This window comes from Sylvia atricapilla, chromosome 1 (genome assembly GCF_009819655.1).
Source record: "Sylvia atricapilla isolate bSylAtr1 chromosome 1, bSylAtr1.pri, whole genome shotgun sequence".
Classification (NCBI taxonomy): Eukaryota; Metazoa; Chordata; class Aves; order Passeriformes; family Sylviidae; genus Sylvia; species Sylvia atricapilla.
In genome coordinates, this window is record NC_089140.1 from 48,465,568 (window position 1) to 48,537,656 (window position 72,089).

General features: G+C 40.4%; 1 protein-coding gene across 1 annotated transcript; it reads left to right on the plus strand.

The window, feature by feature from the left end:
- The first annotated feature begins 6,540 nt into the window (after nucleotides 1-6,540).
- TRANK1 (tetratricopeptide repeat and ankyrin repeat containing 1) lies at nucleotides 6,541-58,105 on the plus strand. Its single transcript, XM_066322072.1, has 24 exons — nucleotides 6,541-6,869; nucleotides 16,312-16,446; nucleotides 17,602-17,725; nucleotides 18,889-19,042; nucleotides 20,026-20,144; nucleotides 23,680-23,763; nucleotides 26,881-27,019; nucleotides 28,144-28,275; nucleotides 29,984-30,151; nucleotides 31,994-32,149; nucleotides 32,515-32,766; nucleotides 33,625-33,801; nucleotides 34,949-37,813; nucleotides 38,417-38,616; nucleotides 39,085-39,222; nucleotides 42,033-42,173; nucleotides 42,849-43,005; nucleotides 43,855-43,943; nucleotides 47,893-47,996; nucleotides 49,410-49,542; nucleotides 50,429-50,574; nucleotides 51,576-54,637; nucleotides 56,211-56,312; nucleotides 57,259-58,105. Exons 1-24 carry the CDS (start codon nucleotides 6,553-6,555, stop codon nucleotides 57,369-57,371), a joined length of 9,207 nt encoding a protein of 3,068 aa, XP_066178169.1. The 5' UTR covers nucleotides 6,541-6,552; the 3' UTR covers nucleotides 57,372-58,105.
- The last annotated feature ends 13,984 nt before the right edge of the window (nucleotides 58,106-72,089 follow it).

Here is a 72,089-nt window from a genome sequence, read left to right on the forward strand (position 1 = left end):
TCCTCCCCATGTCCTCCAAGTTTCCAAAGTTAGTTCTTGTTTGGCTCTAGCTGTATTCCTCAGCCAGATGTTCCCTCCTTATCTTCTAACGTCCTTGCATGGGGAATAATTTCTTCATGCCTTGCTTCTCTGATAAAGGTCTGCAGACACAGTGTTTTCTCTGCTGAAAGTCCACAGTCACAGTGTCTTTCTACCAAAAGCTCACAGTTACAGTAGAAATTGAATTAATCTTTTTGGTAACACATGGACTGAAGGGTACCCTAGGTAAGGTTGGTCAGGGCTCTTGAAGATGGTGGGTGTCCCCAGGCCCTGATGTACGGTATAGTTTGTCCTTAGGGGAGAGGGAGTCATGTTTGTCCCCAGTTCCAGTTGTGCTGGTGTCAGGCATGTGTTGCCACTGCAATAGATGCAGTGCCTTCAGTTCAGAGCTCAGTCTGCCTTGCATCAGGTGCAGGTCTGTGATAAGACGCAGCAATATCTGACACAGGCTTGGCACTGTACTCTCAGGAGCCAGGAGATGCTTACTGCACAGGAGAGTGAGAGCTGTTGGTGAAGTAGCTTTCTGAAGCTCATCATGACCCAAGGCCTGTGACATACACTGCAATTCTCTTTCCTGCATGTGTTATGAAGGGTGTTCTTCCCCTTCAAGTGAGGTTTTCCCATCATTGAAAAAGAAGCAGAGACAAAAAGAAAGATTGCTAGCACTATGCCAAGACCATCGCTTTCATGCAGTGGATGTACCTGTATCATGAGCTCTGACGTACAGATACATGTGATGAGTGACAAAGGATTTGAGAGATCTTTACTCAATCTCCCATGCAAAATAAACATTTTTCCTTGGAAATGTTCCCACACAGGCAGCTCTACTTTATAGTCACAACAGAAGGGATTTAGGAGCTATGTATAAACAGCTTTATTCATCATTTTCTGCTGCCTTGCTGGGTTTTATGAGCACCTCCTCCCAGTGCTCATTATCATTTATGAGCACCCCACATCTACCAGTACGCCTAACTCCTAACTGCTTACATACAGTACTGCTTCCCCAAGTGGCTCCACCCTTTCCAGTTTCTGCTGCTTCTCCTCTCATACAGATCAGGAAATTAAATAATTTGCAGACTCAGTAATTCACTGGCAATAAATTTGACATGTTGCATGAGAAGGAAACGCCCTGCTGCACACCAGAGAGAGGCTTGCAAACTGCCCAGTTTCATTTTCACAGCTGAGTTATTAAAAAAAAATAGTTTCGTTTTCTGTCTCATGACTGTTTTGATAAACACACCCAGAGCTTGCCAACAGATATAGTAAAGACTGTTGTGCCAGTGTTTAGGTCAGAGTCCCTTCTGAGTCAAAAAGCAATGAGTTCTACTTTCTGCATCAGTATTAAAGTGGGTTGGTCCTTGGTTTCTGGGTGCTGCACTGAAACATCCCTAAATAACAATGATGGGCAGTTTGGACGTATCAGAGACTGGAAAGGTTGATGTCTCGAGACATTTTGGGTGCATGTCTATGGGGGAAGGGGCACGTCAGGCCTTCTCCTAGGGAGGTGGAACTTCTACCTGAACACTGCCGGAACCCAGTAGTGGGTAGCTATATATGTCCTTTTCTACATCTTTTCTGTCTTTCTCTCTTTCTCCTTCTTCTAATTTCTTCTTCTTTGAATTTTTGAGGAACTTAAAACTGAATGGGCTTAGAGTCTGCTAAGTTGAATGGACCAAGTTAATGCTTTGGGAAATGTTTCATGTTGATTGATGTTGCTCTAAACATTTTGCTAAACTTCTCTGATTTTCTAAACATGCTGATAAAGTATTTTTGGTTGTTTTGATCCTTTGAGCATCTCTTGTCTGTATTTCTCTCATGTGCCTAACTAAAGAGTATATGAACAACCATAAGCCCTTCCAAAAGTCCCATCAAGAAAGTCTTTTGGGGCCTTACAGGAGGTCACATGAAATTCAAGAGATACTAGTATCCATCAGCCACTCATTCCTCTCAACATTTATATCATGTTGATTCATTCAGGTACTTTTGCCTGAATAAGAACTCCAAAATCCCACCCATGTACTTTGATTTCCTTAAGTCACTTAGGAAAAAAGATTACACTGTATTTTCCCACCTTGTATGGATGCAGCTACAAAACAATTGTGGTTGTATTTTGAGTGCTTTCTTTAAAAGTGGCTTTGCCTATTATTTTTATGCACTCCACCAGAAGCCAAGTGATATAAAATCATATGTGCTAAGGTTAGTATTACTTTGTTTCTCTAGTCCCTAAATGGGTACCAGGATAATTTATGTGCAAACTCAGTGCAGAAGATGGATGATTAGCAGAAATCCATTTTTGGTGAGAACAGGATGAGTTGACACCAGGTGACCATCAAAGCCACTCTATCAGTTCTCAGCAGGACTGAAGGGGGAGAATAAAGTGGGAGAAAAACCCTCATGGTCAAGACAAAGGCAGTTTAATTAAGCAAACACAAAGGCTGAGTGCAGAAGCAAATGAAAACAAAAGATTTGTTGTCTATGTCCCAGCAGGCAATATCCAGACACTTGGGAAGTAGGGTTTTACCATGCATAGTGGTTACTCTGCCTCCTACACAGACAATTCTTGCCACCCTTCTGTCACTAAAGAGATCCAGATGTGTTCTGTGCCCTTGCAGCCTGATGGCACCAGTGCCTACTAAGGCTTTTTATTTGTGTATGTCTGATGCGCCAGGCAATCGAATCCTAACGGTCCAGTAAGCTTGACTGTTGGGAAAGATGGGACAGGAAGGGCTTATGGATATGATTGTCTGGTAAGAAATACTGGAGATGTAAAACCTGTGAGTGAAATAGAAATGAAGGCCAGCTTTGAGATGTAGGCATGGCAGGCAGGAAGATGGTGATTAACTGGAGATAGGTTGAAGGACAGAAAACAAAAGGACCCAAGAATGCAGTCCTTCTCCACCCTGCCAAGGCATCAAGGAAAAAGTAGGTAAGAAGAGTAGTCTTTAGAGTTTAGAATATAGAATGATATGGTAATTTATCAGTGCTCATAGGTTGCATGCAAAGTTTGTAGGTTTTGTATCTTGCACTGGTTTGTCACTGTAAATTAGAATATTCAACACAAAAGGAGATATAATGTGTTGTAACAAGGTCCTCGCCCTCTTCCTCCTCTTCCTTTTCTATCTTGCTCTCTCTTACCACTCTGACCCCCACACTTTTCTTACCTCTTTTACCCCACTTAGCTTTTTTACCTCCCTTACCTCATACCCCCTCTCTCTCTCTCCCTCTCTCTTTAAGAACTTCGCTTCAGCCAAAGCTGGTGGCTGAAAGCAGGCCCTCTTTACCCATGACTCTTGCAATAAAACCACGTGTTTCTAGACTATCTCAGGTCTGCAGAGTTCCTTCTCCCTGCCGCCCACAGATGCCCCTACACTTGACCATTCCTTTTCGCCTCCTGGTCACGCAGAAAAAAACAGTGTGCCATGCAGTGCATGCCTGAGGCTCCATTTCCCTCCAACGTGGCAGAAGAAGCCTAATTTTTTTGGGGACATCAAACTGCCAAAGCACTAACTTATAAGGATGAAGATGTACAAAGATGGTCTTCAAAATTTTGGAGAAGACTTGACTCCAAAAACTGAGGCGTTGATATCTGGGCAATACATTACTGCCGAACTGTTGGAATATGAAGCTGGAGCACTTCCTCCACCTGGTCTGTGCACAGAACATCCTTTGGATCTTTGGAGACCTCATAGTTGTTAAGATCAATGTAGATGACATTCATCGCCCCTAATTCTCTCAGAATGGATGCCTTTGTCTGTGGTAGATACACATTCATGGCAAGTTCACAAGATCTTCCTTGAAATGGGTACCTTGCTCTCACACTTGAGAGGAACAATCTCCAGAGACTGTAAATTGCTGACTCTATTCCACTCTTTCAACTCCCCAGTTTCTAGCGAAAGATCCTAGCTGTTGGATTTCCTTACTCTCCAGCTGCTGGCTGCTGCCCTGTTATCCTAGCACTGGAGAGCCAGGCAGAAATCCACTCACTTGTCTGGTGGCTGTGATCTTCCCACATATTTGAAATTCTAATGAAGTCAGGGACTGGGTAGTTTCTGCTTCTTGTATGAATTTTCTGACTCCCTTCTCCAATTTGTGTGTGGAAAAGGCACGCTGTGAAAAGCCAGTGTCCACAAAAGAAACGGAGGAGTCCAGCAATTTTATTTGAATATAGGGAAAGAGTCCACCAGGCCCGCTCCCTGGGCTCTCTCTTGAGATACTGAAGCCTCCTTTAATCACAAACTCCCAACCACATGCTGCCCTCTTATTTTACCCATTGGCTGAAGTATAGCCCTCCTGAACCACCTACACATATTCCCCCCCTTGGACTTGTATCATCATTTTCCCTTGAAGTTTGGAAGTTCAAGGGAATGCAATCAGAATGCATCAGAAACTCAGACTGTCTGGGATCTGCAATGGACTTGTTGCAGACCTCTTTCTCCTATAACCTTAAAGTTCAGAAGTTCAAGCTGGATCCAACTGTCTGGATTCTGTAATAAACTATCAAGGCCTGATGTTCTTAGATACATTAGACCCATTTCAAAGACATTAACACCCGCTTCTCCTAAAGACCCCTACAGCTGTTCTTCCAACACCTGATTGGCTCTTTCAGACCTAGGCATTAGTGAAGACATTAAGACCCGTGTCTCCTAGGTTAGTGAAGAGCCAAAACCCCATCTTCCAGATCCAGTCATTTGTGAAGTGATTAGTGCTCATTTTTTAATCATTTGTCAAAGCATCAGCTTCTTGATCAGACCTTTCCTCTTCTTCTTCCTCCTCCTTTACTAATTGGTAATATGGATCCATTGTTTTCTTCACCCACTGTTTCTTTCTCAATACTGGAAGAATTGCTGTAGCTGGTGTTTGGGTTCCTGTCTCAACCACATTCCTCTGAGAGTACTGAGCTGTGGCTGCATTGAAGGACCCAGTACAGTACTAGAAGCTGCTGGTTTTCACTGGGATAGGCCAAACACATTTCTGTCAGTTTGTGGCAGGTCAGTTTGCGGCATGTCAGTTTGCCAGGGTAACCTGCTTCTTCAAGTGTGAACTTCCAGGATTTGGCAAGTGATAGATAACTGCCTCAGTGACCTGCCCAAATCCTTCCACACACCCTGCCACTCTAGGACCAGCTGTCCCAGGGCACATTTCAGTATCACCGCATCCAAAACTTGTCTTGTCCTAGATCAGATTCCACAAACCCCGTAATATGCTAACAGTGTTAATAAGTATTACGTTATTAAGTTAATAAGTAGTATTAAACTATTCATGTAAGCTCATGTAAGGATGAACAAGGATCTCTGAGGTCTGCATAATAAAACCATATGCATTATTCCTGGGTATGGAGAGGGATATGCATTTCCTCATGCTGACCGCAAGATACTTCCTCCAGAAGAGCAAGGCCAGAAATGCCAGGGCAAAGGACAGAGCCATTGTTTTTATTAATGTGTTCTCAAGCTCAGCTAAATAGAGAGATAAGCAGTGCAGCCAACAATCTTTGTGACTTGCATAGGAGCCTGATGCTGAATAGCCACTATAGCTATAGTACACTTCATACAAAACTCTTGTTATGTCATGCCCCATCCCGGGCATCAAAAGGACTGTCATGGGTTCACCTTGTCCGGAAATCAAGAGGCCATCAAGCTGCTCTGTCACTCCCCTCCTCAGCAGGATCGAGGGGGAAGGAACTGAGATGGAAAGACCCTCATGGGTCAACATAAAGGCAGTTCAATAAAATGGAAGCTCAAGCAAAGGTAAGAAAATCCAAAAGATTGTTCTCTACTTCCCATCAGCAGGCAACATCCGGTGATGTCCTGGGAAGCAGGGCTTCAGTGTGTGTAGTGCTTGCTCTGGAAGGCAAATGTAAATAATGAGTGTCCCACCTTCCTACTCCTTTCTATTAGCTTTTTTATCTGAATAGGCATCACATTCTCTGGAATATCCTTTTGGCCAGTTTAGGCCAGCTGTCCTGGCTGTGTCCCTTCCCAAGCTCTTGCCCACCCCCAGCCTACTGCCGAAGGAGGAATATTGGAGAGATAAGTGGTTGAAGCACTGGTGTGTTATCATCACTTTTTAGCTCCCAAAGCAAAGCACAGCACGGTGGGCGCTGCTGGCAGTGAAATGAACTCCATCCCGGCCAGCCCGGATAAACAGGAAGACGTTCAGGCTGATACCCAATGCCAGAGAAAAACTCGATTAGAAACGTGGTTCACAGAGGGGTGAATTATCGAACGATCTCCTGTCAGGTATTAATTTTTGATTTATTGACCCACTTTTCACGGTGTGAAAAGACCACGGGGAACGATAAATTAGTAAACAATTGCATCGCAGGAGGAGAAACCTTCATTCCCCAGGTGATCCTTGTACAGGGCAAGACCGCAGGAGCCGCAGCTTCCTCCGAGCGGAGGCTGTGGTGAGAAGCCAGAGGGACAGCACGGCGCCTCAGGACGCGGGGGTGTCCCTGGCGCGCACAGACGCTCCCTTTCCAAGTATCCCGAAAGCACCGCTACGTCATTTTAAAAAATGGCACTCTCTACACTTCCCGCGGAGGAGGGAGCCGGAGACATCCCAGAGCCACTTCCTGAACGTTCCAGCGGGGAGATGGACGCCCGCTACCTCCCACCCCCGCCACACTCCCTGCTGCGGGTCGGGGCGAGGGGGGCACATCCCCACGGGCGGGGCACTCTCGTTTCGCTTCCCCGACCGCCGTGGATTTGTTTCGATTCCCCCACTCCCACTCCCACGGTGACGCGGGCGGCGGGGGCGGGACGCGGGGCGGAGAGTTTAAGGGCGACAAGCGGAGCTTGCCCCGGCGGCGGCGGGGTCGGACGGGCAGGCAGGTAGGTAAGTGGCCGGCCTTCCTCCCTTCCTCCCTCGGGCATCCTTGTACCCCCTCAGGCTCCCCGGGGAGGGGAGCGCGGTGTCGGCCGCCCGCCGCTCCGGGCGGGATGCGGGAGCGCGGCGGGAGCTGCCCGCGCCCCCTGCGCTGCTCCAGCGATCTTGGCGGCGGCAGCCGCGGCCTCGGGGGGTGGGTGCCTTCCCTGCTCGGTGGAGCTTCCTGCGTGCTGGAGCAGTTCCGGAGAGGGGACGCGCTGCCCCGACGAGGAGCGTGGGTGCGGGATTCGGCGTGTGGGCAGCGGGGGTGGCTGTGCTGGTTGGGAAGCCAGCCAGGGAATGTGTGGGGTCGTTGGAGGAAAAGGAGAAGAGTGCATTCTTGCTCCTGCCAGGCATCTGAGGGTGTCTGTTGGCCTGGTGTGGTCTGCGCGGAAGAGCTGGGGGAGATGGGATGCCGTGTCCGTGCTTGAAAAGAAGTGGGAGAGCTCTTCTAGCGCAGCCCGAAGCGAAGCATTGTCTTCAGTGGTTTTGGATCCTTTCCCTGAAAAGCAAAACTCTTGTACAAGGTCGTGGAGTAGTCACTTAACAAAACAGACTTTTTCAACTGGAGTTTGAGCACAGTGTGCACTGCAGAAGAATAAATGCCGAAGTATCTCTCACCAGCTTTTGCAATTTTTTTTTAGCTATTTACAGAGAGTTAATTTCAGATTTATTGCGAATGGAAAGAGGCTTTGCTTTCCCATGAAAACATGCCTGAGGGAGTATTTCCTATCAGTATTTATTTACCAACGTGCAATTAAATTTGTCAAGCACTGACTGTGAACTGCACAAGCTTGAAAACTTTGATGTTAGGGCAGTCTTAGTGTCTTGGTCTTGTGGTGTTTTTCGTTTGTTTTTTTTTTCCTCATTCCAGAGTCAATACCCTCTGGAGTGAATCTATATGAAGGAAATCTATATGAAGGCTGTTTGTTACCGTTTCTCTTACCCGGTCATAGAATCATAAGAAATGCTGAGTTGGAAGAGACTTATCAGGATCACTGAGTTCAAGTCCCAGCCCCACACAGGACACCCACCCTAATAATCACACCATGTGCCTTGAGTGCACATGAGCGTTGTCCAAATGCTTCATAACTCAGACAGGCTTGGTGCTGTGACCACTTCCCTGCGGAGCCTCTTTCTAATATCCAGTCTAAACTTTACCTGACTCAGCGTCAGTCCGTCTTGTCAAGCTCTGTCACTGGTCACGAGAGTGAAGAGATCAGTGCCTGCCCCTCCTCTCTCCCTCATAAGGAAGTTGCAGAGTGCAAAGGGATCTCCCCTCAGTCTCTTTCTGAACAAACCAAGTGACCTCAGCTGCTCCCCATACAAGCTCCTTTTCAGACCCTTCACCATCCTCCTGGCCTTCTTTGGATGCTCTCTAATAGCTTAATGTATTTTTTATTTTGTGGTGCCCAAAACTGAGCAGCAGTATTTAAGGTGAGGCCACACCAGTGCAAAGAAAAGCAGGACAATGATGAGAGGAACATTGGCAGGCTGAGCAAACAACTGCAGCAGTGTAAACAACTCCCTCTTGGACTGAGTTAGGTCTGGTATGGCTGAGCTAGACTAGGGATTTCAAGATTGTTGTTAGTTCAGAGAGAAACAGAAAGATTAGCTTTTCCTAGTGTTGTGAGATTTTATAGGTTTTTGTGCTGACACAGTAGTGATACTGTGCAAACAGAACACTGAACGTGCTTTTGCGTCATTTTTTGGTATATAAAATGGGAAATGCAAGTCTTTTCTTAATTAACTGAAAATCATAGGTATTTATATGTATAAGCAGGTGTGTTTCTTGAAAAAGCAACTCCAGACATGGCTCAACTGTACGTTTTCTTAGGTATGACTTGTTACTGGTAAGTTACAAAGAGGGAAGACTGGTTTAAAGCTGAAGGCAAAGAAGCCTGTTTCGTTTCTCTTACCAAAACAGGATGTGCTGGGGAGCAAGGCCAGACCTGTTGCTGCTGGAAGCTGTGAAACAGTCTTCAAGGAAGGCTAGCCACATGTGCTTGGCCTGAGTTCAGCTTGCAAGAAAAGGAGGAAGGATGTTCTGAGGTGTCATCCGGTTTTGGCTGGGATAGAGTTAATTTTCTTTCTAGTAGCTGGTAGGGTGCTGGGCTTGGGATTTAGAGTGAGAATAATGTTGATAAAACACTGATGTTTTTGTTGTTGCTAAGCAGTGCTTATCCTAAGTCAAGCATTTTTCAGCTTGTCCCACCAGTGGGGAGGCTGGGTGAGGCAACAGAAAGCTGGGAGGGGATGCAGCTGGGACAGCTAACCTGAACTCTCCAAAGTGGTATTCCATACCATAGAATGTTATGTCACTCTGTCAGGTTTCTGTTCCCTTGTCCATGGGTGTGAAACTCTTGTTTCCTGAGGTGTAAAGAGCTGGTGTCCTGGGGGTGTGTGCACCCATCTCTTTTTGTGAAAGGGTTGTCTTGTTCCTGGTGATCTGCTTCTGATTGTTCGTTTCCTTGCCTACTACCTTTCCTGTGTGCAAGTGAACCACAAATCTCTGATCTAAAGATTAGTGACATTTCAGTGTTCAGTTCTTGAGGTTTTGCATGGATTTCTGCTTGTCAGCAGGGCTGGCCCAACTTCTGGCTAGGTTTGGGTCCCATTACTGTTGTTCTGTTTGGTGGTTATGCATCTGAAAAACAGCTGCCAAGCTGTGTCAGGTGTGAGTTTGGTTGGAGACATCAAGTGGCTGGGCTTTGTTATTAGTAACAATTTCTTTCTAACAGTTTGTGCAAACAGAAAGCAACATATAGTGGTAATTTGAAAAAGGAGGACCTTGGGAGGTCATTCAGGCCAGCTCTGACCTGAACAGAGCCCTAGCCCAGAGTCTCATGTGTGTATTCTGCTTACACCCCTTGTTTCATTCAAGCCTTGTACAGATCCTCCCTATCTGGTTTGTATGTGGTGTTTGAGATGTTAACAGGCATGTGAGACCTCTGTGCTAATTGCTTCCTGGGGTGCATTTGCCAAATGTTGATAAGAATGGGTGTTTGCCTTTTTTTCTGACAATGTCTGTGTCCTATAATCATCAGTTTACCACAGAACACATTTCCAAGGAAAAGCTTGGTATAAAATGAAGAGTAGCCTGGGATGGTTTGTCTCCCTCTGTGCTCTCTCACCCCAGCCATTTAACATCTTTTGAAAACACAGCCAGAACTTAGAAGTCTCACAGCTGACTTCCAAAATATGGAAATAGTGCTTGCCTGCTAGACCCATTTCAGGTGAGAGTTCTTTCTCAATAGTGAGAGAGGTGTGCAGATTCAGTGTGGTATTGCATTGGTGAAACTACAGAACAGTAGCCTGAATTCCCCTAGTACTGCTTCTCTCTGAACACTTAGGAAGGGAGAGTATCTAGAGAAGCAAAATTCTGTAAGTGGTGTTGAGGGTTGCTTGTGTCCAGTGATGGAGGTTGCGTACAGATCTCCAGTTCAGACTGAAACAACCCAATAAAATGTTCTCTCTACTCACTTTCTATTCACTGGGAAATGGTTTTCTTTGTCTTGTTAGAGGCAAACAGCTCCAGAGATGCATGCTGTCTTTATCTTTGGAATACTCTGAGGTACAGGACGCTGACTGGCCTTAGAGCCCAGATCCGGTAAGGAAACTTCATTTGGTCCAATTTGTGCTGAGTTCAGGACAACATTCTGATGAGAAGCTATCACTGTGCTGCTTGGCTTGCCCTTATGAAATCCAAATCTGCTCTAGAATCTCATTCATTATTTTCCAAGTGCTGCTGGCTTTTACTGGGGGTGAATGGTTTATGGCACTTCCAAGGTCTGGTGCAAATCTGGCAAGATGACTTCTCACAGAATTTATTGTTTTTCTTATTTTGTAGGACTGAGTGAGAATCTATTTACAGATAAGGCTCTCTCTATCTATCTGAATATATCCCTAATGATAGAGCTGTCTGATGGCAAGCTGTCTAAATTAGAGGCTCTTCATTTGGGTTGACCAGTTTCTCCAACATGACATTTTACAAGGGCTGAGCATGAGATCTTCATGTTCATAGTCATCTTCTTCAATATCTCTCTTCATGAGATATTGGCTGAAGATTTGATTGAAATATTGTTCAGGTAATCACAAATGCCACTATGACCTTTTTCAGACTAAACAGATCCATTGGCTTCTTCCTCTCTTCTACATGAGATTTCCAAATGTGTCTGCTTGTAGCTTGGTCCGGTTATAAACTGTTCGTTTTTGTCTCTGCTGTTTCTTCAGGGACTCCTCTGAAAGTATAGGTGATTTCCAGATTTTTCATTTGACTTTTCAGCATGCAGTGGAAAACTGAGAGAAGTAAATTTTTCCCTGCTTTTCAGTGTCAAAGTTAGACTTATGCACATTGAAAGGAGACTCTCTGTTCTCTAAATATGTCTTTGGTAGCTGTTGTCAGGAAAACAGGTAAAACTGGCTAGCAGGCAGAGCACTGCCATAGTTATGGCCACTTACAGCCTTCTTGGTCTGTATAATAATAAGTTATTATTATTATATTATTATTAATAATAATAAATTCTCTTTTATTGAGTCTGCCCTGACATTCACATATGTCTATATCAGGTCAGCAGGAAAGTGCTGTTTGGAAGACCTGAATGCAGTGTCATTTTGCTGGGTGACTGCAGGGCTGCCTGCAGAGATAGTGCCATTGGAACGCGTGTGGCTGCAGGGGTCTCTCTGGTGTGGGAAGGGGTGACATGATGGCTCTTCCTTGGTGGCACCATGCTCCTGGAAACAGCATGCTTCCGTTGAACGAGAGCTAGTGGAGTCCTGAGGTTTCCTGTTGAGAAAACATGAATTATTCGAATGCTGATGAAATGTGTTTAGTTGTAACTCAGCCGCAGTGTAGATGCATTGTTGGGCTTTTTCTCTCCCTGCCTATTGCCAGTTTATAATGTCTGCCTTTTGGGTTAACGAGGAAGGAGGAATGATTTGTCTGCATAATAGGACCAAGGAAAGCACAGTCTTTAGAAGTCAGATTTCCTATAAGTAGGAAGATTCTTATTTGTCACCATTCTTTTAATTCAGATGCAGAGCTCCTTACATTGCTATACTTCATTTGTTCCTCGCATTATGGAAATCTACTGTGCCTGGAGAATAAAAACATTCCACTGAGTAATGCCACAGGGATGGATCCTTAAATCTTAACTTTCAGGATCAAAAATAATTAAAAGCATGGCTGTGGAGACCTTCTATTTTTTTTTCTGTGAATTAAAGAGTGTCATGCAGTTTCTCTTTTTAAAATGTGTAAAGCAGATGCAGACAGAAAAACCAATGGCTTGGGTTCACTCTCAGATTTCTGAAGTTTTTAGCACTGCCAGCTTCAGATGTTCAGAAAGCGCAAGCTGGCCTCTTGAGACCCATTGCTGGCATAAGGAACACAGCATTTTTCAATAGTGACAAATGATTTTTCTGGGCATTCTCCATTTGTGTTTTCAAAATTACCTTCTGAAGCGAGAGGAATCAAAACTTAGCCTTGTAACCACTCCAAAGCTGCCCTGCTTCTGACAGCGGTCTGACTGAAGCATTCAATGGGACACTGACCAGCACAGTAACACAAGAGTTGATGACACATAAAGTAAATGGGAATTTTGACCTCTGGCAGCAGTAGGGTTTGGTAGTAGATAGTTTCTGACTTAACTATATAATCTTTTGTTTTAATTCTGTGAGTAAAAATTAATGTGCATCGTTTTGCTGTCACATTTTTGCTGGTGATCTTAGGAGTCGTAAAAAAGTAATCACAGTAGACTATGTTATCTGTTTGATTTTTTGTTTGTTTTGTTTATGTGAATTATAAGGTCTCAACAATGCACTTGGAAGGGTTTTTTACGGGCCTTAGGATGTCCACACACCTTTGTATGTTTCATAGGCTCCATAGCTTAGAAGAAATCCCTGCTTCATGAGGGGAACACATATCTTGCTGGGATAGAGTTAATTTTCTTCTTAATAGCTGGGATGGTGCTTTAAATTTGTGAGCAAAGCAATGCTGATAGCACAGTAATGTTTTAGCTGTTGCTGAGCACTGTTTGCACAGTGTTGGGGCCTTCTCTGTTCCTCACTCGGCCTCCCAGTGAATAGATTCGGGGTACACAAGAGGTTGGGAGGGGGCACAGCTGGGCAGATGGCCCAAACTGACTGAGGGGATAATCCATGCCATGTGGCATCACGCTCAGCAATGATAATGGAGAGGAGGGGACTTCGGGGGATTAACCTTCCCGGTCTTGGGAACTGGATGGGCATTATTCTGTGTCAGGGAGGTGGTTAACTATTGCCTTTGCATCACTTCTGTTATCTTTCTCTCTTCTTCCACGTCCCTTTTGGTTACTGAGCAATTTTTATCTTGACCCCCAAATTTTTTTGGTTTTACTTCTTGCTTCTCTCTTTTCCCCATCCCACTAGGGGTGGGGGGATGCAAGCACTTACCTGCCCACTAGGGTTAACCCACAACACTCACCACAAAAGTCTTTCTATAGTTATTTCCAGATACAGCTGTGGCTTTTACCTGTGCCAGTTAAGGCAGAATAATAGACAACCGTTTTGTTTAATGCTCCTCACGCTCGATAGACTTTACATAATAGGCCCTCAGTTAGTCCATTGGTTTTGAGTTAAAATTGTTTATGCTGCAGGAAGATGTTGGGCAATAGCAAGACATGCTGTGCTGGTCTGCATGGCAGTTCTTTTGGATCATTAACTTAGATGTCAGATCTGCATGCCTGGGGTATCTCTCGGGTATACAAACTTGGGTATAGTTGCTAAAGCCTGCAGCAGATGTCCCAGTTATTTGCATGATCTACAGTTTGATGTTTTGGCTGGGAAACTCCAGTTCTGGAAAAGGATGAGAACTTGTGTTTTGGTCAAAATTCCTGCTGCCTGGAGGTCATGCTGCCTTCTGATCTGAAACAGGGAATTCAGTTCCAAAATTTCTCAGTGCAGGAAATATTGGAAAGCCTTTTTTAAATACTCATTGCTGCATCTGCTAGACTGGAAAAAACAATCTTTTAAATATCTTGTAAATACATTTTATTTGTACTTGTACTTTAATATATTCCAAAAAAAAGTAAGATTCAAATATAATTCCAGGAAAAAATATTGCACTGAGTAGAAGCATAGCTTTATTTTTAAAAAAGAAAAAAACCCCTGAACTTCAGCTACTATTTGGAAAATCACCAGTTCATGTGTATTCCTACACTTGAAAAAACTCCTGTGTAGCTGACTTTTTTGGTATTATTCTTGAGAAAATAATTTGTCAAGCTTTTTGATGATAAAGCATTGAAACCTGAAAGAGTGACACAAAAGATGAGGTAGAACCATCTTTTACCACTTGTTTTTTCCCTTTGTTCTGTTGCTTTACTTTTTTTTTTTCCTGTTTTTCACCTTAATAATGCTCATACCATGCAGTGTAAAAGAAGTCCTGAATATGTTATGAGTACACGTGATTGGCTGCCTGGAGAAGTAGTATTTTTAAAGTATATACTGTATTCACATTGCTCAATAAAGTGTGATTTAATTTCCCTGGGATAAATATAAAAATTACCCCTCTAGCATGACTGGTTGTCATACCTCCCCCAAAGAGGATGGGACCTCTTTTTTCTTGAGTTTAGTTTTTATCCAGGTTTTACATCTGTTCTTGGTGCTTCCCTGGAATTAGGAAGCTGATGGTTGGATTACAGACATCATCACGGAGTGTTTATTTGTTTAATTAAGACATGACTTCTGACAGGTCATTTCCCAGTCTGAGGCAGTGCGGATCTGAGCTTTATGGTTTCAGCTGATTTTCCTGTTGCCTTCTCAGAGTTGTGGGCAGCTGCTCCCCCATCTGCTTAGTGCACTTGTGAGCCTGACAAGTGCTTTTTATGCTTGGATAAATGCGAAGGCATGGTGCCGTCCGTAGCGTGCCTCATCATACCTCTGTGCTCACAAGACAGCCCTGATCCTTGGTGTTTCAGCCTCATCATGAGGAGTGCTACAAAGAAAATACATCAGTAATGTAGCTTGTTTTGCCTGCAAATTCATATACTTAAAAATATCTACTTTCCTCTGTTGTCAAGAGATCTTGAAGCTATTTTAGTCCTGCTTTTAGCTAGGATAATTTTCTACTCAGTAGCTGGTACAGTGCTGTGTGTTGGATTTAGTATGAGGATAATGTTGATAGCACACTGATGTTTTATTAGTTGCTGACCTGTGTTTGCCCTAAGTCAAGGACTTACCAGCCTCTGTCAGCTGCGGGGGGGGCACAGGAAACTGGGAGAGGCACAGCCAGGACAGCTGACCTGAACTGGCCAAATGGATATTCTGCACCTTAGAATGTCATATATATAAATTAGGAGGGAAAACTGGCCAGGGGCTGCTCCTCAGGAACTGGCTGGGCATTGGTCAGTGGGTGGTGAGCAATTGCACTGTGCATTAATTGTTTTGTATATTCTAAGTTTATTATTAGTAGTATCAGTATTAGTATTTTCCCTTCTTTTTCTGTCCTGTCAAACTGTCTTTATGTCAACAGACACATTTTACTTTTTTTTCCTTAATTCTCTCCCTCATCCACTCGGGGAGTCGGGGGAGTGAGCTGAGGTCTGTGTGGTGTTTAGCTGCCTACCAGGCTAAACCTTGACATTATGTTAGCAGGTTGTAAAGGTTGCAGATTTTATGTTTTGTTACAGGGCTGTTAATATCTGGATAATAAGTAAATATGTGTATTCCTATTTGGTGAATTAATCTTACTTAACTGCACTGAGATTTGTGAGATTCACACAGGTTTTTACAGGTAATGGAAACAGCTTTTAATCATAAAATCAATCTGTGAACAATGATTCTACACAGCACTTTAGCACTGGATATTTCTCGTGTCTGTTTCTTACGTGCTGTTTCTCATACATGTAGCTGGTTTTCCTCTTGATTTTTCTCTTTTCCTCCTTCTTTCATCTAGCTGCTTGACCATGTGATTAGTTTTGTTTAACAACCCTGATTTTAGAATTTTAAGGATGTAATAGTTTTTCAGTAAGTTACAGTCTGTGCTAGTTTCAGCCTTTGTTTTCTTTGTCCACTTCAGTGTGTTCATTTTAATAACTGTCTGAAATCTGATTCAAGGTTGTCAAGCACTATTACCATACTATGTTACAAGATTTTCTTGCAGTAAATAAGTTTCTAAGCTGTTCTTTATGCATTAGATTATTGAGTATCTAGAGAGAGGACCTGGACAAAAAACTCATTAAAAAAGTGCAAGTAAATGAGTTTTGTGTTTAATGAATTGAAATGTATAGTATAACGTATTTCTTAAGCGTATAAATGCTGTTTGTTTTCTCAGATACTTCCTCCTGCACTGACTATGTACATTGAAATAATTTGGAATCTTAATTTAAAAGATACAGTTTGAGGGTTTTTTTGGTTTTTTTTGCTTTTCCTTAGCATGGATCCCATGTCATATGCACAGTTGAAGAGGCAAGCTGGGAACCAGGATTTTAAAAATGGAAATTACTCATTGGCCATAAAAAACTATGATGAAGCTCTACAAACACTTGGTTATTTAATGCAATGGGTCCCGTAAGTATTCTTGAATTATGAGATGTAAACCATAGGACAAGCTTGAAATACGTAAATATATACAGTTGCACAGTTAATTCAAAACTATTTTTTTACATAATGCTTGATTTTCTTGTATCTTTTTCCACACTCTTTAGTATACCATTTTGATAGTTATTCTGTTCCTTACATATATGTGAGAGATTAATTAGTGACTTAAATCTGAATATTTTTACATAAACATCAATTATAAATTAGTGCAATTAAAGCTCAAATTAGTTTTCCATAAACTGCACTGGTTCCTGTTAAATTATTTCTGTTTCTTAGCTGCCATGTTGTGGATTAATCCTGCTGTGATTTTGCCATGTCCAGGCCTGTTGTTACATGAATCATCTGATTATCTGTAAAATTATTCATGTAGGTTACTTTGTTCTTGTTACTTGGTCCTTCTCAGTATTCTGAGACTTGTTAAAAATATTTTTTCAGCAGCAGATTCCTTTCAGTATTTCTTTCCAGATGTTAAGTGCTTTTCATCAATTAACATAAGTTGGTAATGTCATTAATGATTAAATGGTTGAGTATTATGTTAACTATTAATATAACTATTAAAATAACTATTGAGTATTATGTTAAATATTAATTACTACTGTATATTAACAACACTGCTCTTAACCTAATTTAACACTGGCCACTCATTTATATTAAATGTGGATTTTTCTGTCGTCTTCACCAAGTGGTAATGCACTAAAATGCATTGAGGTTGTTTTTTTGGTCACCAAAATGTGTTTAGTACTCTTTCCATCCCACAGCTTCCATTATTGTGTCTGTTTTTCCCCATTCCTGCCTGCTGGCTTTCACTGAGCCATATGCAGGTGTATCGAGGTGGTCTGAACTCTTGCTAAGTCCTCATACATCTTTATTCCAGTGGCTTGGCTTTCTGCTTCAGAAGAAACCAGGTTATCACTATGGGTATACTAAGGTATCATTATGATGTCTCTAAGACATTTTATAGCTGATATTCAATTGATCTTTCTTTATTTATTATCAAGAGTATTACAATTTTTACCTCTGTCAGGTGGGTGATACATGTAGTTTTTTAATCTATTCGTATTGTTAACTATAAAGTATGATCCTTTATCAAGTGAATAAACAGTAATGCTAAAACCCTATCTTTAGGTGTTCCCGGGACATAGCTGTGTTGTTGTGCAACAAATCAACTGCCTTGTACTGCCTGGGCAAATGGAGGGATTCAGTGGTTTTAGCCCACCAAAGCTTACAGTGGGATCCAGAGTATGTTAAGGTATTCAGATGCTTAAGCTGACAGTTTTTGCATGCCTTTCTTGCTTCTCTCTTTTATTTTTTTTTCTTTTTTTCTTTTAAATAATGGTGTCATTGTCTTCTTTTTATTGTGTTTTTGCTCTGTTGCATGATGAGTAAATATAACATAAAATTCCAGAATCAGTGTTTGATTCTCTACATAAACATCAGATTCACGGCTATCATTGTATTTTTAATGAAATGAAGCAGCTCCCTTTTGCACCAGGAGATGCTGGTTCTCTCTGGGTCCCAATGAGGGAGGTACCAATGCTTTCAAGAAATCTGACTATCAATATCCCAAACAAGGGTTACATGTTAATAAGCCTTGAGTTCCTCAGAGTGGTACTTGGTGATCCAGGTTATATTGTATGTCCAGTGGACAGAACAATACACTACACCTGGCTTGTGATTAAATACGCAGTGATTAAATACACCTTGACTCCAATAGCCATCTGTTAGGAATAAGCAGCAGTCGTACAGTATTTATGATTTGGAGTCATACTCTTGGATTGGCTTTTATGTGCAATAAACAGTGTTCTGGTCTAACCACTGAAGGCTCCCAGAGCCTTTAATAGATTTTTTTAAATTTAGATATGGTAAAATTGCATCCGAATGCCCACTTAACTTGTGCTGTGTTACAACATGCCAGTTAACTGATTTGAACTAATTAACTCACTGTGGCTCTGAGCTGGTACAATCTAATTCAGGGTGAATATAAACACATTCAGGTGCTGTTGGCTGAAGATTATATGCATTGTGGGAAATATTGCAAAATGCAGTGATGTCGAAACATAAATATATATTCTGGACCTTGTGACACAAAAACCCCCAGTCTTGTCCAGAGGAGGTTAACATACAGTTGCTGAAAGTATGTCTATAATCCTGTAGTTGTTTTCCAGGCTTTGAAATTCAGGATTTCACTTTTATTATCTGTGATAATATTCATAACCTGTTGGGAATTTCAAGGGATTAGAATAGAGTAGTTTATCTCACTTTTTCTTTTTGATCTGTGAAGCTGTAGAAATAGTACTACGTGTCATTTTTATAACATAATGAGAGAATTTTTAAAAAAATACCTCTTTGGTAGTAAATATCTCTGAATATTTTCCCAAGATCTCTTTTTCTCCTTTTTTTTTTTTTTTTCAGGCTTATTATAGAGCTGGCCATGCATTCATCATGTTATCAAAGTCTTATGAGGCAGTTTCTACATTCCACAGAGGTCTTGATGTTCTTCTGAATTCTTCTGCAGATCAAATTCAGGTTGCTGAGTTTATAGCAGGAATCTTCATAAGTGTCAATGGTAAACTTATATTAAGACCTTAATTTTTCTGAGAGCCTTTCACTAGTGATGATGGCACTTACTAGCACATTCTTTTGTGAGATCATTCCTTTGATCCTTTAGTGCATCAGGCCTATTTGAAGACTGTGAATGTATTGAGAATGTGGTAAATTTGTTCCAGTTTGTATACAGCAGATGCCAACAATCTCAAAATGCTGCAGGGGAGCAAGTTGTCTCATGGCAACGTGTCAATTATACAATAGTTGGAAAAGGTCAAAATTTAGAGTAAGGAAGACAAGACTGGAGATTTTGAGCTCCAGAGGCTTTAAGTGGGTTTTACCCAGACCACCCTGCTTTTCTTTTAGCCAGGTGAATGTAAAAAATGATCAAAAGATAGGCCATTTAAACTTTTTTATGATGCAGTGTATTTCAGTGTGGAGGACTTTCCCTCAGCTGGTAATGGACAGCAATGAAAAGAGGAAATGTGGCCTTCCTGTGGCATTGCATGGGTTTTTTCAGCAATGTCCGTAGTTTGTCTCCCTGCCCTCTCCTCAGTCTCTCCTCTACTTGCTTTTTAGTCTGTTTAGCATGCTTTGTCTGGTGGGCCTACAGGCATGCCAGGAGATTTCAGGTTATGCCTCTGCTACCTTTTCTTGAACCTGTAGCCCCATATTAATGTCCTTGATTAGTTGTTGCAGAGTCAGTAGCTGGTTGACCCACAAATGGAAGAATTGCTACGAGGTTCATGATGTCTTGGGGCTTTGAGGTGTTTCTTGAGAGCAGGGATTAATTTTTTTCCCCCTTGTTTAATGAAGTCTGGCCACTGATAAACAGAGTGCTGAATAAGTTGTGTGACCAGCATTTCTTAAGCCCCCACTGGGCAATTCCCTGGGTATTAACCAGTGCTACAGTTATCGCTGTGCAATGAAGTAATTTAGTTGGACACTCCAACCTTTAAAGTGCTGTGTATACCAAATAGTTTTCTCTATTGCTTACTCTTGTAGATGAACGAATCTTGCCACAGTCTTTCCACCCTGCATATAATTATATTTTCCGTGCATGTTTCGATGCAGTGATTTGGCAAGCAGTGATAGAAAAGCTGGCTCAGAAAGGGAAGTGGCGGGTAAGTATGTCACTATGTCACCATGTCACCTCCCACTGCACTCATGGGCACTCATGTCTTGCCACTTCAGCATAATCTCATGTTACCTTTAAATGCCAAAACTGTGAATGTATATTGCTCCCTGCTTCAAATGTCTTGGTTTTTAAGACTTGGAAAGATGCTTTTAGTGATAAATAATTTCTGAAACTCATTTCTGAAAGGGATATGATGGACTTGAAATCCTCCTTGTCTCTTGCTGGTGTTCTCTCTCTTATAGTACCACCTAGAGTCACTGTTCGATAATATTCAAAGTAAAGGGGAAAAAATACAAATTTATTTGTAGTCCCTTTTACTTTTCCTTCTGTATGACAAGTTGGATTTTTGAAACTGTCTGTGAAAGATCCACAGTACTTCTCAGTGGAAGTACTTGGTGTTGAACAGAACCAGATAATTTAAAAAAATCAGAAGGTGGACCACCTGAAAATATTTTAATCCTCTTTCAAGTAACTGTGGAAAAAATTGATCACTGTCACAGTTACACTGTATGGGGGCTTGGTGGTGAGGTGCTGGCAGTAGGGGCAGCATGGCACCTGTGAGAAGTGGCCAGAGCTGTATCACTTTCAGCTGGCTCTGACAGCCCTATGCTAGGGCATGGCTCAGCCAAGGTGGGAGTTCCTCAGAGAAACTGTGTTTTAAAAAGGGCCAAACCCTGCCTGGGAGAGTGAGGGGGAAAGAGCAAGAGAAACAGCCCTGCAAGCCCCAGGGTTGGAGAAGGAGGAGGTACTCCTTTGGGCAAGGGGTTCCTTTGCAGCCTGTCACAGGCAAAATGGAAGCTTCAGTTGAGGTTTATCAGGGAAACCCTCCTGTTGAGGCATAAGGTTTAGAAAAGACCCACTTGCTTTCCAAACTCCTCAGAGAGGTGCCTAGGTGTGGTTGGATGCAACCTGGACTTGGTGAATAGTTTACATTTGAAGGATAATTTATGTGTAATTGAGCCTTTATATGACCTTGTTCACAGGATCAAGGATGGCAAACCAGATATATCTATATGAATAAAATAAATAACTTATTTAAATTTATGATAATGATCAGACTAAAATACTTTGATCAGAATTATTAACTACATGGTACAGATAGTTACAACAGTTAGTAAATACTATATAATAATATATACAGTATATAATAATGTACTATTTATTGAAGCAATATTGAAGCATTGGCATTTAAGATAGCAAAATAGTTATTAGGTAGAGATTGATGTTACTCACCCATGCCAGTGGCAATGAGCGAACCTCTTTTGCTCAGCCTCCAAGAGTAACCTTGAGGGGAATCTCCACTCAAGGGAGGAATCTCTGCACACATACAGGAAGGGGTATGTTAGAAGACCCTGCATTTAATAGGTGACTGTGCTTTTATAGTATAAAGTGACTGTCAGTCATCTTTCTAGGTTAGCTGTGTCAGCTTAGCAGCTTTAGATAAATTATCAGTACTATCACCTGTTGGTTCTGTTATCAGGAACTTTGCTGCATTGTCACTGGTACCAGTTTCTGTCAGGAAACATGGTTTTTCAAAACATCCTCAGAACATGTGACATTGGGATTGATGAGTCAGGCTGGTCTCAACATTCTTCAAGACCATAGGCAGTGTGACCCTCCCTTCTCTATCCATCACTGATAACTTGTACAAACAAGGTAAAGTTCAAGCTGTTTTACCACCACTTAGGGCAGAGTATTCTGCTACACTCTGCTTAGGCAGAGTAGCTTGTGGGGAGACCATGAAGCAACAGGCATCTGACAGTAACCACAACCTATGGAGGACCCACACTGAAGCTATGGACTCACTGGAGCCCCACATTCCCCATCCAAGCCCCTACTCTGGGCAGGGACATCTTTCACTAGATCAGATTGCTTAAAGGCTGCCCAGCCCTGACCTTCAAGACTCTAAATGATAGGGAATTTGGAGCTTTGCTGGGCAGCCTGTTTCAGTGCCTCACCACTGTATCATAAAAAAAAAAAAAATTCCTTATGTCCAAGGGGAACATACTCTCTTTCAGGTTAAAACTGTTGCCTCTTGTCCTGTCACAAAGGCCTTGTTAAAAAGTCTTTTTTTATAAGACTTTTTGAAGCTAAAACTCCCTTTTTATATTGACTGTATTGCAGTAAGTTTTCGCTGAAACCTTGTCCAGGCTGAATAATCCCAACTTTCTCAGCCTTTTATCACAGGAGAGTTGATCCATCCTGCTAATGATTTTTGTGGCCCTCCTCTGGACTCATTCCAACAGGTCCATGTCTTTTCTGTGCTGGGGACCTCAAAGCTGGATGTAACATTCCAGGCTGGTCTCAACAGAGCAGAGAGGTAGAGTCACCTCCCTTGACCTGCTGACCATGATACTTTTCATGCAGCTCGGGATACTGTTTGTTTTCTGGGATGCAAGTACACGTTGCTGGCTTTTATCCTGTTTTCCATGCACCATTATTCCACAGGTTCTTCTTCCTCAGTCTGCATTGGTACTGGGGATTATCCTGACCCAAGTGAGGGCCCTTGCACTTGGCCTTGTTGAACTTCCTGGGGTTTCCATGGGCCTGCTCCTCAAGCCTGTCACAGTTCATATGAATGTCATCCGTTCCCTTGAGCATCATTAACTGCATCACTCTGCTTGGTGCCATCTGCAAACTTCCTGAGTGATTGAGGGTACCCACGATCCCTCTGGCAGTGTCATTGATGAAGACAGTGAATGTACTGGTCCCAGTGCAGGCACTTGAGGGACACCACTCACTACTGGTTTCCACTTGGACACTAAGCCATTGACTAGAGCTCTTTGGATGCAGCCATTCCGCCAATTCATTATTCATCCAACAGTCCATTCATTAAACTGATACCTCTTCAGTTTGGAGCTAAGACTGTTGTGGGGCACTGTATCAAAGGCCTTGGATACAGAAGTGCAGGTGGATGTTATCCGTAGTTCTTCCCTTGTCTTCTGCTGAAGCTGGGTGGGTTTTCAAGGAGAAAGGCAAAGTATTTTAGAGAAACTGAGAAAATGGAGGAAAGCAGAAGAAGATAGAGTATTCATTTCCTGCTTTCTGCTTGGGATGTTGGTGCTAGCTGGGAAGTCTTGTCCCCAGTGTAAATGTCCATTCCTAAAGCAAAGGGTTGCTTCCAAGCACCAGAAGTATTCCAAGTACTGGAGAGTCTTTTAGGGCTTAACCTTTTTAACATAGTTTTTATTTCTGAGGAAACTTACGTCACTTGTAACTTCTTATTGGGAAGTTATTTGGGAATATATTAATATTTAACATACTGGGAATTGATTTGCCATAGACATGTTCAAATACATACATATTTCTGAGGAAACTTACGTCGCTTGTAACTTCTTACACTCCACTGTGTATTACATTAATTCAGTTGAAAATTAGAAACGGAGATTCAGTTGTGATATTACAAAAAGATATGAAATATTGTTAGCTGGTGTTGGCTTTCTGACAGGATCTGATGAGGCAGTGAAAAACAAAATTTTAAGTATGTTTGAGAGCATTAAGGTGTGGGGTTTTTTTTTCAGTCTTGTCTGTTGTTGTTGTCTGAGAAGCAAGAGTTGCCCCGTGATCTCAGAGTTAACCAGGTATCTCTGAAGAATCTCTTTGAGGTAAGTTCATGTTTTTTTATTTTTCCTTGTATCTGTTTCTTCCTGATAACTTTAGTGAGAGATTTTCCATCTTGAACCAAGAAAAATAAAATGAAAAATAATACGTGGATGTTATATGATCGTGCTTTATCATCTATTTGTTTGAAAATTTAACTAAATGTAATGTAACATTTCTGAATTAAATTTAGTATTTTCAAGGTGTATTAGAATTATGAAGGTGTATTTGGAGGCTGTCTGTGAGCCAGGAGCTGCTGGAAGTTCACGAACTCTGCAGCTCAAGTGCAGCCAGTTTCCATAGCCGTGACATACCAGTGCCTTTCTGAAGGCATCTCACAATGTTTGTGAGAAATTGAGAAATTCCACTGGGCTTTACCACAGAGTCCTAGAATGATTTGGGTTGGAAGGGGTGTTAAAGATCATCTAGTTCCAATCCCCTGCCATGGGCAGGGATACCTTCCACTAGAGCAGGTTGCTCAAAGCCCCATCCAAACTGGCTTTGAACACTGCCAGGAATGGGGCACACACAGCTTCTCTGGGCCTTACCACCCTTGGAGCCTGTTCCAGTGCCTTACCACCCTCAAAGTAAAGAATTTCTATATTTCTTACAGTTTCTTTCCTGACAGGAACTTTAGAAGGCATTAGCTGTAGGCTACACAGTACCTCTGCTTTGCATTAGCTGGCTGGCAAGTTAAAGTTTATTGGTGTATGAATGCAAGACTCATAAGCTGAGAGCAAAATGAATCTGTTTATTGCAGAGTTAAGACAGTACTTACACACTTTGCGTGAGAATCTTTGTTCAGTCCTTTGCATGCAACCCAGTTGCAGGCCTGTAATAAATCCGTGGGCTTGACAGTTTGTTAGTTTCCTCAAGGTTGGCAGGCTTCGAAGAAACAGGACACCTTTCCTGTTTTCAGATAGTGTATACTTTCTCTTGTGCTTCCCAGGAATTTCCTTCAGTGTCAGGCTTTGCTGTTTCTCACAAAGGTTTATGTCATGTTGGTGGAATATACTGGAATTTGCCATTTGGCTGTTATAGTCTTTGTGGTACATTGGTCATAATAATTTCAAATTGGTGCTTTTTCCATAATTGTATTTCAGTTTAGGTGCCTGACACAGTGAGCAGGAGTAATTCTGAGGGTAATGCAAGGGAAATCATTTCACATCTCCTTATAGGCTTGTTTTTAGAGATAGCAGAAGAAATAGTGAATGGATATATGAAAGCGTGTCTTGGTTGGGTGTCTTTAGGCAGGTGTGCTGTACCTCTGCTTCCACAGGAAGTCCACACTGGCAATGAAGCGTGGCAACACAGCAGAAGACTGTCTTAGCAAAGCAAAATACCTCATTGAGACAGGAAAAATGGGCAGGCTTTAAAAAATAGTATGGCCTTTTCTTTGTTGAATTGGCCTAACCAATCTTACCTGTTCTCGTGGGTTTGTTGTACACATGAAAGGCTGAAAGAAAAAAGATGAAAAATCCATATGTACCAATTCTCCTTTGTGAGAATTAGAAAATGTGGCTTTCTGACAACTCGAATTTCCCCTGCTGCTACTACATTCTCCCTGTAATCTGTCGTATCTTCATTCGATAACTGTGCTCAAAGAGTAATTCTTGCCAGTCAAAATTTGGCACGAGGTATTAGAATAAAAGATTTATTTGTAAATGTTGGAAGCATGTGTGAAGACTGCTATTTAAAAAAGATGACTGACACAAATGGAGAAGTTTTGTCTGAACACTGTTTCCGACCACCTCCTCATGTCCTGATCCTTCTGGCATGTTGTCTCAGTTTCCGTCTGAGCTTCTGCTGCACACCTCCAGAGTATCCTGTATTGCTGTACCCTTTGGTACACTGTGCTTCCATTAAGTCCTTGCTAGAACATACTTCTTAAGTTCAGCTGGCTTCTGCTCAGGCTGTGTGCTTTCTCAGAATCCCAGAATCATCAAGGTTGGAGGAGATCATGATCAACCCAGTACCACTGTAATCACTCCTAAACGCCCAAGGGCCACATCCAGATACCTCTTGAACATTGAAGAATTTCAGAGATGATGATTCCACCACCTCCCTGGGCAGCTTATTCTAGTGCCTAACCACTCTTTCAGTCAAATTTTTTTCCTAATGTCTGATCTGAGCCGCTGCTAACAAAACTTAAAGCCATTTCTTCTCCTTCTTTCACTGTGGAGGTGGTGAAAGAGACCAACCCCCAGCTGGCTACAGCCTCCTTTCAGGAAACTCTAAAGAGCAGTGAGGTCTCTCCTCAGCCTCCTTTTCTCCAGGCTAAACAGTCCCAGTTCCTTCTGCCTGTCCTTATTAGACTTGTGCTCCAGAACCTTTCACCAGCTCCATTGCCTTTTTCTGGACACGCTCCAGCACCGCAATGTTTCACCTCTAGTGAGTGGCCCAGAAGTGGACACAGGAGTTGAGGTGTGGCCTCACCAGTGCCAAGTACAGGGGGACCATTGCCACCTGCAGGCCACACTGTTCCTGACATCAGCTTGCTGGCAGTGAGTCCACCAAAGGAGGCCATCAAGGTGAATAGAGGACTGGAGCACCTCTCATCTGAGGAAAGGTTGAGAGAATTGCAATTGTTCAGCCTGGAAAAGAGAATGCTTTCTGTTGACCAAATTGTGGCCTTCCAGTACCTGAAGGGAGCTCAAAAGAGAGATGGTGGGAGACTTTTTAGAAGAGCACATGGTGACAGGACAAGGGGGAATAGATTCAGACTGAAGGACAGTAGGTTTAGCTTAGCTATCAGGAAGAAATTCTTTACTCAGAGGGTGCTGAAGCACTGGAATGGGCTGCCCAGAGAAGTTGTGGATGCCCCATCCCTGGAAGTGTTTGAGGTTGAATGGAGTTCTGAGCAGCCTGATATGCAGTGAAAGCTGTCCCTGCCTGTGGCAGGGGGTTGAAGCTAGATGATATTTAAGGTCCCTTCCGACCCAAGCCATTTTACGTATGTTTAATATACAGAAGTCTATGAAATAAATACTTAGATTTTACAGTCACTATGGCTTGGTTGTTGTTCTGCTGATTCTTGTAACGAAAATACAGGAAATACTGAAAAACAAATGCTTTTTGTGTATGTAAAAATAATGTGTTGTAATTACTCTCTTTGCCACCAGACATCTGAGCTCTATGGTCGTGGTGAGAAGCTGCAGGAAGTAGCAGAGTTAGTCAAGTGGCTGATTTCCATTGGGGCGAAGGCTGAGTCCATTGGACTGTATCCGCTGCATGCCGTCATCAGGCTGTGTATCAAAGCAGGTGAGTGACATCTGCAGCTAGAATAAAACAATTCTGGCTTTCGTCAGAGAACTGACAGCTAGACCTCTTTAAATTAAAAAAAAAATGTCCTGACAGCTCAGGTCAGATCATCTAGGTATAATCTTGCACATGCCAGTGAAGCACTCTTTTAGAAATGTTGTAAACACTCTCTTTGATCACCCATGCCTGATAGTGGTGTGTCAGGGTCCGCAAACATATGCAGGAGACCTGATGGTCCATTTTAGGGATCTCAGAGTGCAAAAGACACAGTGGGGGACAACTCAGTTTATTCAACAAAAAATGCACATTTATTTAGTGCCAACAAAATGTGATAGTGGGGAGAGAAATAAAGAATAGTAAGAAAGACAGAAAAGAGGGTAAGGGGATTATAGCTACCAATGTGGAGGGACGAGTCCTGGAGGCTGAGATGCCTATAGACGCGATCTTCTCCAGTGGGGTGATCACGAAGGTGAGCAGGGATCTCCGGGGTTTTTATAGGTTGGTCAAGGTGGGAACCAAAGCGAGTGGCACAGAGCCAAAGCAGGAGTCACCTGTGCTGAGGTTGAGACAAAGGAGAGTCACAGAGCCAAAGCCGGAGCCACCTGCATCGAGGTTGGGTGCTCAGGGACAGGCTGCCTGCTGTACGTGCTGTACTCTGGTACGGACGGGCCAGTTTGGGTAAGTAGCCTTGGCTCAGCCCACTGTGACCAGTTCCATTGTTCTTGCACTCCGTTCTCATGGAGATGCATATCAGTCCTCTGAGACTTGGCAAACATTCCACCTCAGCCAGGCCAGGGCTCCTTTCAGAGTCTGGGGTCTCAATCCTCAATCATTGGAGACGGTCGTGAGGCATATCACATCCTTGACTCTGACATGGTGGAAACCTAATATAATTGTTCTTCTCTGTGTTTTGAAGCAGAACTGTGATTGACATGGGTCTTTTGTAACCCAAACAGATCAGCTTTAAAAAAGGTAGTGTGTATTTCTGCCATCTCAGTGTGGAGCAACAGGGGTTTTTGTGTGTAATAGAGCCATGAGTCAGTCTTAGATTTGCATCTTGCTATTCCGAAGGAGGGAAAAACCCGAGGATCTGTTTCTTTATGTGTGCTTTTTTGTCATTTCAGCCAAGAACAATCTCTTCAGGTGGTTACTGACTTGGAGGCCAGAGCTGAAGGATAGGATCAACCAGAAAGACAGAGATGGACAGACCCTGCTGCATATTGTGGCCTCTTCCAGTGAATATTCACAGAAACGCAGTAAATATATCTATCTATCTATCTATCTTTTTTAGTGTGTGTATTGTTTTGTTTTCATATGGAAAAATCTTTAATGGACGAGAGTTTCAGACCCTGGTGTTAATGATTTCATGCTAAGGAAGAAAATGAGAAAGTGTCTGAACGTGAACTTGTAGAGGCAACTGATATTTAAACATTCCAATAATTCACTTTTAAATTATGATCATTTTCTTTGCTCTTTGGTTTGTCTGGTTAGGATCTTCTCATAAGTATGCTGCAGTTTTTTTCAATCATAGAAGTTACCTTTTAAATTTTGATGTGTCCTTGAAATCATGTTAGACCACCTGGAGGCCTGAAATTCAGAGTTTAAAATCTAACAGCAAAAGGCTCTGAGATGAACATTCCTAATAATAATTTTGAGTCAAAATTGGGAACATATTGGGAATTCATTTGCCATAGACATGTTCAAAGAAACAAGAATTTTGAGCCATTTATATGCATTATAGCATCCAATATTTTTTTTTATAGACACTCCCAAAAGCCTGCCCAATTTGTTGCATTATGGTCTGGGTGTTTTGTTCTTCTTAGTTACTACCAGAAAATCTAATCTATGTTTTTTTTTTTTTTTGTTAATGGATAACCCAAGTTTTATCCAGCTAAACGGTGCTTTATTACATTAGTTGTTTTGATTAAACAGTTGCTATTGATTAAGTTTTCTGAGGTGTGTAAGCCTATGAAGTGTCTCCCTTACTGCAGCTGCAAGGTATTAATCATGTTTTCTGGGGTGCATAGGCCTTTGACTCCTTAACTCTCTCAAGATACCTTTCTTGTTCTATGGCATTTAATTAATCTCTAGTTATATGGCAGCATTAAGCAATCCTTCATTGAATTTTGTTCTTCAGCTATTGATTAAGTTCTCTGAGGGGTGTGAGTCCATTGAGTTCCTTTGTGCAGGTCAGTGAGGTAATTTCTCAGAGTTTTCTACTGGCACTCAGTCAACGCAGATCTAAATTAAAACCAGCCAAAATAACAGTCAAATATTCCTTAGCTAAGTAAGCATAATTAATTACAAAATTTTTAAAGGACCACAGAATTCCTGGCTAACTGGAGATATAACTCGCTGTCAGGCCTCTCGTGTTCTTTTAAAAAGGTGAAAATTTAAGGCCTAGATAGCAGTGTGCCATGTCAGAGGAGGAAAACGAAATGCTTTCCTTCATGGTTTCTGTGGTATTTCGTTTTGTTGCCCTGGCTTTTTTCCTTGTATTTCTTACTCTGCCCGCAAGGGGGCAACAGGAAGCAAACATCAATGCCAAGGTAGCACCAAACATTTGGATGCTTAAAGTTTATTTGGTAATACTCGTTTATTTATTACATAGAGAACACATATTTTTAATATGTATTTATCTATTAACGTGTATGTGTTTATATATTATATATAACATTAGAAAACGTGGATCTTTATTAAAGTTTATTTGTTTATAGCTATATATTATAAATACTATAAATCATAAAATCACAGAATAATTAAGTTTGGAAAAGGCCTCTGAGATTTTCAAGTCTCACCTTTGACTGATTTCCACCTTGTCAACTGGAAGAATTTAGTTTTTTTTAAAGTTAAAATGATGCTATAAATTGTGCCAGGTAATTAAAAATAAAAAAGAAAACAGAACAACACTCCTGAACAATGTGAATTATTTTTCCTCTAATTTTTTTTAATTTATTGCTTTAGGACAAACAGAAGATGTGATCATGCTCCTGAATTTTGGGGTTAATCCCACTGTTCCAGATGCACGGTCAAGATGTGTCATAGATATCTTGAAAAAGAACAAAAACTTTGATGCTGTAAAAGAAGTCAGCAAGCACATTGAGAAACACACTTCCTCTAGGAAACAGTCAGGTACTGCATCCAGTGTGTGCTATTCCTGTTTTAAAATTATTACCTTTAGGTACAAAATCGTTTTATTTCAAATAAGTAATTGTGGGTGTGTTTTTATGTAACTTGCCCTGTTAGTTGTCACTGTGATCTCCTGTCAGTCAGTAATGAACATATTGTCCTTGCTTGAGAGGATCTGCTGTCCAAGTGATGTTCAGATCCAGCTTGGCATAAAGCAAAGGTTTTAGATTACATCTCTGTTTTCATGTGTGTATTGCCAATAAGTTTATTGGAAAACACTGGGTTTCACTGTGCTTGCATCTTACAGCTCCTGGCAAAGAAATTCGAACAGGTTTTTTTTTTCTTTACCGTGGAGATTTCTGCTCGGGAGAAGGTTTTAACACAGTGGTTCTCCATAGGAAGTTAACACCAGTACCTCTGTGGTAATAATGGCTTTGGTTGGCATTTCAGGTTGCACTGTCTTTTGTGGTCAGGGGATTTTTTTTGTTTTTGGAGTTTTCTTGACGATGCACAGCCCACAGTAGTCTTCTAAGCTTAGTGCAAATGTGAAAATGTGAGGCTGTAGATTAAGCCTCAGCTTTACAGGTAACAATCTGAGGTTAGTCCTTCTTTCTAGAAAGATGACCAACCTTGGCTCTTTCTTTTTCCTAAGAGGTAAAGCTACTGTTTTGTTTGGCCTTTCATGTACCTGAGTTCCTTAAGCATTTAGGAAACCCAAGCCAAGTTTTTTAGTGTGTGTTTAAGGGCATTTATTGGGACATTGTCTAAAATCTTCTATTTTCCATTACATAAGTATTTCTTAAACATGTAGATAACATTTGGGTGTGGTGCATATTTTTGGCTTTGTTTTTTAATTTTAAGAGGACAAATTATTTTATGGCTGTATATTTTAAATGGCACTGGGGAATCAGACAAGCTCATTAAAAGTGTATGCTGCAAACATTTTTAGTCATCTACTCTAAAAATTCTGAACAATGATATAATTGCAGCATTTTCTTGCCTGCCTACAGAAGCTATTACAGTTTTCAGCCTAGTGAATTATGGTAAACAGAGTCATGGTTTTACCTCAGCTGCCAACTAAGTAGCAAGCAGCAGCTCACTCACTTCCCCCTCCCTCTCTCCCATGGTGTGTTGAGATAAGAACAGTTTAAAAATTGAAATAAAGTAAATTACTACCACTCCTATTATTGTTTTTATTGTGTAAAGGAGAGAGGAATGAAACCCAAGAAACACGAGTGATGAACAGTACAATTGGTCACTCCCCACTAACTGATGCCCAACCCCATCCCCAAGCAGCAATGGTCCCTTCATGGCCAATTCCTCATAGTTTATATAATGAACATTCTGTGGTGTGGAATATCCCTTTGGCTGGTTCAGGCCAGCTGTCCTGGCCATTCTCCTTCCTAGCTTCTTGTGCACCTGCGCACTGCATGGGACATACAGAGAAGTGCTTGTTACATGGGACATACATGGGAAGTGCTTGTCACTTCATGGGGAAGTGCTTGTCTCAGGGTAAGCACTGCTCAGCAACAGCCAAAACATCACTGTGCTTTCAACAGTATCCTCATCCTACATCCAAAGCATGGCACTGTACTATTTACTTAGAAGAAAAATAACTCTTATCCCAGGCAAAACCAGGAGAAGAGTGTATTTGATGAAAGTATCAAATTTCCTTCGGGCTCAGAAATCCATCACAGGACTGGCATTAGCAGTAAGAGTTTCAGCCATCTGTTTTTAATCTGCCACTAGACATTTCTTAGAGCCCTGGGATGTAATGCATTGCAGTCTTGCCCTGAAAACATGCTGGCAAGGAAGTGGATTTTCAATTTCTGTAATGTTTTGCAGGAGAGAATGAAAGTGCCACAGCTGATAAAGATTCTCTCCAGGATGTTCTGGAACAGTTTGTCCAGTTCTACAAGTGTGAAAATGGAGCACATAATAAAAATGTATTGAAGGAAGACGCAGTTAAGCGATTTCTGAAATGGCTGTCTTCTCTGAAAGGTGCGGTGAGTTCACATTTCTCCTTTTCACAAAACTTAATTGCTGTGAAAAATGTGTTTGGTGCTAGCATAAACTTAAGTGCCCTTTAACCCTTCCGTCTCTTACCTGTTTTTGTAACTTCTATGACTGGTATTATGTGCTTTTTAATTATATTTAATATTGTGTTTGCACTTAGAACCAATGGAATATGCACAGAAATTCATGATGCATCAAAATGTTCAAACTTACTTGGCTGACAGCATAAGGATGTAAAGACATATTTTGCTGTTCCTTACTTTCAATTTAACAAGTTAATTATGCTGAAATTAGTTTACAATGAGGTGGATTTCATTATATAGCTTTGAGTGAGTTATGTTTTCTTGCAGAAATCCCTGAAGAAATCTCATGCAACATCTCCAGTGCCTGTGCTAACAGCTTCATAAAACAGTTACTGGGGAAGCAAATGTGGCATAAAGTTTTGCTGCTCCTAACAGGGAAAGCGAACGGGGAAAATCCATCGGGCAAAGGACTCTTCAAAACCTGCAGTCTTTCAGATGTTGACATTGGCAACATTATCAAACAGTTTGAAAGACTGGATGCGCAAGTGCCCCTCATAAGATGCTTGCTTGAGCAAGGAGGTGAAAAACTGTTATATTAATGTGCTATAAGAGATACATTGTGTTATTTGACACCTTGGGGGCAAGATAGTCTCAGAAATAACCAACACATGGGGGGTTTTGTGGCTCTGTATTAAGTGCAGCAGCTTGTAGTGCAGTGTATTGGCTGCATCTGCTCTGTGGGACATGGTGAAGCTAGTAAGGCTACGTGGGTGGAAGGTGTTTATCAAATGAAATTTGTCTGCTAGGGTTAGTAAAAGGTCAAGGACTGTTGTTGCTCCTGCACCTATGGGGTTTTTTTGGGCCTTAATTTCTCTGTGTTCAGCCACAATATTGTCCTGGTAGAAAGTGTAGTCACAGTCTTTGAGTTCAGTCTGCCATTATGCTACAAGTAACTGACTACATTGATTTCAAAGGCATGACCTTTCCTTTTTTTAACTAGTGTAGACATCATCATACTTCTTGTTTTGCATGACCTTACTCGTAGGATCCCTCTGGCATATTTCATTTAATCTTACAGCTTAGTATTAGCTATAAGTTACAGACACATGGTCCTGGTGAGGCCTATTCAATGCCAAAGGAGCATGGAGATACCTTATTTCAGTCAGTGGCTGACTGGCTTGGAGAAGTTATGTTCTGGCCTTCATGTCTTCCTATCACAACAGAAAGACTGGTTGCCCACCTTAATGGGAGACAAGGGGAAATTATTATCTTCTTAGTCAGAAAGTGTTTTAACAGACACTTGTAAAAAGCTGGCAGAAAACACTCCTGTCACCTGCCTGGAAATCAGCATCTGACTGCATCTGTTCAGAGATTTCTGTAGTTAGCAGATGGGTATATAAGATTTAAACCCTAATATTTTCCTGTCCTTCACACCAGCTCTGCCTGATGGTATTGGAACCAGCTCTGAAATACCACTGAAAGTATGCCTCAGAAAGAATTATTTTGAACTGGCATATTTCCTGCTGACCCAAGGTGCAGACCCTCAGAACCTCTCTGTTACACATGGAGATACTGCTTTGCATGCTGCAGTTTTCATCTACTTAAATAATAAAGGTAAGGCTTTTGATGTTTAAAACATCCCCACTCATTACCTGTGCATTCTGCTGCTGCAGGGATGGTGGATCAGGATGTCTGACTGTGTCTCATTCTGTTTATCAGTTTTTGTTCAGTTGTAAATCAGTAAAGTTTTTTCAGGAGAGAAGTGAGTGAAAGAACTGTAGGGCTTACATAAAAATTAAAAAGTTAGGAGAAACTGAGAAATTAAGCCCTGAAATCAGATTTGATTTTAAGTTAAGAAAAAAATGCATTTTTTAGTTTAAGAATTAAAGTTATTTAAAAATATTTGATTTAATAATTTTTAAAGCACAACTTTTCATCAAAGGGCTTTGGAGAGATTAAAAGCACAGGTAATGCTATTTGTCATTTTTAAATCAAAATATTAAGAATTTCTGTGACAATATGTTCTCTGAGTATTTTTCATTGTGTAAAGTTTTTAATATGCAATTTCTTTACAGTGATTTTGGCATGTCAGTATTTTACAGCTAGAAAAGAAATGTTTCACATATATTGTCTCATTTAAATCACATCTATTTTCTGGATGAAATACAGAAAGCTGTAGAGTATATATGTACTTTTCCCCCCCCCAGGGAGGTAACTAATCTGATTTTGTAGGAAGTTGCTCCAGGGACCTCAAATATAAGGAAATAATTGGGATTTCCTGCAGGTTATTTTAGGAGAGCAAAGTTATCTGCAGCAGATTACTTCTTAAAGTAACGGATGCCTTATTAAAGTGAACCAAATGACCCCAGAGCACTACCTTGAGCTGCTGCTTGTCTGGATGTCACCAGTGTCCCTTGGGCAGTAGTCAGGGCTGATGTTGGAAAATGAACCAATCTGTCTGTACCCAGAGGGTAAAAAAAAGAATGAAATTGACTGATGCTCTGAGAATAGTTGCAGCACTAGGAATTTCTAAAGCTTTGCTACCTTTGTATTGTTTTCCTTGAAACTTGGATAAGCTAAGTTTTGAGCTGTTTCACAAAAGCATGTTTTATAAACATGAAATGTAGATTTTGTTCCTCTGTTTAAAAACAACTGATTTTAATTTACTAACAGCAGGAAAAATAAGTATTGAAATTGTTGGCATACAATGCAGACTTGTAAAGCAAGTTAGTTTATTTTCTGTTCGTTCTCCTGATTTCAGATGGCACTGGTTTAAACATTCTGAACTATCTGCTTGACCTCTTCGCTTCAAGACCATCTGACTTTCCATATCTTAATCCAAACATACAAGATGACGATGGAAATACAGTGATGCATATTGTGTTCCAGAGAGGATTTTCAAAGCAGACTAAGAGAATAATAGAGTTATTGGCAAAATTTGACATTAATTTTAACATAAAAAACAAATCAGGAAAAGATGTGATGCATAGAATTAAAAAGAGAGATCCACTGCTAGAAGCCTGGAATAATGCTGTACAAGAGAAGAAGAGGCATCGCCAAGACAGAGCAGGGCAGTTGGTTAAAATATCTAAACCCATTCCAGCTTCTGAGATTTCACAGTCAAAGAGCATGGGATGTTCTTCATCTGGGTTCTCACTAAAGGAACCATCTAGCAACACAGTGCATAATGACTTAAAAACCCCCAAAAAGGGTCAGTTGGCAAAGCAGGAAACAGAAGGAATAAAAAGCCCCTTAACACTGCGGGAAAGTCTAGCGCAGGCAATCACAGCTTTAATTCAGCAACTAAAAGTGAGCGACACCCTGAAAAAAGATCATCCTCTGATGCAAAAGCCATCTTCATTAGCCCAGACTAATTCGGAAGAGGAAAGGAGTTCCTTGCAGTCTTGTGGAAGCAGAGCTCATCCTGAAAGAAAAGGGGATGACTGGGAGAAGAAGAAGGGAGCAGGGGAATTTAGTATGGCCCTGCCTAATGGAGAGAAGGAAGAACTAGAGGAAGAACTAGAGAAGAGTCTGGATATTGAGGCACATGTGCAGGAGTTTGATAACATGACTTGGGAAATAGAGTGCACTCCTGAAATGCTAAAGACTTTGAGCAGTAAAGCTGTGCCTCATTATCTGAAAGCTAAAACCATAATGACAATTAAGCGGCTTGGCAATGGGGAATGGTCTAGGGGTCTCCAGAAGCCACTGAAACACTTGAAAGCTGATATCCAGCTGTATGAAGCCAAACTGGGCAAAGGTGCAAGAATGCTATGGGAACTTGCCATTGACTTTTCTCCTCGTTGCAGTGAGAGTCCAGAAAAGATCATGGAGACAGAACAGACAAAAAGTCATCTAGAGAAATCAGGTAGAGTTTATACAGAAATAATTAGAATTTGGGCCATTGTTCTTGACCACTGCAAGCTGAACCGTGCCTTAGAAAACATATGCATTTCCTACAACCGTGGCTTATCCTGCATTTTGAGGAAAAAGCTCAAGGGTATAATCAAAGGACATCAGAACCACAGTGTGACAACAGAGAAGCGTGTTCCACGTTGTTACGTTGAAGACATGGAGGCAGAAAAATCAAAAGAACATACCATGCCTGAGTATTTCCCTCCGGCTAGTGCAGCAGAACTGGAATACAATATAATGAAATTTCACAGCTTCAGTACTAACATGGCACTTAACATTATAAATGATGTGCAGTCTTCTGTTGATTACCCTTTCCGAGTTGGGGAGTTGGAGTACGCAGTGATTGATCTCAATCCAAAGCCTATGGAACCAATCATTTTGATTGGGCGAAGTGGGACAGGGAAGACAACTTGCTGCTTGTATAGGCTTTGGAAGAAATTCTATTCATACTGGGAAAAATCCACCTTGGCAGATGGACCTCTGTTGGAGAGGCAGACATGGCAGCAGAGACAGTGCAGTGAGGCTGAAGAAGCTGATTCAGGGAAGGAAGACAGTGAACCAAGACACGAGAGTGATGATTCAAGTGAGGAGCAGGTGAGTGATGAGCAAAACCAGGACAGCGAGGATGAAAACGTTCCCGTGGGCACAGCTGGTGCAGAAGTGAATTCATGTGGTGACCATGAAGAAGACCAAACATGTAGCGCAGAAGCATCAAACACGCTGGAGCACCTGCACCAGATCTTCGTAACAAAAAATCCTGTCTTTTGCCGAGAAGTTCAGAAGAGTTTCATTGAACTTAGCAAGTCTTCCAAGGTCACCAGTCACTTCAAGCCTCTGGATCCAAATATTCACAGGCTACAAGACATTAAAGATGAAAATTTTCCACTGTTTGTTACTTCCAAGCAGTTGTTGCTATTACTAGATGCATCCATGCCTGACCCATTTTTTCCAAGAAATGAAGATGGAAGTCTTAAAAGAGTGATTGTTGGTTGGAGTCCCCAGGAAGACTCGGTTGTACCAAACTGGCAGGACGAAGATGAAGAAGATAATCTTGAAGCAGAACATGGTGATGATGGAGGAGCTGCAGATGCGTGCTCTAAGGAAAGTGATTCTTGGACTTTTGTCACTTACAATGTATTTGCAAATGAAATATGGCCAAAAATGATAAAAGGTAAAAGCTTGTACAATCCAGCACTGGTTTGGAAAGAAATAAAATCCTTTCTGAAGGGCTCTTTTGAGGCACTGAGTTGCTTTGGGGGCAAGCTTACTGAGGAGCAGTACAAAAAGCTAGGCCGAAAGAGATCGCCAAACTTCACAGAAGACAGGAGTGAGATCTATCGCCTCTTCTGTCTTTACCAGCAGATACGATCACAGAGGGGGTACTTCGATGAAGAGGATTTGCTGTATAATTTATCTCAAAGACTTGCAAAACTCAGGGAGCTGCCATGGTCCATTCATGAGTTCTATGGCGATGAGATCCAGGATTTCACACAAGCTGAGCTAGCTCTGTTAATGAAATGCATCAATGACCCTAATGCCATGTTCCTAACCGGTGACACTGCCCAGAGCATAATGAAAGGAGTTGCTTTTCGTTTCAGTGACCTGAGGTCACTGTTTCATTACGCAAGCAAGAGCTCTGTGAACAAGAAGCAGCGTGTTAGGAAACCGAAAAGGATATATCAGTTGTACCAGAACTACAGGTCCCATTCAGGTAGAGTAACAAATTTATTTATGATCCGAGCCTGTGCTCTTCAGATGTCACTAATAATTAAAGTTTTCTGCTGGCCAGAAACTCAGTCTCTATGTGGCCTGTTTTTTCAAAAAGATCAGACGGACAGTTTTTTCTGGTATGTCAGTTCTGTTTTTTGACATCTCAACCGGAAAACCAAAAATGAATGTTTTTTAAATTGTCGTTTTATGAACTCTCATTCTTACTGCATGCTTTGGCTATGTTTGTGTGAGAGAAAATTTAAGAAATTATCATTCCTGTTTCTCTTGTCCTCTCCCCAAAGCACTAGATTTTGCAGCATTGGTGTGCTGCTTCTGCTTTTTTTGTTTCTCATTTGTGATCTTTATTTTGTGAGAATGCTGCCAAGCCTTTGTATAGCATGCATGTTTTCTCATCTTTAGAGGCCAAAGAATGACATCCACTTGGATTGGCAGAAACGTAAATTGAAGCTTACAGCTTTAGCGTTCCCTGATTAGTGTTTTTGTCATTATATTTCTTGATTCCAAACTTCTGACAGAATCTTTTAAAAGTGTGTTTGCAAGGACTTCAGGCTGAAGTTTAGAACCTGTATTCTGCTTTTTGCAGGTATTCTCCGTTTAGCATCCGGAGTGGTTGATTTGCTCCAGCATTATTTTCCAGAATCTTTTGATCGCCTTCCTCAGGACCGTGGTCTCTTTGATGGGCCAAAACCTACAGTCTTGGAGTCCTGCAGTGTTAGTGACCTAGCAATCCTGCTGAGGGGCAACAAAAGGAAAACACAACCTATAGAATTTGGAGCACATCAGGTTTGCTTTTCTTAGGCTTTTTGCAGATTCTGCCAGCTCTGTTGCTAAAAAATAGTCTTGTATGAACTGCCCACAACTTTCTTTTTTTAAGCCCTTGTCTCACTGGTAAATTAGGCATTTCAAACTTAGAAACCTTTATTGTGTTGGTTTCTTTTTGATACGTCTAGTTCTTTTTGTTCTTTTTTGGTGTGAGGTATTGTGTGAGGTATTTTCTGACCTGTTCTTTCTAACTCCAAGTTTTCTTACACCATATCTAAAACTGTCTGCACATACCACTCATTTGTCAGTCTTCTAGTGGCAGCTTTGTGACCTTTTTTGTGGAGTGTTCTGAAATGTCTCTCTGAAATGTTGTCTATTGTTTGGAAGGCTCTTGTATTATCATCATGTTTGTCTTTCGCTACACAACTGTTAGGTGTTTTTTTTTCCCTTCTTTGCTTTCTAATTTTTTTTTAATGTATTTTATGGCAGGTGGTATTAGTGGCAAATGAAACTGCAAAGGAGAAAATACCTGAGGAACTTAGTTTGGCACTTGTACTGACAATTTATGAAGCAAAGGGCTTGGAATTTGATGATGTCCTCCTTTACAACTTTTTTACAGATTCAGAGGTATTTAGTTCTTATCAATTTCTGGCATTTTTTTCTTAAGTCAGTCTTACTTGTGGTCTAATTGGTGTTGCAGCTGGGAAAGGATTCCCTTCTTTCTCTTAAGATGAGTGGTTTCATCACAGCAGAAAACAGAGAGGTCATAGGTATATTAATTAAAAACTTGTTTCCTTCAGTGCTGCATTTTCTTTCAGGTTTACTGCTAAAATTTTAAGGAGAGCCTTGGGGTACACACCCACACACACCCACACACACACACGAACATGTTTCCGCTGCACACCAGGACTACTCCTCTGACCCCAGCCAGCCAAGTATTCCAAGTATTCCTTACTGAACATGTCTGCAGATGCTTCATGTACCCATGACTGAGTTACTCTGCAATTAAACATTCAGTGTGCACAGCCCTGTTGTGGATGTCCTCTGCCTCTACCTCTCAAAACAATGTATCGTGGTTTTCAGAAGATGAAAACCACAAGAAAACTGAGGGCAGTTTACTGGTGGCTCTTCACAGAGGTTAATGAATGTTACATGATGAGGGCAGAAGGAAGGAGCTTGAGGTAAATACTGGCTGTCATGCTAGATTTCTCAAAGTTGATTTGTTTCTGGTGATGCAGGTTGCAATCAGAAAAACAAGAAGCCAATTATAAGAATTTAGGAGAATCAGTTTAGCAGAGTTGAGTTGTGTAGCGCATTTTAGCTTAGACTAATGTATGTCAGGCTTGGAGAACTGTTTTCATACAATTCTTCCATGTTCCTGTGAGTCATGAGTAATTGAGTTGATTTGAGCAGCTAAACAAGCAGGCAAGAAAGCAGTTCGCCCTGAGGTTTTCTAATTTAGAAAAAGTGAATCTATGAACAGTTGTAAACAGCAGTGTGGCTGTGTGCACTTTGTAAAGTGTTGGATTTTCTTTTTATTTGTCTTGAAAATGAGATTTAAGAAGAGTCTTGTTTCAGGAAGCAGATGTGAATGAAAAATATAGAGGGCAAAAAAAGCCAAGCCCCCAAAACACAGCAGGCTCTTGACTAAACTGATACCTTTAGCTGGTTGTCATGTTACAATGTATGACAGGCTTAGGAATGTCCTCATTTGAAGTCTTAACTTCAAAATACATTTTGCAGGAAAGGGTTCCTGCTTTTTTCCATGTGGGGAGACAGTCAAGTTGTTTCGTGTCGCTCGAAGCTCAGAAATACATAGATTGTAAAAATGTTGTTTCAGCCTTATTGTGAGTATTTTTTGTTTTGTACTGGAAACTTGGCAGTATTAAATTACATTTCAATTAAATACCAAAAGGGAAAAATGAACTTAGAATATACTCATGATTTTAAGGTTATCAGTTTTGCAGGGGATCAGGAACCTGCAGAGTGGTGTGATCAGGAGCTGGCATTTCCTGCATGGCATGAGAGTGCACAGCACTGATCTGTTGCCACACTTACTTTATAGTTAGGAGTGTCTGTGCATATTTATAGGCATCTTTCACATGTCTCTGTGTTGGAGTCCAATATTTTCTGACCACACTTTTCTAGACTTTCCCCATGAGTGGGTTTTTTCCTCACCTCTGAGTGCTCTTACAAGAGGAGGTGTTGGCAGGTGCCATTCCACCCCCTGGCTGAGACCAGCACTAGCAGTTACTGGTGTTCAAAATGAAGCTTAATACATTCATCACATGAATGACCAGCCAGATCTTTTCTGGGAACCCTGAGGATGAGAATATATGCCAGCATGGGATATGTGTGGGTCCAGCTCACTGAGCTTGTCATTCTTGTAAACTCAAGGAGACTTAGTGGCTGCCCATCCTAACCTGCAGGCCCAGATCTCTCCAAAGTATCTTAGTAGATTTTAATATGACAAATTGCAGCTTGTGAGTGTTAATCCCGTGATGATTTACTTTTCATTCTGCCCCAAGCTGGCAGGGAGCTGCCTGGCCCAGCAATCAGCACATGCCCACTCAATGAATTTGCCTGTTGTGGTATTGGGGGTTTGTAGGAGAATCCTTGTCCCTAAACCTTGACCCTCTTCCATGGTGAAGGTAACCTGATTTCCTCCACAGAGGGATCACCGTAAGGGTGTTTAGCTGAAAATGTATAGTTCACTCAAGGACGTTTTTATGTTTAATATGAAAATACTTATTTGATATATTGAGCATTGCATATGATTTGGATCTAGAAGAGTGATATAGCAGGATCCTGGAATCCCAAGGCAAGCATAATATAACAATGGCAGTAAACATTGGAATCACAATACAGATGTGATTCCCATTAGTGCTCCCTGCATATGTGTGTGTGTGTATATATATATATATATATATATATATGTATATATATAAAAATGGGTGTATGTATACCCATTAGCTTCTCCATCATGATGCTGGCCATCCCCAAAATATCCCTGAAGAGTAATATGCTGCTTGTAGCCAGCTCAGGCTGGTTGCATTCTTTAAAGATTGGTTTTGTTTGCTCCTCAGATCTTCTATAGTCTGTTGGGCTGCAGCACATCTTTGCTTTTGCCTGGGCAGCTCAGGAAGGTGTAACTCTGTACTACTTTTAGGGAAAGTTATTTATTTGCTTTGACCACCTGGTACTACAGAAAAGTATCTCAAGCAAAGGCTGTGCTGAGATGAAGTTCAGCTTTCTCGTTGAAAATTGCTGATTATTCTTTATATTCTTCCCTGTGATCGTTTTCTCCCCCAGTCTTCTCCTCTGAGCCTTCTTCCCTTGTAGGGGTGAATAGGTCACACCATACAACCTTATCTTGTGCATATGTAGGCAGTAGTGGTAAGTACATACAAATAAACCTTATTCTCTTGAAATTTCAGGCTAGCAAAGAATGGAAGATAATTTCTTCTTACAGTCCTGATACAGATATGCAAGTGGGAAGCAACTTGCTAATTGAAGTGCCATTAGAGGATGCTGCTGGCATGCAGGAAAAGACTCCATTTAATGTAGAAATGTACAAGGTGAGTTTTTTGTGACATTGGGAATAAGAAGGGCAAATTAAATTCTTAAATCTTAAAAGTAGGGAAATTTCTTAAATTCTTTCATCCTGTTAGTTCCATGTTTATCAAGGTTGCTTCACCTTTTATAGTTATTCATATTTGTATAATATAATATAATACAATACTGATTTTAAAAGATAAGAGTTTGTTTGCAAATGTCATTTGATTAGGGAACAAAACCTGTTTCGTAGACTTCTGGGTATATTTACAGAACAGCTGTGGTTAAAGCAAATAGCAATTCAGCTTGCCAATATTCATTATTCCTGTAGTCTGGTTTCTGGTCAGTGTCACTACCTTGAAATTAAGGAAGTTGCTTAGAATCTGGTGAGTCAGATATTTTCAGGATTGTATAGTAAATTAATAATTATATGTGCAAGTGATTAGGAGGAAAACAGCCTGTCATACCTGCAGCTGATTTGTAGTAGTAGTTGCTTGTAATTTAGCTGGACAATGGCTTATGTAATTGAAATCCCATATCTAATATTTAGACTGACTTACTTAAAAGCACTTTCTTACTTGTTATTCATGCTGTATAAATTCTCTGTTTTCTTGTAACTGCAAAGTATGTTTCTTTTTAACAATTCAGCTCATCTGGCCTTTCATTTATTTAATTCAATTTTTTTTCTTCTGCTTCAGATGCTGAATGGAGAACTCAAGCAATTGTATACTGCAATTACAAGAGCCAGAGTCAATCTTTGGATCTTTGATGAAGACCGTGATAAACGGGCTCCAGCTTTTAAGTATTTCATCAAAAGAAAATTTGTTAAGGTTGTCAAAACAGATGAAAAGAAAGGTAAAGTTGTCCTAAAACTTTCTTAAGAGACTGTCAAACAGTCAAAACTCATGTTTTCTTGCTTTTAGGCTGTGTAATAAAGAAGGTTAAATGCCTTGGTCCTTCTAACAGTATGCATTGATAACTGCCCTTGCAAATTTCCACTTATTTCAGTTGGTCTTAGTTCTTTTGTCTCTTAAGATTGGTTGTATATGTTAAAGTTTATTGTTAATTCACTAGTTTAAGTTTTCTTAACAGGAGAAGAGTCAGCGATCCCTCAGACAGATGTGATCTTGTAATTAGTTTATTGAGTTCTAACCAGTAAATTCAGATATGTAAACTATACATTAAGTATGGATGGGTTGGTGGTCAATACTCTACTTTTTACATAAGCTTGCTATACCTATCTTAAATATTACACACATGCAAAAATGTCATTTACCAGCCCATTGATACCTGGTTTTGAGTAAGGGATCCCTCAGCACTGAGGGGTGACCTTAAGAGTTGTTCCTACATAAAGGGAGATCAGGTCACTGCCACTCAGCCTGTTACTGTGGAGAGAGCTCAATGGACTCTGATGGCTGCAGATATTTATGGCTTAAAGTGGTCAATTTGTAGTCAGATTTTCTGCTGTGTTAATGAGGTTTCAGCCACTTGCCAGCCCAGTCTCCAGCCAAGCAGTGGGTTTTTGTATTCTCACTGGTAGGCTCATACAACAGTATTACCACATGTGACTCATAGTTACCATTACTGGAGTAAGCACAAACATAGAGCTTGGAACATTGTAAGATAATGCTTGTTTTGGTACATGATAAGTGGTTTCTGTGGTTTATCCATTCTAACATAAAATGGTCACCCCTGCCCTTGTAGACTTAGACGACAGCATGTTTGCTAAAACTTCAACTCCAGAAGAATGGATTGCACAGGGAGACTACTATGCCAAACACCAGTTCTGGGAGGTAGGAACATATGTTTATCTGAAAAAAAGGATTCTTGCTTATTCTAGAACCTTTTCTTTTCTCTGTATCTATAAAACCGTCTGTAAACCTTCATTTGCTCTGTAGCAGTCTGCCTTAGTTTGTGGTTTGTAACTGTGTGTCTACTTGTAAATGACTTACAAGAAGTGAGAAAGGAGAGCCAACCTTTTGTTTATAATCTTAAATTCACTGCCCAGAAATTTGCAGTCCCATGAGGGAAATTACATTTTAATGCACACGAATGAAAGACAGTTGGAAAACCAATTATTAGCAACAATCAGAATTGATTGATATGTGTGAATCTAAACCATGTTCTTGACAGTATTATTGCACATACTGTAGGGAAATGAAAGCACTTCTTGGAAGTGTATTAATTTGAGTAGGAAAATAATGGTTTCATTCCCTTTCTGTTTAAAGAACATAAATATTTTACAGTTTTTTGTTTCCTAGCTTCCTAGTTATTGCAGTCCAGATATGGAGTGAGTTAATGGGATGGAAGCAAAACTCAGCCAAGACAACAACATCAATGAATTAATCTACAGGGAGATAAGGGATATCTCTAGATCAAATGTTCTTGTCCTTATGGGTGGTTTTAACTTCCCAGACATGAACTGAGAAAATGATACAGTGGACACAAACAGGTCCAGGAAGTTTCTGGAGCAAGTTGAAGATAATTTCCGGGTGCAAGTACTAGGGGAACTGACTAAGGAAAGGTGGCCTCCTCTGTTTGTGAACAGAGAGAACTTTGTGAGTAAAATGGGGATTCTTGTCTTGTCATGTCAGTGACCACAAAGTAACTGAGTTTCAAGTGGTTGGCTGTAGCAGAAAAAGTCCTGCAAACCTTTGACCTTGGATAGGGGAGAGCAGACTTGTGCTGCAGAAGGAGCTAATTAGTAAGGTCCCTTGGGGATTCATGAATGATAGTCTGAAGAGTGCAGAAGCAGGAAATTCCAAAGGGTCGGAAGTCGAGCAAGTGGGGCAGAGTCTGACTTGGCTGAACAGGTGTCTTCTTCTTGAACTTAGGGGAAAACAGAAAGTGTGTAGACATTGGAACAAGGGGAGATGACACAGGAGGAAGACAACAGAGATGCTGTTTGTCACTGTAGGGAGAAAATTCATGTGACCAAAGCTCAAGCAGAGTTCAAGTAATCCAGCACTTTGCTGAAGGACAGCAAAAAGGTCGTTTAAAACACATTAACAGCAAAAGAAGGATTGGATATAACATTGTGCGTTACTTGATGAGGTCATTTACCTCACAAATAGGGACATAGACAAAGCAGAAGCGTCTAATACCTTCTTCACCTCAGTCTTTTAACATGATTTAAAATGATGATTTACTGGAACACTGTGACTTGGGGGATGATGAACTCCCAGCTGACTCTGCACTGGTTTGAGACTTGCTGCTGCAGCTGGATGCACATAAATTTATTGGCTTGATGGGATTCATTCCAGGTACTGAATGAGCTGCCTATTTTGTTGTAGGGTCCCCTTCCATTATTTTTCAAAGGTCCTGTGAGTCTGGAAAGGTCCCAGTCAACTGGAAGCTGGCAAATGTCCCAGTTTTCAAGAAAGGTAAAAAGGAAGACCCTGGTAATTACAGGCCTTTCACTTTGGTGCCTTGTAAAATTATGGAGAAGGTTATTCTGGGAGTTACTTAAAATAACATTTGAGCAACTCTACAGTCATTAGTCACAGGCAGCACGGGTTCACTATGGGAAACTCCTACTTAAACAACTTAATTTCCTTTTATGACAAGGTCAGTCATCTGGTTGACCAAGAGAAGCCAGTAGATGTGGTATATTTTGGTTTTAGCAAAGGTTTGAATAGTTTCTCTCACAGTCTCTCTTTATTCTGGATGGAATGTTCGACACACAGCTAGACAAGTCCATAATACATCAGAGGAGAAACTGGTTGATAAGTCAGGCTCAAAGAGTTGTATCAAGCCGGTGGCCTGTCACTGGTTGGATTTCCCAGTATTTAAGGGCGAGTGCTCTTTAACGTTTTTATAAATAATTTGGACACAGGAATGGAGTGTGCATTAATATGTTTGCCAACAATACTAAACTAGGAGGATAGCAAATTGAGAGGAGCTATTGACTCTCTTGAGGGTAGAGAGGCCCTGCAGACAGACCTCAACAAGCTAATGGGCTATCACCAACTGTAAGAAATTTAACAAGGGCAAGTGCCAAATCCTGCACTTAGGATGGAGTACTCCTGGTTATACATTCAAATTAGGGAATGAGAGGCTGGAGAGCAGCCCCATGAAAAGGGATCTGGGAGTTTGGGTTCGTGGCAAGTTGAATATGAGCCAGCAGTGTGCCCCAACAGTCACGGTGTCCTGGATGCATCAAATACAGCATTGTGAGCTAGTCAGAGGAGGTGATTGTCCTGCTCTGCTTTGTGCTGGTGCAGACTCACCTGGAGTACTTTGTGCAGTTTTGGGCACGACAATATAAGAAGGGCATCAGGCTGTTAGATAGTGTGTCCAGAGGAAAGTGACTAAGATGGTGAAAACTCACAGAATCATAGAATGGTTTGGTTTTGAAGAGACCTCAAGAATCATCCAGTCCCAACATCCCTGCCATTTCCACAGGCAGCTTGAGAGCACATGTCTTAAGAAGAGCAGATGAAGTCTCTTGTTTTGTTCAGCTTGGAGAAGAGATGGCTGAGGGGTAACCTCATCACAGTCTACAATTTCCTCAAGGGGAGGTCCTGATCTCCTCTCTCTGGTTACCAGTGATAGGACATGGGGAAATGGAATGAAGTTGGATCAGAAGATCAGATTGGATGTAGAAAAGGGCTGTTCAATGAGAAGATGGTCTGCCACACGCACTTCTGGAAAGTGGTCATGGCATTAAGCCATGAGTTCAGGTTTCAGGAAGCATCTGGATAACATTCTTAGTTGTGTGGGTTTGTTTCAGGTAGTCCTGCAGGGAGCAGTACGTTGGCCTCTGTTATCCTACTAAGTCGCTTTCAATTTGAGATATTCTGTGATTCTGTGAAATAAAGCTCCAGATACTTTTTTTGATCGTGGCAGAGGGAAATCTTCTGTGTTTTGCAGGTAACAACAAAAAATCATTTGAAAGGAAAATAAATGTTTATAACAAGGCAAACCCCCAAAATTATCAGCTGCTGCTATACAGATAGTCTTTATCTCCCCTTGAAAATAGAAGGCAATTTTCTAAATGAACAGGAAAGAGTTTAGATAAAAACCCCACATAGCTAAAAAACCCCATCTTGAAATCTGAAATGTATTAGGTATATTATCTGAAAATCTGTCTTCTTTATAACCCTGATCTTTGCTAATCAATGCTACCTTAAGATGACATTATCTGGCGACTTTGGCAGTTCTGAGTGGCTTACAGTGTGCAATTTCCAAACAAAAGCAACACTAAATTAAAGGATAGAATAAAGAAATCATCGTGTTACAGAATAAGCAGGGTGACAATGAAGCAAACCATTCTAGAGGCGTGGTAACTCCTGGTGTTTCTGTTCAGTTTTTGCAGAAAGAGCCCGATATGATAAAAGCATTGGGTAAATGTTCCTGGTTTTTCGATTTTACTTTGCACACTTTGATCTTTCTCACTTTTAGTAATATGTTGTGGATGCTTGGTCACTTACCAGTAAATGGTTTAGGCTATCATTCAAATTGCATATGCCGTTTGTTCTATCAGCTTACCAGGAATTCTACTACTTCTATGTACAATATTGTAATTAATATTCGAATGTTGGTAGTCACACAGGGACTGACTTTAAAGCTTTTCTTTCTGTCCTAAAAATATACCACAACATTTTACCTTTTCCTTTTTCCAGGCACCCTGCCAGTCTTTCTGCTTTGCATTTCAGTGACTGTAAAATAAAGTATTGCTTTTATGTGATAAGCCATGGGTTGGATGCACATCTGTGAATGCTGTGTGTGATTTCATCCCAGGTGGCTGCCAAATGTTACCAAAAGGGAGGAGCAGCTGAGAAGTCAAAGCTGGCCCTGACACATGATGCTGTTCTCAAAGTGCACGCAAAGAAAAGTAGCCCAAGGTAGGTGTCAGTGCAGCTGAGCAAGTGTCACTGCAGTGCCAGACCGCTTAGGGGTGTGGAGGGTGAGATTCACACCACAGCTGTGGGACTAGACCAGAGACACCAGAGAACAGTGCAGGAGGGGTATCTTTATGTGTTTGTGGTTGGCCAAAGAGACTTAAGGAATTGGAAGGTCTAGCACTATAGGATCCCGGGCACTGCTTCCTCTGAGGAGTAGTGGATGGGCTGTCCAGATGAAATTGGCCTTTGTAATGGATTACTGGCTGTGTGAGAGAAAAACAACAGGGTTTGCATTACGTCAAGAGGCTTTAAATCCTTAGATATAGATTGGAGAACATATGTCATCAGCAGTGCTCAACTTCGGTTAATCCCACTGCATATTCACTCAAAAAAGGGGAAGGAATGGTGGTGTGCATTGGGGAAGAAAAGCTGTTTCCAAAAAGTGAGCTTTGGGGTAAAATTAGTGTTACAGTCAATTTAAACTAACCAAACAGAACCAGATCTGAACCAAAGGACAGTTTAAAGGAACAGATTTTGAGATGAATCACTTAGTTCATGACTTCAGCTGAGTAAAATAGCTCAAGAGTTTGACAGGGGAGAGAGTTTTGGCGTTTCCTGAAGAGGCTTGGAAACTCTTTGGGACTCATCTCAAATAAGACAAGAAGAAACTTAATGGAGAAAGATTTAGACCTAAGTGAATCAGTTCCTGTTCATGGTTAGAAGTATAAGGATGCTCATAAAATTTCCCAATTATAGAGAAATTGTTGATGGGACTGATAAAACTTTTTCTTGGTTCACTGTGTTTGTTGACTGCATAAAATTTGAGAAGGAAGTTGATGTGTTAGGATATTTTAAGTTGACAGAACATGTGTAATAATGAAGCTGCCAAAGTAAAAATTTTTTTAATAGAAGTATTAATGCTGGTGTAAAAAGCTTAAGTAAGATTTTTGTGTGTTCTGTATGAAATACTCTGTACAGTTCTGATTCTCCAGGCTTGAGAATTGTGAATTCAATCTAGATCATCAATCATAATCTAGAAGGCTGGGATTGTTAAGTCATACAAAACAAAGGCTGAGAACACATTTGCTTGTGTCTCTAATGACATTGGTGCTAAACAACAGAAAAGAGAACAGGCTAAGAAAAGAGAAGCAGTACAAAATCACAGTACTATACATTAGTTAAAAAAAAACAAACTCAAAAACATCTTTCAAGTGCCAGAGCTATCATATTTTGGAGCAAGACTTCTGGCCAGAGCAGTGTCAGCCCAAAATATAATTAATTGTAAGATCATAACTCATCAGGTAATGTATAAAGAATAATGTGTGATGTCAGTGTTGGTTGGATTCAGTGACAGCTCACATGATGCTAAACTTAATTTGGATGTTAGTGGTAATTTTCTCTTACTTTCCACAGGGAGAAACAGATGGAATATATGACATTGGCTAAAGCTTACTTGGAATGTGGAGAACCAAAACTATCACTAAAATGTCTGATTCAATCAAAGGAGTTCCGTCTTTGTGCAGAATTGTGTAAAAAATTAGGAAAGGTAATAAATACTCACCTTAACACTTTCCTTTTCCTACAGCTTTTTTTTCCTCTCATATTATTCAGAAAGTAGTAGTATCTTTTTGTGTCATGGTAATAACTAAGCTTTTGAACAGCCCAGCTTAAAGAGCTTGTTTAGCTCTTTAAGCTGGGCTGTTCAAAAGGAATAATTTGTCAGAGAAAAGGCAGAAGAGGAATAAAGTGGAGAATGATGCAATTATGCAGGCTGGCTTTATTTCTTTTGCATTCCTCAAATGTCATTATCAATAATTTACAGTCAAAAATTAGTGAACAACTGATGTCATGAAACTTAAGCTGTTGCTTCATTCAGTACTCTGATGATACTGAAACTTAATTGATAACAGCCATCTAAATAGAACCTTAAAACTTGGAAGGATTAAAGTAGTGTGCTAACAATATGTAATATTTTTATTTTCAGTGTATTTCCACTAACAGAATGTAAAGTGATTGTTCCCAAATATTTGAAGTTTAAGATGCAACATTAGGGTTCTCATTCTGCATCTGTAACTGTTTTCATTAAGTACTTTTCATTCTGAGAAGTCTGTAAATCAGCAGAAACATGTGTAGTGTGTTCTATCTAAAAGCAGAGCTGGATGGATAAAATTGTTTTGAAAATCCTATGTAATACCTTTCATTTTATACTCTAGTTTTTCAGACACAAATATTTTGAAGTTTGTTTAAATGATCTGTTCAGTTTTAGTGGTGGTTGTTTTAATATGTATTTGATTTTATTCAGATACTTTAATTACATTTTATTAAAGGATACTTCTTTATGAGACACATGATGGAATTACAAGATTTATTGCATTCATGTAGTTTTAACTGTTTACAGCACTTCAGTTTCATTACTGACTTCTGCATTGCAGATGAAAGATGCTGCAGTTTACTATCAGAAAAGCCAGTGCTACAAAGAAGCATCTGAATGTTATGAATTAATTGAGGAGTTTGATCTGGCCATTAAAATGTATTGTCAGGAAGAACTCTATGAAGAAGCAGCAAAGGCAGTTGAAAGGTATGTCTTGCAAGATGGTATTGGAATATGATTCTCTTTAGCATTTTCAAATTCCATATAATGCAGCTGGTTCATTGAAAAATTTTCAGAAAGGTTTTGTCTACTGACTTTGTTTTACAAAAATCCTTTGTGATGTACCTTTAGTAATCGTAAGTGCTTTTTTAATGATTAAAGCTTCTTTAATATCTAGAGATTGTTTGATGCAAAAGTTCAAGCATTAAAGTCACTTCACCAACAAAGAAGTATTTAAATCATCTCTCCCAAAACATTCATGGAAATTTTTCAGCATAAACACAAAAAATCTGCACTGCCATGTTTATCATGAGAAAGATGATCAGGAAAAGCTAATGATAATTTACTCATCCCACAGGAAAAAGTTACTCATTCTCAGCATGAGAATATTTCACAAAACTGGCTTAGGGAGTACCTCAGTAATTTTACATCATCCATTAATAATTAATTACTGAATATTCTAAAGTGCATGTTATGAAAGATGCAATTGGGTATTTCGCTCAAACACTTAATAAGCTACAAAGCATATGCAGATACATACAGCAAACTTGAAAGAATTCTCTCCACACTGACAAGTTTGTGTAAATTTTACAGAATATTTGCTATATTGACCCATGGAGAATTCACTGACATTCATATTTTTTTATAAATATACTATTAATGCTGATGAAATGTGTTAAAGTTATTTGTACATTGATTTGACAGTGTGGAGAATGCTTCACTAATGCTGTAAACCTTGTGATCTTGTTTGTACCAAAAGTTTTAATAATCTTGACTGCCTCATGTTGTAATTAGTTTCTTTCTGTAGGTCTTTTAAGATGATGTGATCCTCTTTTCCCCTGACAGGTGTATCACATGAAACAGTTGGCCTTTTTGAAGGAAGGGCTTCTAGGGGCTTCTGGTAGTTTAAATTTTTTTTTTTAATTGCAGTGCTTTTTTTGCCTAGATTTGTCATCTGTGGCAGTAAGTTGATCTATCTGTTATTTCAGATATGAAGATATGTTGAATGCAAAAGGACAAATTGCATCCAAACTGTCCTGTACAGCAAATCAGTTGTATTTGGAAGCAGCTGCAAAGTACCTGAGTATGAACAGGACTGAGGAAATGATGCAAGTCCTCTCAAAACTTGATATAGAGGATCAGCTCGAGTTTCTGAAGTCTCGTGGATGTTTGCACCAAACAGCGGAGTTACTGAAAAGGAAGGATCGCCAGGAGGAGGCTGCAAAGTTAATGAAACAACATGGGTTTGCTCTGGAAGCAGCCAACCTCACAGCTGTAAAAGAGTTTCGTGCATTGTGTTTGCTTGCTGAAGCACGTGCCAGGCTCAGTCACCTAGGGAATGTAGAGAGCATCCTAAGAGAAGCCCTTGAGCTTTGTGAACAAACTGGGCAGAAGTCTGGCATTGCTGAGGCTGTGTTTTTGCAGGGAGCTCTGAAAGGAGACTTTGTGAAGCTACGCAGTGCGTACTATCAGTTCCTATCTCTGAATCACTCTGCTGGTGCAGTTGAAGCTCTCTTTGCGTTATGTCACTGCAGCACTCCTAGCCAGAACATCCTCCTCATGGCAACACGTGGCTTGATGGCTCTTCTGAGTCTTGTTAGTGGTCTGAAGAAAGCAGCCACCAACGCTGAGAAAGATATGGTGAAGTTATGCTTTGCTTATTTTGGGATTGTCCCAACAGGTGACAGTTGCCAGGTGTCTCAAAATGAAGCTGAACCCATTATCAAGTTTTTGTTAGACAAGCCAAGTCTAAAAGAGAGGAAGGCAAAAGGTGATTTCTCAGTAAGCACAGAGAAAGTAAAATCAGCTTTGAAGCAGCACTTGTTAAGCAGGTTGTGCTTTATCACCCATGAGTTACTGAGCAAGAAGTACCCCGATATTTGTATGAAGTTCATTGCTGGATTGAACTGTGAAGATAAAACCTGTGAGAGTTACCACAGGCCCTTGTCGCGTCATGAAGCAAAGACAGTATTTCAGTGTAAAATGCATCTGGTGGCAATAAGTGGATTGTTGTTGGAAGCCACATGCACTTTCCCTAAAGAGCTACTGAATCACTGCAAAAGCTTTGAGGACATTTTGGCTTCTGACAAATATGCGTCATGTAAAGCCCTCCTAGCAATGTTTTTTCCTAATCATTTTCATTTGAGAATACTGTCAGAGAACCCAAGGGCATGCAAAGAAATACTGCAATTCAGTAGTGTTATTTCCAAACCTTGTAGAGAGATGTTGAAGAAGTACATCACGGATAAGTTTAATGATGAAGACATTGCAGCCAGAAGAGAATCTACTGACTTGTGGCTATGTGCCATGAAGGTCCTTATCTTATCTTCAGGATATCCTGAGGAATTTGAGAAACTTCTTTTTAAAGAAGAGGATAATTATAACAAAGAGCTAATGTTTGCTTTGGCAAAGGCAAAAAGTTCCCCAAAAAATGCAGGCCAGAGAGAAAAAACCAAAGGAATAGAGGGCAGACATGGTATGTTGCTACCTGACAAAAATGCTGAAAATGCAGGAAGAACACACTTGTGCTTCATTCGACTTCTTGAAAATTCACTTGAGCAGTTCTATGTTCATAAGAACCCGGAAAACTGTAAAAGATTTTTTTTCCGTTTCATGAATGTCCTGATCAAGAAATACACAAGATACCTGATTCCAAGCATAGGAAATACGGTGATGCTACTGGAATTCCAGTATATTCTGTGTTGTGCTGTCCTGATGCGTCTCTCCAAGAACATTACTCTCTGCCTTCCGAAGAGTTACATTGCTCTCCTTCATTACTGGGAGTTTTTGTTCAGACGCAAGGACCATTACAAAGAATTTAAAGACACATTTTCTATTATACAGGAGTATAGACCAAAGGACACAAATGTAGCTATCTGCAATTTCAGATATCATCTCTGTTATCTAGCAGAAGTCCTGTGTGGTGTTCATGGAAGGTTCAATGTCCTCCTAGATGCATTTGAGGATCCCGACTGTGTAACTTCAGGGGAGGCTGAGCGGACAGTAGTGCTGTGCTTAGTGATGTTGCTGAATGCTGACCAGGTGCAGAGCTCTAAAGACAGATCCCTCTTACACCGCCTCTTCCCTGAAATCAGTGTGATGCTGGAATCAATGAGAAGAGACACTCCCTCTAAAGTACCTGGAAGATTGCTGAGGGTTGTGGAACACGTGGGTAGTGCTACACATGTAAGAGAAGTTGCTGCAGGCCTGCAGGAGCTGCTGACAGAGCGAGATGAAGAGCACTTGGTTGACTGCCACTGGAAGTGGGACACTACCTACACTCAGGGGCATCCACCCATACGGGGCATCCAGTATGAACGTGTAAACCTTGACAGATTTATAACCTCTTTGGATGAAATGGAATATGATTATGAGCTGAAAGAGGAATTTGAAGAGGTTCATTGCTTAGAGGACCAGAAGGATCCCCTGGAAGTCATTGCACTCAGCAAGCAACAGAAGCAAGAGCAAAAAGCATCTGCTCAACGCCAGCTGTGCCGTGTGTTCAATTTCATTTCCATGTATGTGACATGGAAAAGGAAGGCCCGCTCCAGAGTTCATCCTGTTGCAATGAAAGAAGAGGAATTTTTATCAGAGATATTCAAAAGAGCAGATATTGACCAGACCCAGTGTGACCTCTGTGGAGTCAGATTCATCCAGAGCTCTGAGAACTACTTCAGCCGGTCAGAAAGCATGGAGGCAGACACTTCTGAACCTCTGACACCAACAGAGAACAGTGAGGAAGAAAAGCTGCATGCAGAAGGAAATGCAATTTCTGTGGCCAGTGAGGCCTATATGGAGCACAGAAAGACAGAAGAACACACACACAACCGTGCTGCCTACAGACACTACGCTGAGTTTTTCAGAAGAAAGATAGATCCAATAATACATGGTGGAATGGAAGTAGTGGAGGCCATTACAGGAAGGGATTACACCCGAGATCATTTAGCATATAAAGAAGGTTCCAACTTACGCCAGAGGAAAATTAGAGAGAATATTAAAAAAATTTCAGATGTGGTAGAGGAGATCTATGAGAAAAAAGCCTGGGGTAAAGGTAGGACCTTTTCAGTTTTCTTTTCAAAATTAATATGTCATTTTTTCGCCAAACCACTAGACCTAGCAAAGCTCTCTTTGAAAATCTTAATGTGGTCAAGAGAAAGGTATTTCAGGTAGTTTAGGAAAAGAAGAACTGAGAGAGCTGGAAATATTGAAAATATATTCTAAACTTTTCCAGCTTAATGAATGACATAGTAGAGGTAAAGTGAACAGTAGTGAATTTTTATAGATAGTAAAGTGAATTTTAACCACATGGTCAGATATACTGTGTTATTTGAGCTTACACAGTTTTGCAGCAACTTTGCAATTTTACTGACAGATCGTCTTTACTAATTTTTCTATTGTTTCTACTGTTACCTATCTGCGTCTGCTAGCCGCAGTAATTTGGATATACAGGGGTATCCTGGTAGGAGTACTTGGGGTCTTTGACTAAGGATATCTCTAATTATTCTGCCATTAAACTTGTAATTTTGCTAGGGCTGAACAAAAGTGGATACTTAACCACAAATCTGTGGTGTGTCAGGTACTTGAAGGCAACAATGGTAAAGTTTTGTAAATTATGGTGCTTGAAATACATATTTTGATATTAGATTTTTTTTCTGCCTTATATGCTCCTAGTATTATTTTATGCTGATTTTTGCAAGCAAAATTAAATTAATGAATGAGTGGCCTAGAAGTAAAATTGTTTAGTATACTTGTTTTGGGAAAGTGACAACTTAAATCTTAACATTGTTACTGGCTTCAGTCGCAGAAATCCACAAATCCTGTCAAGTTGTCATTTTGCCTTTGATGTCTGACAGTAGTGAAAAACTGTACTATTTGATATGTTCATCAGCTCTGATCAGTGAAATATGTTAAATTTGTAACTTAACTGTCAGGTTGTGCTCTTCACATGTTAGCTTTATCATTACTCCTAGTGGAAAGTTTTACATATGGATGAGGTCCAGTAAGTTTAGCTTACTGTTTACTTGGCTTCCTGCTCAGCCAACCATGATAGTGATGAGTAAGGTGGATATAATAGGCTTAATTAGGTAATAGTTGGATTTCATTATGACAATTGCTTGATGAATCTTACCTTGCTCTTCTACTCTGTGAAAATATATAGAGAGAAATTCTTTGTCTCTGAGATTACTTTTCCCTCTCTTTATAACAGGCATTTTTCAGGTTCTTAATGCTGCAGTTCAGCAAAGGCTGCAGCATTTTAGGTCCATGTTTTACTTTGATTTCTATAATTTCAGAGAGACGATGTAAGTCAGGAACTTTATAACCCAAAAATAAATTAGAATGTTTTCAGGATTCAGATGTAACTCAAAAAGGGCAGCACAAGGATGTAGAACTTCTGCTCTCATAGTGCTAGTAATGTTGATTAGAATGGGGAGTAATACACACATTGTCTTCATCCACGTTCGTGAATTATCCCCCACATGAGATCACTGGCGACCACGACTTCTGAGTTTGCAGCATCGTCATCCCACATGTCTCTGTGTAACTTCATTTTGTGCTTGACTTTGAGCTGCTGTCCATTTCTTGGCTAAGTGTTCTCACAGAATGTTAACTGTGCTCCATTTCAGCTGAAGAAATAATAATGACACATGCCAACAAATTGGTTGACACCGTTGATGATGCTCGTAAGTGGCTGAAGCAAATGGACTCTCACAGGAAAACAGAAGAAGGTATGTTTTAAAATTGCACAGCTTTCTGTGCCCACTGCTGTTCAGTAATGGTCTCTAAGCATCTCTTCAGTCTCCCACTCAGCAGCATTGTGGATATTTACTGACCTTTGAGAGGCACTCCCAGAGGAGCGCTCTGGAAAACATGAGATAACCAGGCTTTCCTCAGTGGCTCTTCAAAACAGAGCAGCTGATTGCAGGGTGGAGCAAGCCTTCTCTCTGGCCCCCTATGGATCCCAGCCTGATAAAGGATGCTTGTGCTTGTTTCTTTTATTTTCACTTCCATTTCCCTTGGTTTCATACAAAAAGTAGCATGCATTGATGCAGTCTTTTGCATCACAGATCTCTGAGGGCAAGTTTAAGACTTCATTGTGCCTCCTTGAATGTTCATGTTTAAACATGTGTTTAGCTGGTGGGAGTGCAACAGTTGCAGAAATAGGCAGCAGTGAAGTGATTAGACTTACAAAATGGACTGTATGTAAAGCAATAAAGTAACTCAATTTTAGAAAAATGGGTTGTGATAAAGCCTTGTGTTGCCTCCTCCTATTCCAGCAGATACAGCTAATAGAAGTGGGAGTGCTCTTGTAGTCTCAAAAGTAGCCTTATAGTCTGTCTTGGAAGTCAGCAAGGAAATGTAGTGTCTGCTGAAGCTGAATCTTGAGAGAGAGATGAGAAAGGTTTTTAGAAAAGTCAAAGTAAAGAACAATAGAAACAGATTTTCAGTGTGAAAATTATTTACTAGTGCAGCAAATGGCTTAGTAGTTGCTGCTTTGTTGCAGAGCTCTTAAGCACATTGTCATATTAAGCTAAATACTTCTTAAGCATGATTATGCACATATGAAGGTACATTGCTGGCATATAAAATAGCAATGATGTAGCTTGTCATGCTGCTAAGAGAAAAAGGTGTTGGGGTTTTCCATTCTGCATTAATTTATTGTTTTTAATATAGGCCTGGTGCACGATAAAGACTTGGAAAATGATGTAGAAGATGAAATTATGGCATTTGAAGAACTTGTCCATAAAAAACTCTCAAGGAAAAAAGGAAGACATGGGAAACTATAATTTGAAAAAATATTCCAGATGGCTATTTTATCCTCTTAACAATCTAACTTTAGAAGGAATTTTTTTTTTAGTAGAAGAATGGGGTCAGAAATCAGAAGAGTCTGAAGAAAAAAAGCAACCTATGCTGTGTTTTAGTTTTTTATAATTGCTTATATTGTGTCAGAATAATTACCTATATTATGATAATGTAATTGTTAAAACCTATGATGGGACCAATTTCCTTTCAAACCTATATAGCTTAAAAGTAACAAAAGCCAAAGAAACAAGCAAGTAGAAAAAAAATTATTGTTTTGACTTATCTCAGGGGTTTTTTTTCCACTGGTTTTTTTTTTTTTTTCTTCTTCCTTTTAAAATTTCTTCATTATTCTTCTGAGCTGGAATCCTCAGAAAAATTGATAATTTCTCTGATTTTAAGAGTCTTGGTATGTTTAGAACTTTTTGAGTCTTCAGGTGAGATACTTACAGTATCCCTCTTCTATTTTTATAGACAAAAAAATCTCTAAACACATTCCTATTTCTGACAGTGTATATTCTTCTGATTACATAGGTATGAAAGTTAGGGATTGTATTTTATTTGATAAAATTTTGATATAAATTTCTACCTGTACCTATTGAAAAAATGGATAATCTTAATTTTTAAGAGTGTTACATTTTAAGTACTCTGTAAGGTTTAATTGATACATTTTTGTAATGTATAATGTTTTTATAAAACCTGTACAATTTTTTTAAAATCACTTGGTCTTGTCTTATTTTTTGAATGCTTTCTGAAAGCCGTATGTGACTGAAAGCTGCATGAGTGAAATTTGTAAATTGGGTCCAGACTATCAGCTTGTTCAGATGGGATCTCAGTGTGTCCAGCATACTTTAGTGTCCTGGTTTTGGTTGGCATAGAGTTAATTTTTTCTTAGTAGGTGGTATAGTGCTGTGTATTTGAATTCAGGATGGGAATAATGTTGACAGTGATGTTTGGTTGTTGCTGAGCAGTGCTTATGGAAGGTCAAGGACTTTTCAGTTTCCCCTGCTCTGCTAGAGGGCAGGTGCACAAGAAGCTGAGAGGGAGCATGGCCAGGACAGCTGACCCCACCTGGCCAAAGGGACATTCCATAGCATAAAACATCTTCTCAGCACATAATCTGGGAGGGAGAGGAGGAGCAGGAGGGGGCAATCACTGCTGGGGAGGGGCTGAGCATCGGTCAGGAGTGAGCAGTTGTGTTGTGCATCACTGTTTTTCTTGGGGTTTTTTCCACCCTCGCTTTTTTAATCTCTTTTTCATTAAAATTATTATTATTGGCATTATTACTGCATTATAACTTAATTTTGGTTAATAAACTGTTTTTATCTCAACCCACAGGTTTTACCCTTTCTTCTGATTCTCCCCCCTGTCCCACAGGGAAGGTTGGAGGGTGAGTGAGCAGCTATGTGGTAATTAGTTGCTTGCTGGGGTTAAACCACAACATGTAGTCTCCTTTAGTAACCTTTTAAATTAAAACATTCGTGTGTTAAACATAATTAGAGTATTATTCAGTTGTTGAAATATTTTGCCTTTAAAAGGGTTCCTCTTTGTATATATAAAAAATTGCTTCAATAATAATCTTTTGTCAAATACTTAATCACTTCTTATTATGCTCAGTGTTGTGTAAATGGGACATTTTACATGGGTAAAAATGAAATGCTGCTGTAGAATGGAGCTATGTGGGTAGCAGTAATAATTTTCCATTGCATTGTAAAAGTCTCTTTCCAGGTGTTTCTTCTAAAAGAGGTCTTATTCCTTAAGCCAGCATTTAGAAGATAGTTTGGAAACATACACTGATGAAATGTAATGCAAGTCACTTGCACTGTATAGAAGTCAAGAATTAAGAAAGCTGGTTCGTTAATGTAAATTATTTGGCTTTGTTTTATGTAATGATGGGTATTTTGCAGCAGCTTCCTGATTAGTTTCCCAGCTTCACTATTTACATTTGTGGCAGTAAACACTACGTAAACATTTTAAGGACCATTACAATTTCAAAATCCTTGCTGGCCACATTTTAAAGATTGAATGACTTTACTTTTTCTTTCTCTTTATGGAAAAAAAACCAACCAAACAAACCATAAACGTTGTTGCAAAATACCAAAGGGGAAACAAAGAAAGAGAAATAAAACAGAAGTTACCAAGAACTTAATCTCAGGTACCTTTGCTTGCAGCAGAGACCTGTGATTCTTGACATGGTTCCATGCAACCCACTGGTTTTTCTCTGACTTTGAATCAGCACTCCCAGATGGAACTTATTTCAATAACATATGAAATACTGACTGCTAGACAAAAATAATGGCAATTCAAATTTCAGAGCTTACAGTTTCAGATATATATTAGGTCAAGATTTCAGTAATGTTCAAGCAGAGACGGGAAATCTAGTTGGATCTCCAGACAAATATCACTGCTTTAAGTATTTTTTCCCCTATGCTGCTCTGCATAAATAAACATGAATCTTCCTTTTCCATGGCAGTCTGTTCAGATAATAGCACTCTCAGCACATTAATCCTGTTTACATATTACATTAGCAAAATGAGTTTGTCCAGATACACCCTTGGGTTGTGGAGGGGTTTTTTTGTTCTGGTTTTGGTGGGGTTTTTTGGTTGTTTTGTTTTAGGATTTTTGGGGGTATTTTTTGGTGGTTTTGTTTGTTTGTTTATTTGTTTGTTTTTTAAATCTTTCTCACCTCTGGTGGAAGTTCCAGTGTTCTGGCACCAGCTAACACCTATGACTCAAAGGGCTTAAGACCCACGACAGGTGCCTTGGTATGTGTGAGATGCATATTGCGCTGAAACCTTGAAACTAAGCAGTGGATGCAGGCTGTCGAGCTAATCCACCCACTTGTGCCTGTCTAAACCACGTTGAAAAGAATTTTGAAAAGGTTTCAAAAGCTCAGAAACTGGTGACTTAAAATGTCTCTCCCTGATGATACATAAATGACACCTAAATGAAAAAGAAGAACAAACTGTGTGCTGCAGTTGGAAGGTGATCCTAAAGGTCCTAAAGATCTCCAATTTTCAGGCTCCCCAAGAAAAATAATCTCTTGCTTGCTTGAACTTCACATTAATACAAAGGACTGTGTGGTATGTGATGTGTACTTTCCACTTTTTTCCTTTATTTTTTTTAAAAGCATTTTTTCATCATACTGCCCACAGTTTTATTCCAAAACACTTCCCTGACAGTCAGCTGTTACAAACTCTGACTCAGCAAATCATTTAAACATTTGCCATTTTTAAGCATTTGCTGTCATTCCTAAAGGGAAGCCTTTTACCTCTGTACTTACTGAAAACATAGGAGGAAAGAAATTGTCTTGTCTCTGTAAATGAAAAGGTTTTCCTGCCAGAAATCCCTGTGACAGAATTTGCTAAAAACCAATTAGGAAGCACCATTCCTTACATGAACAGGACCACAGTTGTTGTTACTGAGCTTCAGCCTTTTTGTTGGGAGCATTTAGAAAGTTAAATACAGAAAAGAGGAGCTAAAAAAAAAATATAACCAACAATAACAAAGTGGCAACTAAAATAATGGTAGACAGGGACACTCTACTGTATCTGTATTCACTGAAATGGTTATTGTTGATCAACACAGGAAGGGTGTAGACCTGCTAGACCCCGAGTCCAGGGGAGTGACAGGAAGTTGATGGGAGGGCTGGAGCATCTCCCATGTGAAAAAAAAAATGTGAGAGTTGAAGTTCAGCGTGGAGTAGAGAGGGCTCCTGGGAGCCTTAGAGTATCTTCTACTTCCTAAAGAGGTCTTGCAAGAGAGCTGGAGAGGGACTTTTTTGCAACAACATGTGATAGGACAGGAGGGAAATTCTTTTTAACTGGCAGAGGATAGGTGTAGATTAGAGGTTGGGAAAAAATTCTTTGCTGTGAGGGTAATAAGGCACTGGAGCAGATTGTCCAGAGAAGATGCCCCATCCCTGGCAGTGTTCAGGGCCAGAGTGGATGCGGCTGTGAGCTGGCTGGTCTAGTGTAAGGTGTTCCTGTCCATGGCAGGGAGGTTGGAACTGCATGATCTTTGAGGTTCCTCCTAGTCCAGACTGTTCTGTAATTCAGTTTTATTAAACCTTCACACCTACACTTACACACCAAGACCAAGGGACACACTGGTATTAGATTTATGGTATGTCTGTCTGTTAGCTCGTAACTCAGAAATGTATTAGCAAAGTACCAGGCAACACCCCTACTCTTTATCTTAATGTGGTAGATGGCAGAAATTTTGAGTATCTTCCCTAATGCTCTCTCTCTAAGAGCTGGTGTGGTGGGGAGTGGATTTCCATACTTTGTTTTGTAATTTTCATAACTACATTCCAATACCAAGATTTCTGACTGTACACATACTCAACATCAATGTGAAATACCTGAATAGTCAGATACCTAAGCACCAAAGCAGTTGAATTGTCTGATTAAACCATTACAAATAAGTATTCTGAGAATTAGAGCATTTATTTCAGTTTTGTGACATGAATTTCTACAATTGTTTTCAGCCTGCCATCTGAGCATGGAATACACATGTGCACAGGTAGTGTGTATTCATAGTCTCTGCTGTGTTCATCCTGCCTTGTTGCAAGAGGATGGGTTGCAGTGTCTTGGAAGCCTGTTACGGTCATTCTGTGCTGCTTGAACTATAGAAATAGTTCCAATTTCTTTGGAAGCAAATTGATGGGAGATTCTCACCTCCCTACAGCCCATCTTCTGCTTAGGCCACACACAAAGTTTCATGGTTTAAAGGTGTAGTTGTTAGTGATTTAAATAATGTTCATATCTAGACATGTAGAAGTTACTTTCAATGGTCTTCTGATCAACTGGTTTCTAAACTGTCCTTTGTAAACCAGCTCTGAAACTTTGACAAACAATTGACAGAATTAGGTTGCCTCTTCAACATTCTGCAGGCAAGTAAATAATAGTGATACCAGAAAGTAGTTTTCATTAGGTCTTGGAGAAGTAAATCCTTGCAAATCTCTGTGGTGAAGGAGTGAGTAGATCTTTACTGAAGCTACATTACATGATTTTGGTGCTATCTATCTCTCTCTACTATTCATTGTAGAATTAGCTGGTCTTGTACTACATTAATAGTAGTTATGGACAGGGTCTACAAAACTAGAAGAGCCCTTGAACACAGCGTAGCTTGACAGGATGCTGAAGCCAGAATAATTCAGGTGCCTTATTTCTATGGTGAAAGTTGGATGGGTACCTCATGGTTTATGGAACAGAAGAGCATTGAGCTGAAAGGTGCTGGTGATCTAAAATAGTGTTTTAGGTGTCAGAAGATGTGCAGAAAGGAAACCGCTGAATAGAGGTGAGTTACAGACCCTCAGTATCACTGGAGTTTTGTCTGGGAAGAATGGGTGAAGGAGAGTCTGAAATGTGGAGCATGGAAACCTTCAGGCATCTCCCTGTCAAAAGAATAGAGTTCTTAACTTTCACCAGGAGACAGAAAAAGTTTGCTTGGACAAATACGTGATGATGAATGCTTATGTAACAGCTGAGTGGTTGGAATTCTTCTCTAGGCTGCTGAGACGGCCAGGTTTCATACTCAGCCCTCCCAGGAGGATGCTCTGAGCTGTTGGATGCCAATTTGCCTAGAAAACATTCACTGCAGCTGCTGCCAAAGGTGCCTAATTCAGGATATTTTGGAGCCAGAGAGAGGGTGGAAGTGGGATCCATTCAGGAAATGAATACGTACATTCAAATTGCAGGTGTCAACACAGTAGTCCTACACATGAAAAGGATCCACCAGATCTTGGAAGGGGACCTGCACCTCTAGTGCTGGTGGTGCTTGGTTTCCAGGGCAGGGTTGAGTACCCTTTCTTTCATAAATGACTGCTGAATTCATTGTGCAGTGAAACAGTTTCAGTAGGAGAGGTGGGCTTACCACTAGCCCCCCAACCAGGCTCATCACTGTTAAGTGATAGGTGGATGTGGAGTTAATCCTGGATCTCCTGTTCCCTGGGAGAGCACTGATTCAGGAGCTAGTCAACAGTAACTGTTTTATGAAGATGCCCATGGTATGCAAGAACATTAGGGAGCACTTCACTGAGCTAAAGTAGATCATGAGAAAGAGCTACCTATTTTCTGGATCCTGGTTGGACTTGGGGGGTAGGTGACATGCCGAGCTACTGAGCTACTGTTTGTCAAAATATGGGAATTCTGGGCATATAATAGAATAATAGAGGTACAGGTTTTCATGGAGGCTGGTAATAATTCACCAGTGATATAATTTTTACTTTTTTTTTTTTTTTTTTTTTTTTTTTTTTTTTTTTTTTTTTTTTTTGAGCAGAACCTCATTTTCATGATCTTCTTTCTGACATTTTAAGGGTAGAAAATTAATTAACATTAATGAACAATGTTGTTCCAAGCATGGTGCAGACCAGTATCTTGGGTTTGATACTGGCCAATTAATTGCTAATTCCACCCATTTTCTTCTGAAGCCCTTTCCTGCCCCCAGTCAGTCTGCTGCTGTGTGGGGTACAAGTTCAAAGTGATATTACCTTCAAGGTAAGGAATGCTGCCTTATTCCCAAACTGATGACCAGCCCCATACTGATGAAGCTACTCCTGCCCTTGTGTCCCTTAAATGCAGGTACTAACATCACTCACATAACTCCATCAGTTTTGGAAGTGGGGGATCTTAGGGCAACTGGTGCTTTGCAATCTTGTGTGATAATCTTTCTCTGGAGCAAGTTAGCAGTGCTATTGAGTGTATTTGGACCATGATTATTGGGCAGATACAAAGCACTTAAATACTTAGTTTTAACAAATGCAGAACCATGTTTTCCACAGTTGATAGGTAAAACATGGTCAAGTTTCCCTAAAAGATGCACTTTAAGCATTTAACAAGGAACTCTTGGCTAGAGACCTGAATAATGAATGGATAAGCAAGTGCCAAAAACCAGTTTCCAAGTTGCTCTGCTTGTCTCTATAAATAACATGCCTGGATAACGCTCACTTTTTCTTGACCCTATCACTTTGAATGTCTGTGCTGTTCAAGCCAATCTTACTCAGACAAGATTAGACACCTAATAGGAAGGAATTTCCTGATGTAACATTCACAGTTTGTCACCATTCTTAACTTTTGTTGGAGGAGTCTGATGTTTAAAAAAGGAATAAACTTGTAGTACAATGAACTGAACCTGTGAGCTGGGGTATTTATAGCTCTGTGCAGCAGTCTGATTGCAGGGGTGAAGAAAAGGCTTTGATTGTTGTGTGGAGTATGTTTTCCATTGTGAATTAAAATTGGGTTTCTGGTTTTTACTGATCAGTGGATATTGATATGGAGAGAGGATTTTTTTTTTCCTGTTTCCACCACGTGCCTAAAACCTTAAGTCCTTTTTTACGGCCTCACCTTGCCCACTTTGTGTTGTCTACTTCATACATTGTCACTCCACCTGTTTTTTTTACTGGAGGATCTTTCTGAAGTTCTTGTGGCTTGTGAATAGGCAAGAAAAACATGCTGAACTTCCTTCCCCCTTTTCAGGACCTAGGTTAGACAATCCCCTTTTTTCTGGCAGGAGCTATAACTCTCTTGAGCAGCTGTCAGGATTGACAGAATCTTGTCCAAGGCTGGGGTCATCACTTGGGACCAGTCGCCATGCCCCAAATGAAAAACATTTTCTTCTAGGTATAATGAGTTTTTAATAGGAACTGTAATCACCTAGTTATTTAGCCTGGGCCTCTAATTGGAAACAGTGATGCATCTGCTTGTCTGATTGAAGCCTTTTGGTTGAAACTGCTGGAGCACAATCTGAAGAAGTTGTGTCCTTAAGGGAAAAGGGACACAATCAATCTTTCCAGGTTAAAAGTTGTAGTATGGACCTCCATCCCCATATTCCTTCTAGCTAAATTGCGGTGAGAGAGAAGAGAAAGTGGCATGTCTTGTCTGATGCTTATCTTCTGAATGTTACCCCAAAATATTGTTCTTTAACCCAGCATGCATGAGATCATGCCACACACCGAGCTGAGGTATTTATTTACAGTTCTGCACAAAAATGGGTGCTGGGTAGCAAATCCACAAAGCCATCACGATGGCTATCAAAACTTCTCACTATTTATACATTTTAGCAAACAAAGGCATTAATGTTTACTTGCTCCAAGTTACACACTTCTCTTATTAATTGCTATTCTGACTTCTGTTGGTTGAGTCCCTCACTTCTTATGCTGATTAGTCCACATGCTCAATTTTAGTGCTCAGTTTTTCTCTTCAGTCCATGGGTTTCTTGAGTCAATGGTCATAAACTCCGTCTGCCAGAATTACCTTTTCCCACTCACAGCTGATTTCAGCGCAGTTGCTTGAGTCGGCTTGTTAGTTTCTTCCTTATCTTGGGAATTTTTCCAAATGTCTTTGTGGCCTGTAAATTCTGCATTCTTTGTATCTGCTATAGTAGTACATCCTTTTCCCCTAAGTCTGAGATAATTGAAATGTTCATGCCTTAAATCTTTATGAGGCAATTCCACCAAAAAGTAACTTACCTTTCTAATGCCTGAACATCACAGCTATCCCCATTTTGTAACTCGTTCTGCAAAGATTAATAAAAAAATTACCTGAAAATGTGAATAAAATTATCTTCCTACCTAGTTTGATTGACTGATAGACCATTATAGGTGCTTGGGGGAAAAATAGTTCCTTTGACCATGAAAACGGAAAAAAGTCTCAAACCATACAAACCTTTTCTTTTATGAAAGCTGCAATATCCAGAGTAAGAATGAAGTTGGGAAGTTTCTGAAGTTAAGAGGTTTCACCTGAGTGATAAATGAGACAACGTCTCTCTTTTTTGTCTAATTTATCTTGTGCTTGCAGCAGCATCTCAACCTTGAAATCTGGACTAAAATACTGTCCCAAAGACAGGTTTTGATATTCTGCTTAGTTACACATGGTGGACAATTTTGTATTCCATGACCACAGACATTCCCTCACTCCTCATACCACCAGATGCAAAATTTAGAATTGTTGCACCGTTGTGGTCTTAAAGCTATAGGATTGCATTGTGTGTTTATTGAAATTTGATGTTTTCTTATATACCTGTATTTCCTGAGACTTTTTGATGCTTCAGCCAAACCTAGTTTTCCTCCCTATCCTGGAATACTTGACTTACTGCTTTCTTTAAAGGAAACATAAGATCTGAAGTGAGCACTTCCTTCCAGGAGCTAGGTATTAAAGATAAATACCAATTTGCCATAAGACTCAGGATTAAACCTCAAAATTTGGAAATAATGAGGCATATGACTGAATTGGACTGTTTGTGACAGGGAAAAGAGGAAGAAAAATAGTCTATATTGTTGGATATCCTCTGTTTCTTTCTGTTCTTAATAAGGTAGGGTGGAGTTTTTCAGCAGTGAACACCATGTGGGATTCTACAGCAGCTTTTTAGTCATCACCTGATGAAATGGGCTGTAGAAGCCTCTTCTTACACAGGGGATTAGCTAAGAAGCAGTGTCATATTTAAAAATGAAGCACTTGGGCAGTGGGTGTGTGTGGAGGAGAGAGTGGGATCATGCTGTAAAAAGTGCTCACATTTTTAGCCAGACAGCAGTTCTGCAGCAAATAAAATCTCTCTCTCCAGCAGATGGAGGAGAGGTGAGTGGGAGGGAAGTTTGGAAGTGCACTTTGTCATTTCTGTTCGCTCACTGCTTCGTCTGCAAGGGAGAGTGCATGAAATACCAGCTGATAAAAGGGTGGATTACAAAGTGTATCAGCGTCAAGGAGGTAGAGGCAACTGTCCATGGAGCAGCTTCCATCTGGGACTGTCAAAATGGTTTACAAACACTGGACAGCTGAGCTTTGTTTTATCCCAGTGGACAGGTATTGATCATTCCTATTTAGAGATGAAGAAATTCAGGAATAGAGAGTGCTGACAAGATTTAGGTGCAAAAGAATATTGATTTGTAGGGCTGGACTTCATGCTACTGTCATCTTCTGCTTCCAGTGCAGGACCTCACTCCCTGTTACGTTGTTCAGACTTTGACTAGCTGCCTGGATTAGCATGGACAATTCTGCCTGACCCAGCCTCCCCCTGGAACACACTGCCATTTACTTTCCATGATCAGGCTTAATCTACCTGTCATTTTCATTAGAGCTGATGACTTTAAAACTCTCCTGGAAAGCAAGTGTTCTCATCTGAGAATGGCAGGGAGAGAATCACGAAGCAAGAGTATCTGTACTGTTTCCACCTGCAAAAATTTTACTTATTCCTCCCTCAACGTTTGTTTTAAATAGGGAGGAGGGGTAGTGAAAAATCATCTCTGATAATTTGTTGCAATAGAAATTAATTAGCTTTCCACATTTCCTCAAAAAGGGGCTGCCACTTTAAAACAAGGTGAAAACCACGATTACATGAAGATTTATGTATTTGGGTGAAATGTTTAAACATGAGCTCAGAGAGAGCTGTAAGTTCTGCTCCCCCTGCACTGGAAGGAACTTTATTTGCACCCAGCATAAATGCTTGCAAACACATCTTAATCTTATTTATGCTTATGGAAAAATGGAGCCAACCTGGTAAAAATCAGATTACTTGCATTGCCATGAAGGGAAAACAAAGAAAAGCAGAGTCAGATTCTTCAGGTCTTAGTGCAAGGGTGGTCAGGTCTCAATGTACAAGCTGAGGTGTACTTTCTGATCTACTCTGGCTTTCTGACCTGTTCATCTAGTCCGAAATCAAAACAGGGATGTTCTCTTGCCAGTTGGACTGGAGATCAATACTATTGAATAGAAGGCTGCAGGACAATTAACCTCGCATTTGCTTTCTCAACTTCTAGAAAGTGTTTATTGCTGTGGCTGGGAGAGTGTGTCTCTGTACATAGGCGGATTTCCTAAGCTGATGTTCTCAAATGTAAAGACTGATTGCTGTTTTTCAGCCTTTGTGAGGTGATTCTTCTTGTGTTGCACAAGGGCCTGGTGTTCCGGCTGATTGATTAGGCAACCAAAACATGGATTCATCTCCTGGGTTTATGCTATTAAATGGTGGTATCTCAGATTGGTCCTGTTTGTTCCTGCCTTCTAAAACTGAGTAACAAAATATATTTTGCCAATGTCTGACATTCATCATCTGACTATATTTATAATTGCAAACTATTTATATCTTTGCAAACTATTTATATCTTCAATGCTGACTCATAAAGCAAGGTATTTCACTGAGGCTGAAAGGGAAATGACCCTGCATCTCTTCCAGCTTACTTGTAATTTCATTTCCCCATCCCTCTTTGGGGATCTCTGTCCTACTTTCTATCACACACATTAGCCTTGGCTGATTGATATGACAGGATAAAGAGCCTTGAGCAAAACCAGCCTTATAAACACTGTTGGAAATTATTTTGCATCATGTATCAGAAAAATATCTAAAGCAGAATGAAAGAGCATTAACTGACCCATTTCCAGACTAAGTTATGAGCAGGTTAACCAAGAAATTAAAATGTATGCTTGCTGGTTTATTTTTCTGCCTTGGTATAAAAAGACAGAATAGTGGCCACAACAGTGGCTTCAAAAAAGGCATGCAACTGGGCCCACTGTCATGAATATTTTCTACTAAAATGTGTTTACTGCTTATGTCCTCAGTAATGCCATGAAAATGTATATTGCAGATTAGAGCTATTTACGAAATCTTTGTAATCTTTAAATTATGCCGAGGACGATGTCTGTATTTGCTGTCAGTCACTGAAGTCCAGTCAGTGTAATTAGGTGAAATCACCTCCCGTGATTTGGTGCGTAGGATTTGCTGAAGGAATAAATTACATGCTTTTTTCTGCATGAAAAGCTAAATACAATGTAAGGACCATTAGAACTTGACAAGTTGATTTGGTATTGAAAGCTGGGTGGAAGAGAATTTACAACCTAATGACAATCCTTGAAGGGGAGGAGTTAACCTCCTCTGATTCTAGATGTGTTGAAGGACATATGACTACAAAGAAGTCCTTATTAGAATAGTTTTAACTTCAAAATATAATTTAATACATGTGTTGCTATTATTCATACTATTCCATGTAATTATATTTATTCGCTTGAAGTAATCGAGTTTTTGCCTATTATGTATAATTGATATTTCCATCCAAATTAGCTTAACCCAAATCATGAATAGAAAGGAATTCCCTTAGAAACAAAAAGCATTATCTGCCTTTTTCTAATAGAGAATACAGCCTAACAATTAAATTACCTAATTGTCCTAGGGTGACTGTATGATGCTTGTATCCCCAGTTATCTGTTCTGTTCATGCTGGACATTAAGTTCTGCACCTTGAGGACTGGTTCTGAGAGCAAAGTGGGAGAGAAGAAACTGCACTTGCTCCCCCACATCCTTCTCCTGGAACTATGTTGTCTGCAGCATGGACAGACAGCTGGAGAGAACTCTCCTTTGCTTTTAATTAGGTTTTTTTAGCTAGCTGAGGCAGAGAAGTTCCCCAAACTGGGGTTTTTCCTTTTCTTGGAACTATTCAAACATGCTCTGGACTGAAAACCCAGAAAAACACCAGGAGCTCACACCTGTGGCCCAACGAGGCCTGGGGTGCTGCATTCCAGCACCAGAGGGACTGATAAGAGACTGAGTGAGCTGAGCTACCTCCCACAGCAAGGATTTTCTGAATTTGCCATCTCTTCAGACCAGCAAAATGTTATATTGCATAATAATATTTTTTTTTTAAATGCTTGTGATTACTTTGCTTGTTAAATAAACAGGGTTTTTTCCCCACTTTTCTCCAAGGAGATTTTTGTCTCCTGAACTGGGTGGGGAAGGGGACCCACTTGAATTTGCTTTCTAAAAGGACCCCTTCAGAAGTTTCCTCCCTAAATTTGCCCTAAGCCAGAACACTAATATACATTCTTCTAGTTACCAAAGAAAAGGTGCCAAATTTAGTAGAAACGCCTCACTTACTTGCAAAACAGCATGCCTTAATAATGGCTAAAAGTGAGAATCAATCTTCAGAAAAATAACTAAGTATAACCAATGTGAGATAAGAATAAAACCACATTTTAAATCAGGATGTGTTCTTTGCTGAACTAAATCATGTTAAAATTAGCTTTTCCAGCCTTACCCATATGTTACCTTTCTCTTTGAGCTCTTGTAGAATTTCTGTGCATTTGATGATAGCTGCATTTGTGAATTTATTTTTTTTTTTAGGTTTTCTTTTTGGTATCAGTTGAGTAATGAACAATTAATAGATGACCTCAAATGATGTGCAGATCTCAAATGTACATCTTTTTTTTTTTTGTTTAGTGAAAGCACATTAAGGCAAATGTGTTCAGTCAATGTGTTAGGCACTCAAATTGCCTGGTGCTTGGCTCCACAATGAAATCCAAACTCTTCTGTTCAGAAATGTATACAATTCATGTAGAGAATAAAACTCTTCAAGATGCAATCCAGTGAGCTTACTTTATGAGATCAGCTAAAATGTACAGCTGCCTCAAGCTAGGCATGTGGAAATAATAGAGAGAAGAATGAATCTCTGCCTGACGTGCTCTGGTGTCTACATGGGATCCATCTCCCTGAGACACTTCCTAGAGCTCCATCTTGAACACAACAGCAAAATGGTGGTAGCATTTGTACACAAAATGGTAGCACAGAGAGCCTTTTCTCACCCAGAATATTCAGACCATCAATATCTCCCACTCTGAGACCGCAACACAAAGCCAAACTGCAGGCAAGGTTCCCCCTTTGAACCTGGTCCTCTCATGTAAACAGTCATTTAGAGACTTCCTGGGTGAGGAAGTAAGGGGATCCAGGGACCAGGATCTTGTTGCCCAGTGCTGGGGTGGTAAAGTCTGATCACCCCTCTGTGGTTATGAATTCTGCACTAAATAGCTTCTGGATAGAAGGGAGGTGCTGACAGAACTTAGACGTGGCTGAGGGAGACAGGTGGTGCTTAAGAGTGTGATTTTGGTTTGGTGAACTTGTGTCTCATTGCTGTGACTTTCAGCTCTTTCTTAAATCTAGCCCTTGGTCACTCCTCTGAGAATTCAGAAGTAAAAGAACCAGCTCTGCTTTGTTTCTCAGCACATGAATACTAATTGTTTCCCTTTGGATTTATGCCATGTCATCTAATATTCAGTGAATAAACAAAGCTGTAAGTCATGTGCAATCATTCCCAACCTACTGGAGTTATTAACAGCACCCACTCATGGACTTTTTAGCAGAGATTCAGCTTTCCTTTAAATTCTGTCTTGGAAAAGTGGCCATAAAACTTCCCAGGCTCAGATAGACTTTATTCTGAAAGAATTCTTACTGAAATCTTGCAGTGTTTACCACAGCATGATTCTCTCTAAATTGTCCTCCTTTGGAGTGCTTGCTGAACATTCAAAACCAGTAAGTTGATAATATTGCCTCCAGAAATTTTCTATGCCCTTGCAATATAGTTGCTTGTATTACTGTATTGTGTAATAACAGAAATGTGATTGAAACCTTATTATTTTTTTTAATGTGTCTAAAATAAATTAATTCACATAACTGCTTTAACCACCCCTCCCCCCAAATTTAAAATATAAAGCAATAACTTGTTGACATGGTGCTGCTTTTTCCCTTTTCAGCTCTCTGGGGAGGTAATTTTTTGTTACAACCTTGATTTTCAAGCTCAGTTCACACTCAGCACAGGACATGAAGCACTGAGTAGAAAGAAAGAATGGGTGTGTAGCTTCCTTAAATCTTCCAGTGGAAAGGGTAGGGGAGCAGCCAGTCTGCATTCTTTTCAAAACACAATATTGAAAATGGTTCTGAATGGACTGAATT

Excerpts from the sequence above, each read along its gene's own strand:
- TRANK1 (XM_066322072.1), top strand. The coding sequence starts at position 6,553 with ATGGCACTCTCTACACTTCCCGCGGAGGAGGGAGCCGGAGACATCCCA. Across the intron at positions 54,638-56,210 it reads GAAAAAAGCCTGGGGTAAAG|CTGAAGAAATAATAATGACA; the intron begins GTAGGACCTTTT and ends GCTCCATTTCAG. Across the intron at positions 56,313-57,258 it reads TCACAGGAAAACAGAAGAAG|GCCTGGTGCACGATAAAGAC; the intron begins GTATGTTTTAAA and ends TTTTTAATATAG.